This window comes from Canis lupus, chromosome X (assembly GCF_048164855.1).
Source record: "Canis lupus baileyi chromosome X, mCanLup2.hap1, whole genome shotgun sequence".
Taxonomy (NCBI): Eukaryota; Metazoa; Chordata; class Mammalia; order Carnivora; family Canidae; genus Canis; species Canis lupus.
Genome location: NC_132876.1, coordinates 83,473,128 through 83,545,216, shown reverse-complemented (window position 1 = coordinate 83,545,216; position 72,089 = coordinate 83,473,128). Strand labels below are relative to the sequence as shown.

The 72,089-nt window shown below is 42.7% G+C and overlaps 2 protein-coding genes across 10 annotated transcripts in view; one reads left to right on the top strand and one right to left on the bottom strand.

Annotated features, from left to right (window-relative positions):
- Positions 1-25,936: 25,936 nt before the first annotated feature.
- Positions 25,937-52,998, bottom strand: ZNF182 (zinc finger protein 182). Of its 5 annotated transcripts, none has more exons than XM_072815764.1 (6): positions 52,836-52,993; positions 52,412-52,595; positions 51,456-51,514; positions 34,619-34,745; positions 34,225-34,317; positions 25,937-28,244 (listed from the first exon to the last, which is right to left on the bottom strand). In XM_072815764.1, the coding sequence occupies exons 3-6, from the start codon at positions 51,468-51,470 to the stop codon at positions 26,617-26,619; spliced, it is 1,863 nt and encodes a 620-aa protein (XP_072671865.1). In that variant the 5' UTR covers positions 51,471-51,514; positions 52,412-52,595; positions 52,836-52,993; the 3' UTR covers positions 25,937-26,616. The 5 variants fall into 5 exon arrangements, with proteins under 5 accessions (XP_072671865.1, XP_072671864.1, XP_072671863.1 ...); XM_072815763.1 differs by having other exon boundaries at positions 25,937-28,247; positions 52,836-52,989; XM_072815762.1 differs by having other exon boundaries at positions 25,937-28,247; positions 34,225-34,320; positions 52,836-52,987.
- Positions 52,999-58,909: 5,911 nt separating this feature from the next.
- SPACA5 (sperm acrosome associated 5) overlaps positions 58,910-72,089 on the top strand; it is a 23,240-nt gene continuing 10,060 nt past the window's right edge. For 2 of the 5 annotated variants that reach the window (XR_012026179.1, XM_072815814.1), the window contains exons 1-3: positions 58,910-59,123; positions 59,530-59,688; positions 61,297-61,375. Coding sequence is in view for 4 of the 5 variants with exons in the window: in XM_072815814.1 (XP_072671915.1) it covers positions 58,967-59,123; positions 59,530-59,688; positions 61,297-61,375 (395 nt within the window). In the remaining variant the exon portion in view is untranslated. Of the gene's footprint in view, positions 59,124-59,529; positions 59,689-61,296; positions 61,376-61,482; positions 61,651-62,379; positions 62,546-72,089 lie in introns of those variants that run through there. The other 3 variants (XM_072815813.1, XM_072815811.1, XM_072815812.1) reach the window with 3 other exon arrangements.

Here is a 72,089-nt window from a genome sequence, read left to right as displayed (position 1 = left end):
ACACTGGTGAAGGTAGGAAGTTCTCAGGTAAGGAGGAGGCAGAGCAGCAGAGCAGAGGTGAAAATCAGAGGTCACCTGTGGGCAGCAGTGGGGAGAGAGAGGAGGGGCAGGTATTTGTCCCTTGGGAATCAGTCAAATGGCCCTACTGGTCTAGGAGGGATTAGTTCTACCTCCTGGGTTTGGGGAGCAGGCCCAGGTTTGTTCCATGGTGTTTTTAGTGGAGTATGTGGGCAGCAGAGAAGGATGCCTCTCTCCAGACAGTGCTGAGTGGTTTGCTCAGCTTACACTAGATGAGGAGCAGAAGCAGGCTGAGAGGATGGTCCTGGAACCAGTGGTCCATGGCTGGTCCCTGTCAGGTTGGAAGTTCCAGTGGTTAGGCTCTGGGTTTTCTATAAGAGAGAAAAGAAAGGTGAAAGATACCATGTGGACATTGCTTTGCTGTTTGGTGGCAATGTCAGGGGTCCCACATCTGTGAAAACAGATTGAGTTATGTCCAGTGTGGATGTGTGCACTAGCAGAGGTCATAGCGTCTCTATTGGTGGCCTCTTCATTTGTTGTGATTTTTAATATTTTATTTTATTTTATTTTATTTTATTTGTTAGAGAGAGCAAGAGAGCAAGAGAGTGAGAGAGCAGGAGTGGAGGAGAGGGAGAGGGAGCAGACTTCTGGCAAGCAGGGAGCCTGACTCAGAGCCAGGATCGTGACCTGAGCTGAAGGCAATGCTTAACTGACTGAGCCACCCAGGTACCCTTGTTGTGAATTTTAATGATGCAATTATGCCACGGTGTGTGTGTGTGTGTGTGTGTGTGTGTGTGTGTGTGAATTTAATGTAATCAGGACTGCGGGCAGTACTTTTGAACTTGAAGGATCATTGTTCTCTCAGGAGTCCTTGTTTTAAAATACCATTATTTTTTTCTATGCTCTCTCTTGCCTGTAGGATGGCAGGGTAGGTGGAAAATCTAAGCTATGCTATTTTTTATTGAGGTATACTTCACATATTATGTTAGTTTCAAGTATGTTGTGTAGTGAGTCAATATTTTTATATATCGTGCAATGATCACCACAAAAGTCTAACTAACATCCATCACCATACATTGTTACAAAAACATTTTTTCCTTGTGCTAAGGACTTTTAAGATTTACTCTCTTAGAAACTTTCAAATATGCAATACAATATTATTGACTCTCGTTACCATGGTGGACATTGCATCCCCAGGACCTATTTAGCTTATAACTGCAAGTTTGTGCCTTTTGTCTCCTTTCACCCATTTGCCCACCTCACAACCGTGCCACTGGCAGCCATAAATCCATTCTCTGTATCTATGAGCTTGGTTTTCGTTTTGGGTTTCTTTTTAGATTCTACATATAAGTGAGATCATATGGTATTTGTCTTTCCCTGTCTGAGCTATTTCATTTAGAATAATGCTCTGGGGGGCACCTGGCTGGCTCAGTCAGTAGAACATCAACTTTTGATCTCAGTGTCATGAGTCCAAGCCCCACATTACACATGGAGCTTGCATACACACACACACACGCACGCACGCACACACATACATACATACATCAGGATAATGCTCTGAAGGTCCATCCATATTGTTGCAAATGACAAGATTTCATTCTTTTTAGTGTCTGAATAGTATTTTTTATATATACCATATTTTCTTTATCCACTCATTTATCAGTAGACACTTAGATTCTTGGCCTTTTCCATTATGCAGGACATACTAGAAATCTAGGTCTGTGGGGTAACTCGCTCCGCCCCAGAAAGGACCTCAGTTTCCCAAACTGCCCTGTATGCTGCCAGGAGTGGCCTCTCCAGTGGCAAATACATTTGGGCTGAGACTGGAAGTTGGTTATAGTAAAAGTCCATGGGTTGGAGTTTGCCTGTCCCAGAGGCCCCAGGAGGCAAATTTCGGTGGTGGAAACTTCTACCTGTATGTCCTGCCCCTGGGGCACTATTGGGAGAGCTGAAACTAAAGCCCCCTTTAGTTTATCTAGTGCCTCTTGTTACTCAGATCCTCACTGAATATGGAAGACCCCTGGACTACCCAGTAGATAGGGCCCAGCAGATAGCATGAGTGAAGAATGTGTAGGCATCAAAATCCAAACTTCTAGCAACCATTTAGCCTCCTCACAGATGTGGGAGGTTGGAACACTAGGAGATTTTCTTTTACCAGACTGGAAATAGTTCACCCTTTTCAGTTCCAAATGTAGCCCCCAAGCATAACAGAGTAGAAGAACCTTATAGAGAGTACCTTAGACCTTGTACCTTATGGAATGGGACAATCCTCTATCCCCTCTCTGGGAGGCATTCACTCATTGTTGTGGGTCCTTGAGACAGAGACTTGGCTAGGTCCAGTGAAGAGGATATCATCAATATGATGCCAAAGCCACTTTTGGTAGGAGTGAGGGGCAGGCATCTGGGTCCTGTCAGCAAAACCCATATGCAATGGCAAGACTATTGACGTCTCCCCACGGACGACCAGGAACAAAACAGGTCTGTTGTTGACCCGCAAAGGTGAAGGCAGATTGTGGTCAATTCTCCTGTGATATTTTCACTGAATGAGACATGTTAGCCAAGCCTGTAACTCCAAACCATTTACCCATGTTATTTTGAATGTTGTTCATTAAAGTGCTGTTATCTGAGGGCACCTGGGTGGCTCAGTCAGTTAAGCATCTGCCTTTGGCTCAGGTCATGGTCCCAGGGTCCTGGGATTGAGCCTCCAGTTGGGCTCCCTGCTCAGCGGGGAGTCTGCTTCTCCCTCTCTCTCTGTTCCTCTCTCCCTCTGACTGCCCCTCACTCGTGCTTTCTCTCACTTGTGTGCATGCGCGCACTCTCTCTCTCTCAAATGAGTAAATAAAATCTTTAAAAAATAGAATTTAAAAAACTAAGTGGTGCTATGTGGTAAAGGAGCTCTAGTGAAGGGAAAAAGCTTTATAGCTTTATAGCCTCCACTCACTACCAGCGGCTGTCAGCACAGGCAGACGGGGGTTGAATGATGAAATGGTAGTACCGCTTCTTCACGTCAGCCATGACAGTACGTCATCCTTCAGCACCTTGCCATAATTGCTACTGTGGTGTCCTTACCACCCATGCCAATGAGGGAATGTTAACTGGTTATCAGTGCCCACCAATAGCGTACAAGCCTTAGTCTGTTACTCCCTGATGACTGAGACAGCCCGTTCCAATAATGGAAACAGGCATAGTCTCCAAGGGAACAACCAGGACAAAGATCTTTTGGCATTTTGCCTCCCCGAGGCCCTCACCTCCATCTTGTCTTCCCCCAGAGTCTGTGCTGTTAGTCCTCTCCAGGCTGTATCCTGGTGAGAAGCTGCCTGGAAGCAAGGCCCAGCACGCCTCTCGTGGGTTCTGAGTCCCTATCCAGGAAGACAGCAACCTCCTTAGGGGTTCTGTGAGGGTCAGGAATGAAAACTTCCTTGCCTTGGTCACTTTAAGTAATGCTTTACCTGGATGAGCCCAAAGGTGGCGCTCTGGGTATCCCTCCAGGGACAGGCTAGCCGGTTGACACTTGCAACAGAATAATTCAATGTCACAACAGCTGAGACATGCTGGCTGCTTACAAATATGTCTCCCCCACCCCACCCCACCACAACCACAACTGCACTAAGGCAACTGGCCTCAGCCTGTCACAGTGGTCTCCAGGGAAGAGGACATCCTCTCATCCCCAAGCCCCTGGCCCAGCCACGGGGAGCTCCTCCTTCTATGGCCCGATACGGAGTCAGGAGTAGCCCTCCCTCAGTCCAGGGGCAGACACTCCTCTTCTTTTTCTCTCAGGCCTACAGGCCTTATGGTATCCAGGACCTGCCTGGTATCAGAGACCCAAGCAGGCGAGCTGATCGCCTTCCCTGGGCAGCTCAGCACCTCTGATGCCAAAAGTCAGTTCTAATGGTGTGAGTTCATTCAAATACTGGTGTTACTGCTTGACCGGGCTAATGAAGCACAGGAGAAGACCACAAGGGCACCTGGGTGGCTCAGTTGAACCTCTGCCTTCGGCTCAGGGCATGATCCCGGGATTGAATCCCACATTGGGCTCCATGCAGGGATCCTGTTTCTCCCTCAGCCTATGTCTCTGTGTCTCTCATGAATAAATAAATACAATATTTTTTAAAAGAGAGAGAGCATACCACACACACACACACACACACACACACGCACACACACACACACACTGGAGCAACTGAAAAGAACAGTGCCATGCCAAACTGACACGGAGGCATTCCAGAGTTGAGCCCCAACCACTTGAAACCATCCAAAATGAATTTGCCATTTGAGTGTCCTCCTGACTAGGTAGACATGCCAGTTCCCCGTGCTTATGGCCTCACGTAGTGGGTTTGAGGATTTGGGGCTAATCAAAGAAAAGACATGATCACAATATGTCAGTATTTCTCAGCAAGGTTTTGTTTTGTTTTGTTTCGTTTTTGTGGTGGTGCTAGGACAGGGTGCATGTGACTGAGGTCCCTCATAGCAGGAAAGCTCCCGATTCAATGGCTTAGGGCCACCAGCTAGAAAAGTAAGAAGGCAGTGGAACTCCCAGTGAGGAGGGGTTTTGGGAGAATGGGGTATTGCACTCGGTGATGTCACTCAGCAGCAAGATGGGAGCCTTTGTCAGAGGGCTCTGACAGGTGACAGCTGCTCAGTGTCCGTGACCCCAGGGCTTGTCTCATCTATGGCTAGCAGATTTGGGGTACAGATTTGCAGGGTCCGTGAAGCAGGCAGGCTCTAAATGGCTGAAAATATTATTTGGGCTATATTCAAAGCAAGCGGATTTGTAAAATTTGAGTTTGGCACTGGCAAGCTTTGAAGTAATGGTCCTAGTTTGCTATGAAGAAGTAACAAATAGAAGAAGGCCAGGATTTAGGGGCCATATTTGCTTCATTTATGTAATAGCCTTTGAATTTTATGCGAGATAATAAGAGCATTTGTTTTGCAATAGATACTTGGTTGCTCCAACATTGCTTATTTCAAAAAGACTAATTTCTCTACTGAATTTCATTGTTCGTTGTTCATTGAATTTGTTGCAGTTCAGCTGATTTGTACATCTATTTCTAGATTGTTTGTTCTGTTTATTTGCTGGTCTGTCCTTGTTCTTCAAGTCTGGATTATTGTAGCTTTATAGTGCATCCTGAAATCAAGTAGTGTGAGTCCTCCAATTTTGTTTTTCCTGATCAACTGGGATATTCTAGGTCCTTTGTATTTCCGTGTATGTTTGAGAAGCTGTCAACTTCTCCAGAAAGTGTACTGGGACTACATTGAACCTAAATGTCAGTTGGGGGAAAATCGATGCCTTTACAATGTTTAGTATTCCAATAAATGCTATTTAGGGCTTGACATTCTTTCACTAATGTTTGTAATTTTCTCTACAAAGATCTCATGCATATTTTGTTATATTTATTCCTTGAGGTTTTTAAAAAAACATTTCTTGCTATAATTGTAAATTGCATAATTTTAAACTTTAATTTTCCAGTTGTTGCTGTGATATAGAAATACAATTGTGTGTATACAATTTTATATATTGACATTTTATTAATTTTGCTAACCTCACTTATAAAATCTAATAGATCTCTGAAGATATTTAAATTTTTTTACATTAAAAATATAATCTGCAAATTATGACAGTTTTATTTCTTCTTTCATATCCTTACTTTTTAAATTTCTTTTTCTTGATTTACTGCATGGCTAGGGCCTTCAGTTCAATACTGAATAAAAATGGTGTAGTGATAGCCGATATTCTTTCCTTCCTCTTGATCTGAGGATAAACTTTAACTCGTTCACCAGTAACAATTATGTTTGCTGTAGGATTTATATAGATGCCCTTTATTAGATTAAGGGAGTTCTTGTTATTTCTAGTTGACTAAGTTCTTTTTTTTATTAAGATTTTAATTTTAATTCCAGTAGAGCTAACATACAGTGTTATATTAGTTTCAGGTGTATGATGTAGTGATTCAATGATTCCATACATTCCTTAGTGTCCATCATAAGTGTACCCTTTAAATCCCCATCACCCATCCCTCACCCACCTACCTCTCCTCTAGTACCCACCAGTTCTCTATACTTAAGTGTCTGTTTTTTGATTTGTCACATTGTCTTCCTTTGCTCATTTGTTTTGTTTCTTAAATTCCACATAGGAATGAAATGATATGGCATTTGTCTTTCACTAATTTCACTTAGCACTATACTCTCTAGCTCCATCCATGTTGTTGAAAATGGCAGGATTTAATTCCTTTATATGGCTGAATAATCTAGTGTGTGTGCGCACACACACACATACACTCACACATCACATCTTCCTTATCCACTCATTGGTCAATGGACACTTGGGATGCTTCCATTATTTGACTATTATTTGATGTTAAAGAATACTGCTATAAACATGGGGGTGCCCATATCCCTTTGAATTAGTTTTTTTCTGTTTTGGGGAGAAATTACAGTAGCATGATTACTAGATTGTAGGGTAGTTCTATTCTTAATTTTTTAAAAGATTTTATTTATTTATTCATGAGAGACACCGAGAGGCAGAGACATAGGCAGTGGAGAAGCAGACTCCCTGTGGGGATCCTAGGACTCTGGGATCATGACCTGAGCCAAAGGCAGATGCTCAACCACTGAACCACCCAGGTGCCCCTCCCACTATATATTCTTTCCTCCTTTACCAAAGATTAACCATATAATTGTAGCCATGTAATTGTATAATTATCTATTTGGTTCCAGTACCGTACTATTTTGATTACCACAACTTTGTACTGTACCTTGAAGTCTGGAATTGTGATACCTACAGGTTTGTTTTTCTTTTTCAAGATTATTTTGGCTGTTCATGGTCTTTTTTGGTTCCATTTAAATTTTAGGATTGTTTGTCCTAGCCCTGGGAAAATATGTTGGTAATTTGATAGCAACTGCATTAAATGTGTAGATTGCTTTGGGCAGTATACACATTTTGGCAATATTTGCTCTTCCAACCCATGAGCATGGAATGGCTTTCCATTTCTTGGTGTCTTCTTCACTTTCTTTCATCAGCGTGTTATAGCTTTAAGAGTACAGGTCTTTCACCTGTTTGGTTAGGTTTACTCCTAAGTATCTTATGGCTTTTGATGCAATTGTAAATGGGATTGATTTCTTAATATTCCTTTCTGCTGCTTCATTACTTGTGTATAGAAGTGTAACAGATTTCTGTATATTGATTTTATATCCTACAACTTTACTGAATTTGTATATCAGGTCTAGCAATGTTTTGGTGGTGTCTTTCAGGTTTTCTTTATAGACTATCATGTCATCTGCAAATATAAATGTTTTACTTCTTGCCAATTTGGATGTCTTTTATTTCTTTTTGTTGTCTGACTGCTGTGGCAAGGACTTCTAGTACTATGTTAAATAATGTTGGTGAGAGTGGACATCCCTGTCGTGTTCTTGACTGTAGAGGAGAAGCTCTCAGTTTTCCCCCTTTGAAGTTGATGTTAACTGTGAGTTTTTCATAGATGGCCTTTATTATATTGAAATATGTTCCTCTAAACCTACTTGGTTGAGGGATTTTCATGAATGGATGTTGTACTTTGTCAAATGCTTTTTCTGTGTCTATTGAAACGATCATATGATTCTTTCCTTTCTTTCATTAATGTGATGAATGAGATTGATTTGTGAATATTGAACCATCTTTACAAAACAAGAAAAAAGGACTCCTGGGTGGCTCAGTGGTTGAGTGTCTGCCTTTGGCTCAAGGCATGATCCTGGGAGGAAGTCCCGCCATCAAGCTCCCCACAGGGAGCCTGTTTCTCTGCCTATGTCTCTACATCTCTCTGTGTCTCTCATGAATAAATAAATAAAATCTTAGAAAAAAAAAGCTAGAAGAAATCTCACTGGATGAATGATTCTTTTAATGTACTGTTGGTTTTGGTGTGCTAGTACTCTATTGAGAATTTTTGCATCCATGTTCATCGGGGATATTGGCCTGTAGTTCCCGCTTTTAGTGGAATCTTTATCTGGTTTTGATATCAGGGTAATGCTGGCCTCAGAATGAATTTGGAAGTTTTCCTTCCTTTTCTATTTTTCTGGAAAAGTGTGGGAAGAACAAGTTTTAACTCTTCTTTGAATGTTTGGTAGAATTTGACTTTTGAACCATCTGGGCCTGGACTTTTGTTTGTTGAAAGATTTTTTATTACTGATTCAATTTCTTTGCTAGTTATCAATCTGTTCAAGTTTTCTATTCCTTCTTGTTTAAGTTTGGTAGTGTATATGTTTGTAAGAATTTATCCATTTCTTCCAGGTTGTCCAGTTTGTTGGCATATAGTTTTCCATAACATTCTCTTATAATTGTTTGTATTTCTGTGGTGTTGGTTGTGAGTTCTCCTCTCTTGTTTATGATTTATTTATTTGGGTCCTTTTCCTTTTCCTTTTGTTAAGTCTGGCTAGAGGTTTATCAATTTTATTTTTCAAAGAACCAGCTCCTGGTTTCATTGATCTTTTCTTTTTTTTCTTAGTTTCTATATCATTTCTGCTCTAATCCTTATTATTTCCTTCCCTCTTCTGGCTTTAGGCTTTGTTGTTCTTTTTCTAGTTCCTTCAGGTGTAAGGTTAGTTTGTTTGGGCTTTTTCTTGCTTCATGAGGTAGGCCTGTATGCCTTTCCTCTTAGCATCACTTTTGCTGCATCCCAATGGTTTTGGATGGTTGTGTTTTAATTTTCATGTGTTTCCATGTACTTTTTAAATTTCTCCTTTGATTCCCAGTGGACCCATTCATTCTTTTCTAGCATGTCGTTTGCCCTCCATGTAGTTGTGGTCTTTCCAGATTTTTTTCTTGTGATTGACTTCAAGTTTTCTAACATTGTGGTCAGAAGAGGTGCATGGTGTGACTTCCCTCTTTTTGAATTTGTTGAGGCCTGTTTTGTGTCCTAATGTGTGACCTATTCTGGAGAATATCACATGCCTGCATGAAGAAAAATTGGATATTCCACTGTTTTGAGATGGAATGTTCTGAATATATCTGTTAAGTCCATCCGGTCCACTGTGTCATTCAAAGCCACTGTTTCCTTGTTGATTTTCTGTTTAGATGATCTGTTCTTTGATGTAAGTGGGGTGTTAATATCCCCTCCTATTATTGTATTATTATCAATTAGTTCCTTTATGTTTACTCATTGTTTTATATATTTGGGTGCACCTATGTTGGATGCATAAATACCTACAATTGTTAGATCTTCCTGTTGAATAGTCCCCTTTATTATGATATCGTGCCCTTTTTAAAAAAAATATTTTATTTATTTATTCATGAGAGACAGAGAGAGAGAGAGAGAGAGAGAGAAGCAGGCTCCACACAGGGAGCCCAACGTGGGACTCGATCCCAGGTCTCCAGGATCACACCCTGGGTCGAAGGCGGTGCTAAACCACTGAGCCACCCGGGCTGCCCTATAGTGTCCTTCTTTATCTCTTGTTACAGTCTTTGTTTTAAAGTCTAGTTTGTCTGATATAAGTATTGCTATCCAGTTTTCTTTTGACATCCATTTACATGGTAAATATTTCTCCTTCCCCCTCACATTCAATCTGCAGGTGTCTTGAGGTCTAACATGAGTCTCTTGTAGGGAGCATATAGGTTGATCTTGTTTTTTTTTTAATCCATTCTGACACCTGTGTCTTTTGATTGGAGCATTTAGTCCATTTACCTTCAGAGTAATTATTGATAGATATGAATTTAGTGCCATTTTTTACTTGTTTTGTCATTGTTTCTGGAGATTTTCTCTGATTCTTTATTTTTTGTTATTTTTGGTCTTTCCTTCCCACTCAAAGAGTCCCCTTTAATATTTATTGCAGGGCTGGTTTAGTGGTCACGTACTCCTTTATTTTTTGTTTGTCTGGGAAACTCTTTATCTCTCCTTCTGTTCTGAATGCTAGCCTTATTGGATAGAGTATTCCTGGCTGCAGATTTTTCCCATTCAGCACTTTGAATATATCATGTCACTCCCTTCCTGATTGCCAAGTTTCTGTTGATAAATTTGCAGCTAGCCATATGAGTCTTCCCTTGTAAGTCAAGGACTTCTTTTGTCTTGTTGTTTTTAAGATTTCTTCTTTATCAGTATATTTTTCAAATTTAATTACAATATGTCTTAGTGTTGGCCTGCTTTTGTTGCTTTTGATGGGAGTTCTCTGTGCCTTGTGGATCTAGATATTTGTTTCCATCCTCAGATTAGGGGAGTTTTCACTATTGTTTCCTCAAATAAATTTTCTGCCCCGTTTTCCCTCTCTTCTTCTTCTGGAACTCCTATAATACATTATTACATTTGATGCAGTCACCGAGTTCCCTAAGTCTATTGTCATATTCCATAATTATTCTTTCTTTCTTTTGTTCAGCATCTTTGTTTTCCATTATTTTGTCTTCTCTATCACTAATTCATTCCCTTGCTTCTTCTAGTCTATCGTTCATTGCATCAGGCCTGTTTCCAATCTGTTATTGCATTTTTTCATTTCGGATTCTTTTTTATTATTTATCTCTGTGATAAGCGCCTCCAAGATGTCTTGCAGTCTTTTCTTAAGCCCAGGGAGTATCTTTATGATTGTTGCTTTAAATTCTCCATCAGGCCTGTTACTTATATCTGTTTTGGTTAGATCTGTGGCCATGGCCTTATCTTGTTCTTTCAATTGGGATGAATTCCTGTGTCTTGGCATTTTGTCTAAGTCTTTACCTTTTTCTCTGTGTTAGAAAAGCCAGTTATGTTTCCTGCTCCTGGCAGTAACGGCTTTATGAAGAAGAGGGCATGTTGTGCCCAGGGCCTGATGCTCTAGGGAGTGCCTCTGGTGTGTGCTGCTTGCGCTCTGCTGTTATGTTCTCACTGTTCTTTCCTTCAGGCCAGTCACCCATAAAGGCTCATCTTGCCTACTGTGGGCAGCATTTTGTCCTTGGCCAGAATGTGAAGAGTTGTTTTTTGTTGTTGTTTGGTTGTTTGTTTGTTTGTTTGTTTTGTGGGGAGTTTTAACTAGTTGTATTCTGGTCTGCTTGTTAAATAAAACCAGATACCACTAGCACCAGAACTGAGGGGCTGTAGCACTCTCTGGTCAGGGGACATGACATGGGCGTGGGTTTGGGCTGGTCTTCTGGGGGAAGGGCCCACTGTGCTGGGACTGAGGCAGGTGTGACTGAGAAGGGGCAGTCCTGCCAGAATGGAGGGGCAGGGGACTTAGTATGAGCAAGTCAGGAAGCCACTGTCAGTGCCATGCTGCTTCCCTCAGGTGGCCGTGGGTATGCTGAGGCTGGGAGAGGGACATGGCACCAGCCAGCTCCTTTGTGCCCAGAGAGGCATCTCTGTGACCACTGCCTGATCAGGGAAGAACTCCAAGAAGAGCAAATAATCTTCCCCCATGTGTCCCAGGCATTTTTCAGATCACTGTTTCCATGCCAACTGCCCCTGAGTTGTTTGCTCCCTTCTCTCCAGGTGCTGGGATAGTGCTCTCCAGGCTCCATCCCAGCCAAGTCTGCTGGTACAGATGCATCTAGTTTCTTGGGTTGGTCTTTACATCCTATATCTTTCTCCATCCTTTTGCTCTCTACATTTTTTTTAAAATAATAAAGACACCTCACTGTTCTTGAATGCTGAAAGTCAGAGGTGGCACTATAGTCAGAACACCAGCAGATGAGCCAATACACAGGCCCACACATGTAGCTCAAGCACAGGCTTGGTGATGGGCCTTTATCGCTCAGAGCCCAGAACGCGTCCCATGTTCTCTGTGAGCATCATCCAAAATTAGTATGTCAGCACCATTCTGGTGGCCTGATCTCATGAGAGCCCTTGAAAGAAATGTGGTGCTATGTAGTAAGTGCAATCTGTTTGTGGTACTAGAACCAGACCTGGGGACCCACCCAGATAGCACTGGCCCCAGCTGGTTTCAGGCACTGGAGAGAGACTTAGAAAATTTAGAAGCAGGGGATCCCTGGGTGGCGCAGCGGTTTGGCGCCTGCCTTTGGCCCAGGGTGGGATCCTGGAGACCCGGGATTGAGTCCCATGTCGGGCTCCCGGTGCATGGAGCCTGCTTCTCCCTCTGCCTATGTCTCTGCCTTTCGCTCTCTCTCTCTGTGACTATCATAAATAAAAAAAAAAAAATTAAAAAAAAAAAAAAGAAAATTTAGAAGCAGCTACCCACTCAGGGCCTGGAGTCCCCATTTGCAGTGTCTATGGGCAAGACTAAAGAAAGTTGTCTCTCATATGCTATAGTTGGGCTCAGTACTCAACTGGTCTGACAGTTTTGGTCTTTTAATTCTCTGTGCTCTTGGCCTCTCAGATCTCCATCCCCTCAGCAGCTTTATGGTGCCTCCAAATAAATACTGTATTTTATCCAGTTTTTTAGTTGATCTCAGCAGGATAATTGGTCTGCTAAAAGTTTCTGTGTCATCACCAAAAGCAGAACTTTCTCCAATTAGATTTTTGTTTCTCAACATGTGACAAAAACCAGGTTGAGTGCAGGTGTTCTTTTTTGTGGGTTTTTGTTGTTTTTTTTTTAAAGACAAAAATTAAAAATTAAATTTTTTTTTATTTGAGAGAGAGAAAAAGAGAGAGACAGAGAGAGAGAATGTGCATCAGCAGGGGGTGGGGCAGAGGGAGAAACAGACTCCCTGCAGAGCGGGAGCCCGAATCATCCCAGGACCCTGAGATTATGACCTGAGCCGAAGGCAGACACTTAACCAACTGAGCCACCCAGGCACCCCGCAGGCATTCTTTCTTGAACAGAGAAGATGTTCCTGCATATATTTTCCTCATCACCCAGCGATGGCCATTTAGATGTAGTCATTACATGTCATTACAGAATCAGTGATGTTTGAGGATAAGGACAAAAGATAGCTTTCAAACCCTACAAATAAAAGGTATTGTGTAGGACACAATAATCATGAACACCAAATTACCTGGGCAAGCCTACCTTGCCCAGAGGCCTGGTGGCTGTATTTCTGTAAGATCACATCTCCACACGGAGTTCTCTGAGCAGGGCCTGTGTGCTACCACTCCTGTCAGGGGAAGTCCTCAGCCTTGTCTTCAAATGTCCCCAATTTCGTGATGACTCCATCTAAAGTTGTCATTCTATTAAAGAAGGTCATCCAGAGGATGTGACCACCAGGGGACCTATGAGACGGACCCAGGCAATCAGAGGCTCCCACCCCCCTCTCCTGCCCTTGGAGTCCCTGCCATTTGCATAGTGGGAGCTGTTCTCAAGGAGCCTTAAGGGTGATACATGACTCAACCCCGCTAAGACATCTATAGTAACTTATAAGACTTGGGCAGGCAGATACGGAGATCCACTCATCTCATGGCCACCTACGACAAGCCTCGGAAGTTCCCTTGATTTATTAAAACTGCCATCTGCCAATCTGGAATGGGCGGCCTCCTTCTCTGGTCTGTCGTTGCTCTCCGTGTATGGGGGCCGGATTGTAAGACAACACCTGGTGAGCTGTCCAAAAGTCCAAACAAATCCACCAGTTTGCAACCCTCCCAGAACCTTCCAGGGCATACTCTGAAACTGGCTCCTGGTACTCAGAGGGCAGCGAGAGAACAATAAAAGAGGCAGGCCAGTCCAGGTTAGTATATAGCCAGCCAATTTAATAAGCAAGGAAACTTACAAGATTGGTCTTGGGGAGAAGTGAGATGAGTAGACCCCCGTGCCTGCCTAGCAAATCTTGAAAGTTTATATATAGAGAGAGTGGGGTTTTATTTAAAGATTTATTTATTCACAAAAGACACAGCAAAAGGCATATGCAGAGGGAGAAGCAGGCCTGATGGGGAACTCGATCCCAGGACCCCAGGATCACAACCTGAGCCAAAAGCAGATGCTCAACCACTGAGCCACCCAGGTGCCCCGAGAGAGAGAGAGAGAGAGAGAGAGAGAGAGAGAGAGAGAAGGAGGGAGGGAGGGGGTTTAACTGTTCAGTCGAGTATACTTGCAGGTGTTCTCAACAGCACCTCATTATTTCAAGGCTGTGTCCTTGGAGCCACCTCTGTGAGCAGGAAAGGCAAGTGGAGCCCACGCTTCAAGGACAGGGTGGGGAATAAGGAGCCTCCAGGGGTCTGGGGCTGGCCCACAAGTTAACTGTCAGACACTTCCTTTCGATGACTTTCTCCAACACGATGGGCCTTGGGAAGGAAGCATCCATAGGGGAAATCCTGAGCTGGTCACAGCCTCTTTGTGGGGAGGTGGTGATGTTCCCGGGCTGCCATGTGGGTGTCGGGATGCCCCATAACACTGGCTGGTCTGATGTGTGTGTCTGGGGAACCATGCAGAGTGTACTGCCCCAGAGAAGGGAAACAAATTGCTGTCTCAGTGAGCTGGCTGCTGCCTGCACCAGTTCATCTGCCCAACGGAGGCTGAAGCTCGAGTTAGAAAGCTGGGAGAGGAGCTGGGGTTACAGAAAGGCATGCAGTGGTCTACTGCTTCACCAGCTTCGGGGCTGGCAGACGAGGTAGGGGAACAAGAGAATAAACTGGAGACCTTCGCATGCCATTTTGCAAAGCTGGGAGGGGGCAAGCTGCAACAGATTAAGGTCTGAGCACTCGGGGTAAAATCTGATAAAGATGCCGAGAGGTGGAGTCCTTGGGAAGGTGAAGAGAGTGAAGACATGTGGCGATTGATAGTAGAAAAGGTGAAGTGCCCTGTGCCATATGACCCCTGATACAAAGGAAAAATTTAAATAGTAATCCTAGACTTTTAAAAAATATTTTATTTGAGAGAGGGCACAAGCATGGGGAGGGACAGAGAAACAGGGAGAAATAGACCCCCAGCTCAGCGGGGAGCCTGACGCAGGACTTGATCTCAGGACCCCGGGATCATGACCTGAGCTGAAGGCAGATGCTTAACCACTGAGCCACCCAGGTGCCCAATCCTAGACTTCTGATAGAGAAATGTACCCCAAAACTCGTAGGTGAAATCTTGCATTCTTTCTCTGTCCCTTGAAATTGTAAATCATATTGTGTCTTTGAAAAGTAAACACCCTGGGAGATAACTAAAACACTGCCCATGATTGCGTGAGACTGAAAAGAAAAAAAGGAGAAATAAGCTTTTATAATAGTACTACAGAAGCTCCCTCGCCCAAAATGTAGTCCACAGCTTCCATAAGATTGCTTGTCAAGGGCAAATTCAAATCTTAAAAGTCCTCCCCAAACGTTAGTGAAAAGCCTTAGCCATGTAAGCCGGTAACCTTAATTTGCTCCATCTTCCACAGACACAATTTGGATTCAGCTGTTATCTATAAACTAATGAGCTTTGCCTTGTTCCTGATTCATGACTAAAGCTTTGGAATGAAAGCTAAGGGGTCTCTGTGTCTCTGTTTATGGATACATGTTATATATACGTGAGGTTTTCCTACCTGTGGAGGATATTGCTAAAATTGATTTGTAAAAGAGCGTGATGTAATTGGCTTAAAGAAAATTGACTTTTAATAGTACATGTAGGTAAAACTAAAACTTAATTTTCTCTCATCTGCTAGAAAGACAAAGTTTTCTTGTACTATTTGTTCCTTTTTTAAAAAAAATATTTTATGTATTTATTCTTGAGAGAGAAGCAGGCTCCATGCAGGGAGCCCAACATGGGACTCAATCCCGGGGCCCCAGGATCAGGCCCTGGGCCAGAGGCAGCGCTAAACCGCTGAGCCACCCGGGCTGCCCCTAGCGGTCTGTTCCTAATGAAGTTGTGAAAGGTTTTCCTTTACCTTTTCAATAACTTGCCTAGAAAACAGACTCTGTTTTATCAAATACTTCCCTGTGCGCAAATGTTGTCTTAATCATGTCTTTGCTTAAGAAAACAGTGTTCTCTATTGAAAGAGCTAAGTTTTTTTGTAACTATGTAACTTTCTATATTTGGCTTTGATGTCTTTGTCACTGATTAAATGGACAGCTATTGTTTCACAGTGATCTATGATTCTGTTTCATCAAGTGTTTTTACATTATTTTGATATTTTTGACAAATTTCACAAAAATCAAATTCCGAAGTCTTTTTTTCCCCCAAGATTGAATTATTTTAGAGAGAGAGGGAGCATGAGCAGGGGGAGGAGAAGGAGAGGGAAAGGGAGATCTTTCTGCATGCTGAGCACAAAGCCTGATGAGGGGGGATGGGGGCCTGGATCCCATGACCCTGCAATCACGACCTGAGCTGAAACTAGAGTCAGACCCTTAACCAACCGTGCCACCCCGGCAGCCCAAATTCTGAAGTCTATTTTTTTTAAAGATTTTATTTATTTGAGAGACAGATTGTGTACAAATGGGGAAGGGAAGAGGGAGAGGGAGAAGCAGACTCACTGCCAAGCAGGGAGCCCAATCAGGGACCAATGGGGGGGGGGCTCCATCCCAGGACCCTGAGATCATGACCTGAGCCGAAGGCAGATGCTTAACTGACTGAGCCACCCAGGAGGTGCCCCTGAAGTCTTTTAGACCTCAAACTAACTTTGGGATTTTCTAGAGGTTCCCTGGAACATCCCAAAAGATGTGTTCTCTCTCCTTGTAAAAGCCAGGTATTAAGGTGATTAGGCTTATTTGATGTATTAAATTACATGGGAAGCATTGTCAAATAAGGAGTGATACTAAATTTTAATTGGGTTATATTCATATAAATACATTATATTTGTATAAATATAAGTGTTCCAGAAATTATATGAGATTTCTAAAACTGGAATGCCTGGGTGGCTCAGTGGTTAAGCATCTGCCTCTGGCCCAGGGCATGATCCTGGAGACCCGGGATCGGGTCCCGCATTGGGCTCCCTGCATGGAGCCTGCTTCTCTCTCTACCTGTCTCTTTCTGTGTCTCTCATGAATGAATAAATAAAATATTTAAAAAAGAGAAATTTCTCAAACTCTGATATTTCCTGGTATAATGTTACCAATAATAATTCTAGTTGTTATTTTTTTAAAGGCTATCACAGAAATAATCAAATTTCCCCCAGATTTTTTCACCACGCTTCCCAGACTCCCTCTCTCCCAACAGGGCCTCAAGAGGCCTGTCACTCCCTTCCTTGTCTCCTGGGCCATAGCAAAATTTGTCTTGATGTGTCTTTTCCTTAACATGCCCTGTTTGTATAAATGAAAGATACATAAGAGTTGTTCTCTCCAAAGAAAGAAAGAAATTTCCTTGTCAATTGCATTATAATGAACTCTCATCAGATCTCTAATCAGGACTATTTTTTTTAAGTCTTCTGTCATTTATAGATGGTTGTTCTTTTACTGTAATGCTTTTGCAAAAGTGTCCCTGCAAAAGTACATCATCTTCAAGGAGATTCACAGAAAAGACTGACTGGTGCAGGTTTCTGATAACAAATGAATTTGCCTTCGTGTGGGAGGGGCAACAATGCATCTTTCGAATGCTTCCCCACGGCTACCTGCACAGCCCCACAGTGTGTCATGGGATGATAGCCCGAGACCTGTTCCTGTTCTCTTTCCTCACATGGTGAAATAAGCCCATTTCATTGATGATATAATGTTAACATGCAAAGACTTTCCTCTGCTGTAGGACACTCTGCAGACTTTGCTGGAACATTGGTGAGGCAGAGGATGAACCATGAACCCACAGAAAATCCCAGGCACCACTGTAGTTTTGGGAAGTTGTTTGGGTAAGGTGTGCCTTGTCTCAGAAGCTGTGATTGATAGAGTGCAAGCCTCCCCAATCCCTGAGAACATGAAAGAAAGGCAGACCTTTGTAGGAGTTTTGCAGTTTGCGGGGGGGGGGGGGGGGGGGGGGGAAGGACTTTTATTCTCCCCTGGCACGGTTCCTTCATCCTTTATACTGCCTCATAAAGAAAGGGCACGTGTGGGCCTGGGGATCAGAATAGCAAGCCCCTTTTGAGAAGGCAAAAATACTAATGGAGCAGATTAAAGCTCTGGACATCTCCCGAGCCTGTAGAGCTATCATTTCAGTTAGATGTGACTCCAGAGGTATGAGTTGGGCACCTGTGGCAGAAACAACAGAAAAAGCGAGTACCCCTAGGATTTTGGTCCCAGCTCTGGAATGGAGCAAAAGCCAAGTATACCCCCACAGAGTGACAGTTTCTGACAGTATGCATAGTGCTCCTTCAGGCAGAGCCTCTCATGAAGGAACAACACATCATGGTAAGAACCTCCCTCCCTGTGAAAGGGTCAGTTCAGAGTATGTTCCATCTACCCACGTGCCGTGCTTCAAGCCCTCATTTTTGAACGAGTCACATGCCTGTTTGCAACAGAAGAGCACCTTGCCCGCCAGCCCACTGTCTCTAGAAATACAGGTGCTACGAAGCTCTTCCACATGCCCCTGCCCCTAGTCCTGTGGCAAACCTGAAACTCATAGAGTGGGAGTGGGGGGGATTCCTGTTGATGCCTGGTAGACAGGTGCCTAGAAACAGGAACAAGCCATGGAAGCCATAAGGCTGAACTAAGAGTGGTTTGGCTGGTGATCACTCATGAGCTGCAGCTTAACCTTTTGCACAGACAGTTGGCTGTTTTAAAGGGATTTAATCCTATGGCTTAGACAATGGGAAACCGAGTGGTGGATGGTCATGAATAAGTCCTCTTCAGGTCAAGATAAGTGGAAAGGCATTTGGGTTCACTTTCAAGAGCGTGAGGCCTTCTTCACTGTCTTCTACACCCTGGGTCATAAGGCTCTGACACCCCCTGGCAATCGGGCAGCTGATGCCCCTGCTTGGGTACAAGCCCTAGCAACAGATCCTTCAGTAGATACGCACATTAGGTGCAAAGGAAGAGTGGCCACTGTATCTCCTGTGTGGGATGGTACATGTCCTTGAAATGCAGTGACTCAGTTAATGCGGTAACAGCATGTCCTGTGTGTGCTAAACAGAGCCCAAGACAGCTGCCGATGGGAGTCTGAACCATCCACTGGAGTTCCCAACTGGTGAGAGATTGGTGAATTGATCATATTGCCCCTGCCTCCCCCGAATCAGGGTTCTATATATGCTGTGGTTTGTATGGACACTGCATCTGGCCCAACCCAAGCTTCCCTCCATCACTTTGCAAACCAGGCTGCCACCATTAGCGGTAGAGAAGCTGCATACCGTGTACAGGTACCCTCGTTGAGCAGAGAGTGATGGGGGGGGTCACAGTTCCAAGGTCATGATGGGTGAGACTGGGCAAAAGAACATGGCCTTGAACAGAGGTTCCATCTCCCCTACAACCCACAAGAAGCAGGTTGGTAGAAAGGAAGAATGGAATGTTAAAGCAGCAGGTTAAATTACTAACAGGTGAACACACATTGGCCAGGTGTTGTAGCCTTTAATATAGTTGGATGGTCAACCAGTAGGGTCTCTTGTCCCCTATGCCAGACTGGGGGGCACTATGGAGACACCCAATACTCTAACGGTATGGAAGTCACAGGAGGCAGCCATTGCCCTTTCACCATGGCTCGACACACTATGCTGCTAACACTCTTGGGAAAGGCATTATGTACTGAAATTTGCAATGGGACATTTCACCAGGACGGGTGAATTACTTCACACCCCTTGGTGAAAGGGAACAGTGGTTCTCTTCTCCATTGAGATCCCACTGTCCTGCTATAAGCTGGACCCGCTGAAATGCACTATGCCTGAAATGGAACATGCACTATTGAAAGAAGGGAAAAGAAGGAGATCCTGTCATTAATCCATCTCCTCTTGTCTGACAGTACTGTCTCCAGCAGCCAACATATATGGTGTGCATAACCTGGTCAAGTTCCTAAAGCTTCCAATCTCCCTTTCCTCAAGACCAGGTGGGCACATTCTGTTTTCCACTGGTATGATAATCTGGCTGCTGTCTTTGTCCCTTCCATTGACCTGGAGGGTGTTATAGCATACATAGAAACCTTAATTCACCCAACAAAATGATAGCCAGCAGCACCTTCCTTTTATTGAACACTAAAGGGTCTCTAGTGAGAAAAAATGTCCTCCAAAATAGGGTAGCCTTGGACATTATTACTGCCTTGCAAGGAGGCACCTGGATCACTGAGTGATCCAGTCCCCAGCTTATAGGAATAAATAAATCAGTGATCTGGGTCATAGGGTTCTTGATGGAAAAAAACTTATTTTGGGAATTATCATTTTAATCTGTGTTTTCTCTTACATGTGCCTATTCTGTTATGTGGGTGTCTGCCTCAAGGGCCCAAAGGAGCCTCCAAAGGAGCCACTTCCATGCTAGTGATACTTCTTGGTGACTGACACGGCCCATCACAGAAGAGGGGCTTGTGTAAGATTATAAGAACCAATTGCAAGGGCTGGAGTGTTGGAGGAGGACTTCCAGTTCATCTGTGAGCTGGACCCAGGCAGTGAGAGGCTTCTCACCCCATCTCCTGTCCTTGGAATGTATATTATGTCCACCATTCCCACAGTGGGAGCCATTTTCAAGGATGCAGACCTCAGAGAATAATGTACTGTTGAGCCCATCTGGTTGGTATATGTGACCAAACCTAGTTAAGGTCTCTGTATAAACTTTTAAGATCGTGGCCAGTAGGTGTGGAGATCTACTCACTCATCTTGTAGCCACCCTAGACAAGCATCTTAGCAAGTTCCCTTGCTTATCAAACTCACCACATACCAGTCTAGAATAGTCTGCCTCTTTGGTCTCTCCTTGCATTCCGTGTGGAGTGGCCAGCTGGCAAACCAACATCATCCGTGGGTGATGATGGGAGCTTCTTGCCTGTAGAGTGCTGAAAATTTTCAGGGGCAAAAGATTCCTTATCCCCTTTGGCCCCTGGAGATGGTCTCTCACCTCCCAAGGGAAATGACCAGACTTGGACAAGATATAATTGGGCAGCTTTGTTATGTAGTCCATGAAGCTACCCTTTCCTCAGTCTTCAGAGGCCCCTGAGCCTAAGTAGGTGATCAAGTTACCAAACCAGACCTGATCTTCACCTTTGAGAAAGAGCCTTGAATGGCAGAAAAAATCTACAGTTGCATAGGTAAGGACTAGGAAGGTTGGTGATGGTGGGTGGAAGGTTCTAGCTGGTGAGAGGGAGATTTGACATGCCATTGACATAAACCTTTGGTCTTCCTTAAAGGAGAGGAGGTAGGCCACTGGTGATTATAGGACAAGAGGGTGAGCTCCTTGGTTTAAATGACCTTTCCACATTCCCACAGCCCTTCCACCCTGTATTCTTTGCTTAGCTTTGAGAAAGAACCATGCCTGCCTTCCTTTTCCTCAGATCTCATCCCTGCCTCCTTCAGCTGGAATAAGCCCTTCTAGGTCATTCTCCCTTTCCCAGGCCTTTTCATTCTCCAACCCTCCAGTTGTCATCAGTCTCTTTTTTAATGCAGACATTGATAGATCTGTCCTTACCTTTGTGACCTTTGTTCCTTCTGCTTCCTTCTCTCCTCCTTGTGAGAAGCTGTAAGCTGCTTTTTCAGATTTCAGTCAGATTCCACCCCACCCACATGTAAACTCCTCCTCTCAGGGATCTCCGTTACCTGGCCCCATCTATTATTTGCTCTTCTGTTCCCCAAATTGACGCTATGGTATTTTTCTTTGTACTGACAACAACTAGAAAAGAATGTCTGTGTTCAAGCTTATATATAGCAGCCTTGCAAAATTCACTTAAGTCTATCAGTTCATTTATAGATGCTTTTGGGTTTTTCTGTGTATGTACATCAACTGTAAAAATTGAGGGGTTTATTCCTTTCCAGTCATTACTCTTTTTCACCCTCTTACTGTATATCACTAAGTCTGCCAGTACAGTGCATCCTAGTTCTCATTCCCAATCTCAGGAAGAAAGTTTTTACTGTTACCATTTTTTTTGAGACACCCTTTGTCAGACTAAGGAAGTTCTCTCTTATTCCTAGTTTGCTAAGAATTTATATTATGAATGGGTGTTGAATCGTATGAGATCCCCTTCTCTGCATCTATGGGGATTATTATGTGATTTTCTCCATTAATTACATTGACTAAAGTGTCAGTTTTGTTGGCATAAAGTTTTTTTTCATAATTCCCTTTTTTAATGTTTATGGAATCTGTAGTGAAGTCCACTATTACCACTCCTAATTTGAAAGTTTGTTTTCCCTTTTTCTTGATCAGTTTAGGCTTTCTCGTGTTTTTAAAAAAAATTTTGTTTATTTATTCATAGAGACACACACACACAAAGAGAGGCAGAGACACAGGCAGATGGAGAAAGGGGTCACATACAGGAAGCCGGACATGGGACTCGATCCCGGGTCTCCAGGATCACACCCCAGGCTGCAGGCGGCACTAAACCACTGCGCCACCAGGGCTGCCCTTTCTCATGTTTCTTAACCCTTTCAAAGAACTCCCTTTGATTCTCTTATTGTTTGTCCTCTAGAAGACATGAAAACAAATGTGATGGAGGAAATTCCTCTAAGATAATAGATAATAAGCATAGATAATAAGCTAGGAGCTTGAGATAGCTAAGCTATCACCCTAAGGGGTGAAGTATAAATAACAAGCTGCCTGGCTTTTTTTTTTAAGATTGTATCTATTTATTCATGAGAGACACAGAGAGAGGCAGAGACACAGGCAGAGGGAGAAGCAGGCTCCACACAGGGAGCCCGACGTGGGACTCGATCCCCGGTCTCCAGGATCACACCCTGGGCCGAAGGCGGCGCTAAACCGCTGATCCACCCAGGCTGCCCCATACAATGTATTAACTAGTTAGCAAGTAAGTTAGTAGGTGATAGGATACACTAAAGATGAATAGAATATATTAAATACATGATGGAACAAGGGTGTTACTTTAAGATAGAGAAGAATGCGAAGACTAGGTCATGAGGTATCCTGCGACCCAAAGCAACAGCCACATTTTACTTAAATTCCCCACCAGTTGGTGACACTCAGTATTGTTCCATTGATCACAGATAAAACCCAGAACACTGCAGGAAGCTAACTGGTGAGCTACAGCTGAGGCAAGCAGGGGATGTCATTGGCCCCTTGTTTAAATTTCAGCTCGGGTCTTCATAACCAGTGAGGCTGATGCAAGAGATCCGGAGACACGGGAGACACGGAGCTAAGGGTGTATGAACGTTACATAACAAAGGAATCAGGGAAATGTCCATCACCCTGTTTGTGCCCTATTCTAAATGTGTTAACTACCCATCTCTTTCCGTTGCTTCTTGGTGGGTTTTTATATAGATCTTGTGCTTTTAAAGTGACAATAAGCCATGTGACTGGAGCATTTTATTTTGGTCTGTGAGCCGTCCTACTCTGTGACCTTTGGATAGCTTGCCTGGTAGTATGTCGGAGTCCATCATTATATCCGGGGGGATTTCTCATAGTAACAATTCCCAAAGGGTGAGGTGAAAAGGGATCATAATTCAGTGTGGAGTCTTCCTAAAGAAATGAGATAATGTGAAGTAGCTGGCTAAAAAACCGGGGGGGGGGGGCAGTGCTGATCTGGGTGGTTTACAGGGCCAGTCAAGGGTCACAGGGCTGATCTTCGGAATCTGAGTAGTCTCCAGGATCCTAGGAAACAGGCTAAAGACGTCATTATGTTTATCATCTTAGAGGTTTTAGCTAAAGCAGTAAGACAAATAACTGGCATAAATAATGGGAGACAGGACTTGAAGCTGGCCTATGGGCACAGCAGAGCTGATTTGGGGGTGGTATCAAGGATACATTGTGCTGGGGCCTCTCCCTCTCCCACTGTATACAAATAAGAACAAGAACATAGAACACGGGAGGAACATTTGCTGAGCACTGCATCACAAATGTGGGCTGTTCCCATCCTATATGCTTATAATCACTGCAGGGTCTTCGGGGGCAGCTCCTCTTTGTGCAGAAACCCGTGACCATCTCCTGCCTCCTCCACTCAGTCCCCCCTAACCCTCATTGCCAATACCACAAGATCCTGCATCACCAAAACCCCAAGACCCTAAAGCCCAACTCCACAGATCCCAGCTGCTCACCAGAGAGCACCCTTTGTTCCCTGGATCCAGTGGCCTGTCCCGCACTGACACCCATACTCTTCCTCTTCACACTTGCTAATGCTCGGCCACGTTTTGCCACTTGTCTTGACTGTTCTGTTCTTAGCCCCATTTACCACCATCATCCCCAGTAGGCTTCACATCCCAACTTACTCCATGCTGTCCACATGTCCAACATCCACTCTTGGCCCATTCACTCAAACTACTTACTCCCACTTTCCCCCATCATCACTCCTACTGACTTATACTCTTTCTTCCCCAGTAACTCACCCCACTGGCTATTTAACCCATTTTCCCCCTACTCTTCCCTGTTCGCCCCACCCCGCCTCTTCAGTCCCCCCATTCCTCCAACACTCGGCCCTTCATTACCCTCCTCTACTTTCCCCTAATTCATCCATTTACCCACATCCTGCTGTCACCCTCCCTTTCCCTCCTCGGTCCACACTGCACTCACTTCCACTCACACACATGGCCCATCAGACTGCCATCTGTGTCTCAGGACACTGGTGTCCACGATCAACCTGAAACGGCAGATCCAACACCCTATTCACACCGCACTGCAGGATGACCTTTGAGAGGCCTGAATCCCCAGGAATATTCCTTATGAGCAGGAAGATGAAAGGCTTCATTCTTAGGACCTTTGGGTAACCTCTCAACTGACTGCACCAGAAGCAAGTCAGCCAGCCGCATATTTTTTCTCCAAGTTTCCTTCTTCCTAGAAAGGCACTAAATGGGACATGTCTGACTTACAGAGCTCATAAAAGTGGGCCCACACCTCTTTTTCTTGCAGGATAATTTACAGGAAAAAAAAAATGCCCAGAAGGGCACAGACAGGTCCTGGAGGTCTGACTCACTCACTTGTTTTGTTAAATCCGAACACTGACCATGCCCAGGTTTTACATAGCTCGGGTTACCCAGTTCCACCAGAGAGAGCCCCGGAGAAAAGCCACAGACCTGTGAGGGCCACAATATGGCACATGGTGGGACCTCTTATTCTGGAGCAGACATGCTGCTACCTGGTCTTTGGTAGCATTCAGACCGTGGCTACAGATACATCAACAGCAGTAGTGTGACCTAGGGGGTGAGCTACCCAATCTCCCTTTGTATTCATGCTTTTATCTCATAAAAATATACATACACGCAAACTACAAATGAAATGATTTAAAATCATTTTGTTCAAATATGGAAAGACAATGGTGGGCTTTATTACAGGATATTTTCAGAGGTCACCAGGCTCACCAAATAAATGTATTCTGGTCTCAATTACTTCCGGTTTCCATGATGTCATCCCAACTGACCTAAGAATCACCTTATTTGGCACCCTCAGGAAAGCAATGCCTGTGTGCCTTCGGAACTGGCTGGATACCTGTTGTTCTGACCCATTCTTCTCCTTATTCACTCAAAAATAATTAAACTCTCCATTGAACACATGTGTGTTAAATGTTATGAAATCCCATGTCTAGAATCTAACTTCATAATCACTGCCATGGAACAAAATATTCATTTTTAAAAGTTTAATTCATTGAAAAGGTAGTACATCCACATAGCACAATTTTCAAAAGTTATGAAAGGACATACAGTTGTCTCCCTCCTGGTTCCATACCCCTAGCCACCCACTTCCCTTCCCCTTCCCCAGAGGTAATCAGGGTACTCAGCTTCTTTTGTAACTTCCCAGAGCTCATTTATGCATATATGCTCAATTACGTACTTGCCATCTATTCTTTTTATATACGAACAGTAGCCTATTATATTCACCATCCTGAACCTTGCTTTTTGCACCTAATAATAATGTATGTTGGAGATCATCCCACATCAGTACACTCAGGACACTTGATGTCCAAGTTCTCTTTATATATTCACTTTGTCTACCTAGGAGTTTGCTGCATTAAATGGATTTCAGGATCCAGACCCCTGCCACCTGGACAACTTTCAACCATGCACCAGTGAATATCTGATGTGCGTTCATCATTTTGTACGTGCATGAGTATATACATTTCCAGGCGCGGAATTGCATTTGTGGTTTTCATTACTTCAGAATAGTTTTTAAGTAAGAGTTTTTCCTGGACTTGCTGTTTCCTGGAGGTTCATGTGGGATAAGAAACCAGGGCGACATTCTAGGCGGATAAGTTTTTCTTACAATTGCTTTTTTTTTTCTTTTTCCATTTGGTATTTCTTTTAGAGTTGACCTCTAAGAGTCAGTAAACTGGGCAGCTGTAGGGTTCTTCAGAAGGAACACTCCCCTACTCTCACCCTAGCCCCTGCCAAGTGCTCTGCTCATGAGTACAGACTACTTTCTACAAATATGGCTTGTCTGAGCAATCCCTTGTCAAGGCCTCTCCCTTGGACCCCCAAATGGGTCTAAGAGACCTCCTACCTCCTTCCTGCCCATGCCAGCTGGTACTGCTGTGGATGGTGGTTGGCCTTGCACTCAGAGGCTATCCTGAACCTCTACTAAGTGTCCTCACCAGTGCTGTCTCACAGCTGCAGCCCTGAGTGTTCCCTTTGACGTCTCCTGCCCCGGTGCTCAATCTCCTCTGCCTCTGGCAGTACTCTCATCGGGATTTCTGCTATCTTCTCATTGTGTCACATTAGAGATGACACTTTTGCTTTTGCTCCTTGTAGTGTTTTGGTGAAGACTGAGCTAAAAAGAAGAGAGGCTGACTTTTACTCCCTGTATTTGAACCAGAAGTCAGAACGTACTTTTGAAGTGTTAATTCAACGGACAAAACTTTCCCTCAGTGAATGTAAACAGGCACCCTTGATCCTACTCTCTAATGTGCAATGAGCTTTGACTTACGGCTGTGGCCTTTCCCATGGGCCTTCTTTCCCGTGTGTGTTCTCTGATGCACAATAAGGTTTGATTTTTGGGTAAAGGCTTTTCCACATTCTGTACACTTGTAGGGTTTCTCTCCAGTATGAGTTCTCTGGTGTACAGTGAATGTGGATTTTTCCCTGAAGGCTTTGCCACACTCGGTGCATGCATAGGGTTTCTCTCCTGTGTGTGTTCGCTGATGTATTATGAGCTGAGACTTTTGGCTAAAAGCTTTCCAACATACAGGACATTCGTAGGGTTTCTCTCCTGTGTGAATTCTCTGATGTATAATGAGCTTAGACTTTTCTCTGAAGGCTTTGCCACATTCGTTACATTTGTAGGGTTTTTCTTCCGTATGAGTTCTTTGATGTATAATGAGGTATGATTTCTGGGAAAATGCTTTTTCACATTCACTGCATTCATAGGGCTTCTCTCCTGTATGACCTCTCTGGTGGAGCATGAGATAGGATTTCTGAGAGAATGCTTTCTCACATTCATTACATTCAAAAGGTTTCTCTCCTGAATGAGTTCTCTGATGTACGCCAAGGTTTGATTTTTGGGTGAAGGTTTTCCCACACACGTCACATTCATAGGGTTTCTCTCCCGTATGAGTTCGCTGATGCACGATGAGGGTTGACTTCTCATTGAAAGACTTCCCACATTCGGTACACTTATGAGGTTTCTCCCCCGTGTGAGTTCTTTGATGTATAATGAGGGTTGACTTATCACTGAAAGTTTTCTTACACTCATTACATTCATGGGGTTTTTTTCCTGTATGCGTACTATGATGTATAATTAGATCAAGCTTCTGTATGAAAGATTCCCCACATTTAGTGCATTCGTAAGTTTTCTCTCCTGTGTGGGTTTTCTGATGGACAATGAGGTTTGACTTCTGAGTGAAGGCTTTTCCACATTCATTACATTCATAAGGTTTCTCTCCTGTATGAGTCCTGTAATGTATTATGACAGTTGACTTTTCTCTGAATGCTTTTCCACATTCTGGACACTCAAAAGGTCGCTCTCCTGTATGACTTCTCAAGTGTATAATGAGCTGAGATTTTTGGCTAAAGGCTTTTCCACATTCAGTACATCCAAAAGGTTTCTCTCCTGTATGAGTTCTCCAATGTACAATGAGGTGTGACTTCTTGCTGAAGGTTTTCCTACACGCGGTGCATTCAAAGGGTTTCTCTCCATTTTTAATTCTCTCTTGTAGACTAAGACCTTTCTTTCGCCTGAGGGCTTTCCCACACTCTCTATATCCATGGGGTTTTACTCCAGGAGTTGTTTTCTCATATTCGGTATGGAAGAATAATTTTGCACATCCATTATCATGTTTCTTTCCTACAGAGCTTCTGGTAAATAGGTCTAAATTATCTACCATACTATTTCCAAATGACTCATGCTTATGGGATCTTTGTATTGAAGCAACAAGGTTTGTATTCAGATGAAATGCATTTCCAAATTCATTATAGTCATAGCCAGTCTTGGTGATAATTGTTTTGTCAGGGAATCCAACTTGCATCAACAAATATCTATCTTGGTCAACTTGGTGCTGTCTCTCAATCTGTTCATCAACTTGACAGGCTTCTTCTAGAAGGAAAAATAAATCATTTTTGTAATTTAACATTCTATAATGGACCTTCTTTAAAAATACCCTACCCTATAAAAGCTGACAGTATTATCTCATTTTATCTGAGTTCCTAGAGAGAGTCTTAACCATCAAATCTTGTTCTTTTACTGAAATCCCACCTGCTAGTCTCTTTGTTACCAAGAACAATCTTACCCTGACATCTCAGTATTTCTTACCTTTACTTTTACATCATCTCGGATTTCCATAAACTCTGGGGAACTTATCAACCTTTAAGCATACATGACTTACGCTATTTCTAACTAGGTAAAATGCAAGTGTGGTTAGTGGATTCAAATCTTACAACAATCCCAAATCCACATTCTTAGTGAATAGGACAAAGATCTAGAATAATTAACCTTACAAAAAACAAAACAAAACAAAAAACCCTTAAAGAACTTTCCCATTCTGGATTCATCTAAGTTTGCATTCATAGTTCAATATTACCTTCTGCTCCTGTTTTCACTATTTTCTGCTCCTGTTTTCACTATTTTCACTAAAAACTATGTCTATATTAATGCCAACTCCTTCCTCATGTTATGCTATAATCAGAATTCAGATAACTTTCAAGAAGCAATTCAGTCTTTCCACAAAAGCTTACTCTGATCTTCCTAACTTTAATTTTTTAAATTTCTAAAGTAGTCATCTGTACTGCTCACTTAGACAGTTAAAGTTGCAAAGATTCGCCTTAAATATACCATATTTCATCAACTGTAAGATGCATATTATTTCACATTTTAACACATCTCTGAATCCAAATGTACCTTATAACCAATGGCATGTCATCAATTAATTGGTGCCAATTTTTCTTAGTATGTATTAAAATCAATTGGATCTTGAAGTCAGTAAAATATGGTAAATAATTTTTGCATATATAATGAATTTTAATGATTTCTGTAGTTTTCACCTTCTCCTAAAATTTTGTATCAAAATTATCAAACATACAGAGAAGATGAAACAGTAAAAAACTACTCATACTACCACTTAGATTTAATAGTAATAACATTTGAAATAGTAAAACTGAATTTTAAAATGGAGCATGTTGTTAGGACATCCTTAATTTCATTAGCAAAGCACTAATTCTTAGTCACACATGAACATCAGAATCACAGAAAAAGTTTTTTTTTAAGATCTTATTTGAGAGAGACTGAGCTGTGCAGTGGGGAGGGGTAAGGAGGTGGAAGACAGATCAGCAGACTCCCTGATGAGGAGGAAGCCCCATGCGGGGCTTGATTGCAGTACTCTGAGATGCCCAACTGGCTGAACCACCCAGGTTCAGAAAAAAAAACTTTTACAAAGTACACCTAATAGAACACAAGCTCCACCAAGCATCTACTAAATCTGGTGGTAAGAAGCAGCATAATTAGGGCCATAAACCTTCTAACCCAGGATCAAATCCTGACTCAACCACTCACCTGCTCTGTGACCTTAGCAATTTAATCTATTCATATTTTATTTCCTACCTGGAAACAGGAATTATAACAGTGCCCACCTAAATATGTTGATGGGATTAAACTATTTGTAACAGGGCATGCATGGCACACAGGAAGTACTTTCAACTGTTTACTAAAACAACTGATGCTACTACTGCAAGAACAACTATTATGATTAAGAGCCACTACACTACTATAAAAAGGAATTATATTTAACTTAATCCTGGGATCAAGCCCTGCATCAGGCTCCCTGCTGAGCAGGAAGCGTGATTCTCCCCTTCTCTCTGCCCGGCACTCCCCCTGCTTGTGCACTCTCTGTTAAATAAATACAATCTTGGGACATCTGGGTGGCTCAGCCGTGTTGAGCATCTGCCTTCGGCTCAGGGCATGATCCTGGAGTTGTGGGCTGTGAGGAGCCTGCTTCTCCCTCTGCCTGTGTCTCTCATGAATAAATAAATGAATCCTTAAAAATAAATACAAAAAATCTTTAAAAAAACTGTACATAGTAGGCTACCATTTTTCTAAGGAAAGAAATATATATTTATATACACTCATCATGTAAACAATGGAAGAATATACCTTTCAATTTTAATGAATGGTTACCTACAGAAGGAAGGAAAAGAGTGAAATGAAGGGAAAGAAGCTGAACTGCTTCAAATACACCTTGTTTTCTAGACTTGACTTTGGAACCAAGTATTTTACATTATCATAAAGCAAAACTGAATTTAAAAGGATTCCACAATAATAATATATCCTCATCTGTATTTCTAAACCATTTCCAACCATGAAGTCTTGATTATCAATGATACCAACATGATTACCTCAATTGATTCAAACCACTATAGACAGCAGTCTCAGAATAATATTAACAATATTACCATCAGATTTAAGATTAACAGAGCAGCCCAGGTGGTTCAGCGGTTTAGCGCTGGCTTCAGCCCAGGGCATGATCCTGGAGGCCAGGATCGAGTCCCACATAGGGCTCCCTGCATGGAGCCTGCTTCTCCCTCTGCCTGTGTCTCTACCTCTCTCTCTCCTCTCTGTATTTCTCATGAATAAATAAATAAATTTTTTTAAAAAAATGATGTAAGATTAACAAATTAAAAACCTTTAAGTCCGGAATTAGATTTGGAAATACCGATTTTTTTAAATGAAGTGGAAATACCAATTTGAAAACATGATATGTTTTCTTTTAAAAGCCTTTTTGTGAGATGCCTGGGCGGCTCAGTCAGTTGAGCATCTGCCTTCAGCTCAGGTCATGATCCCAAGGTCACAGGATCAATCCCTGCACTGCATCAGGCTCCATGCTCAGAGGACAGTCTGCTTCTCCCTCTGCCCCTCCCCCTGCTCATGCTCTCTCAAATAAAGAAAGAAAATCTTTTTTAAAAATATTTTTTACATAGTTCCAAGCTCTGTCAATTTTTAAAAGGCCTAGAAACAATTCCCTAACATCCAAATTGTGGTCTCAAAACAGTATTTATCACAAAAAAAGGAAAAAACACAGGGTTCCTTAGAGAAATGTCTGATTCCAGGCCATGAATTGAACCTGGAACAACCTGTAACATCCGAAAGCAAGGAAGCTACCAAAGACTCAGGAGCCAATTTGAAGGGGTTTCTGTTGGCCAGAGATAGGGCAATTTGATTCATAGTGAGAATAAGGCAATGGATTAAAACACACAATAGTCATCTTTTGAATAATGCTACAAAACCAACTCATTACTTTTAAAACTGGTAAACAAATAGAAAAACATACATAACTGAAACAGAACTCATGCAACTAACATATAAGCAAATAACAGATGAAAGGCAGTCCTCTTTATAGAAGTATTCCAGCTAATCAACAAAGAAGGAACAACAAAATATCACCATTTTGCAAACATTTTTTAAAAATTTTTTAAAGATTTTATTTATTTATTCATGAGAGACACAGAGAGAGAGACAGAGGCAGAGACACAGGCAGAGGGAGAAACAGGCTCCATGCAGGGAGCTCGAGGTGGGACTCGATCCCGGGTCTCCAGAATCACACCCTGGGCCGAAGGCAGCGCTAAACCACTGAGCCACCAGGGCTGCCCACATTTTGCAAACACTAATGAAGATATAAGCAATAGTCACTACTGTTAACTACAATAAACAACCAAGCATTACACGCCTCCTGATGGAAGTATGTCACACCAGCTAGGAAGTAAACTTGTTAAAAGAAAAAAGTAGAACCCTGAATCTGATCAAATTTCAGAATCTAACCACCAATTTATAAGAAAAACAAGGGACAGACGACTATATTAAATACCATAAGGCACGCAGCAAAGTCCAGATTGTGGGAAACTAAAAGACAAATTGACTAGTTACTTTAAAAAAAATAAAAGGGGGGTGGGGGAAAGATAGACAGGAATCATTTGTAGGTTTTGAGAAACAAGAATCCGAGCACACCCTGCATTCAAATCCTGATTTCTCAATGATATTCACCACTAAAAGGAATCAAAGATCCTTGGAGAAGTTGCTGATTCTGGGTCTGAAACAGGGAATGTACAGCGTGAACCTAGAACATATTTTTGTATTAGAAAGTACTCAAAGAAAGATGGGGTCATGTTAAAAGACAGAGGAGCCAGCCTGAAAGGACTCCTACTAGACAAACTGAGGTCAATTTGAACATCAAAATGAATAATGAGGGTTGCCTGGGTGGCTCAGTCAGTTAAGCATCTACCTTCAGCTCAGGTATCCCAGTATCCCAGGATCGAGCCCCGCATCAGCTCCCTCCTCAGCAGGGAACCTGCTGCTCCCTCTCCCTATGCCCCCTCCCTCTGCTCATGCTCTCTCTTGCTTACTCTCACTCTCAAAAATCTTTTTTTTAATAAACCCAACAAGATGTATAATAACAGTAGACTTTAATGCATTGGAGCATACTGGAAAATAAAAATCTGAATCCATACTGATACTAAAATTAGTTCATTAATGGGATGGGGTAAGAGAAGAATGCCAAGTTATAAATATATAAGGAATGATAGAAAATTCACTCTTCTTCCAACCATCTTATAAATTGATTCAGGCAAGAATCATCTGTGAGTGTTAAAACACTGGACAAAAATTTTTGAGAACAGAATATTCACCATTTGACAGTTCTACAAAATGTTAAACACGTGTCTGACAATTCCACTCCCATGTACATACTCAAAACATACATCACCATAAAAATTCTATGCAGGGATCCCTGGGTGGCGCAGCGGTTTAGCGCCTGCCTTTGGCCCAGGGTGCGATCCTGGAGACCCGGGATCAAATCCCACGTCGGGCTCCCGGTGCATGGAGCCTGCTTCTCCCTCTGCCTATGTCTCTGCCTCTCTCTCTCTCTCTCTCTCTGTGTGTGACTATCATAAATTAAAAAAAAATTCTATGCAAATGTTCATAGCAGCTTTTTAAAAAGATTTTATTTATTCATGAAAGACACAGAGAGAAAGAGGCAGAGACACAGGCAGAGGGAGAAGCAGGCTCCATGCAGGGAGCCCAATGTGGGACTCTATCACAGGACCCAGGAATCACGCCCTGAGCCGAAGGCAGACGCTCAACTGCTGAGCCACCCAAGCTCCCACATAGTAGCTTTATAATAGCCAAAAAAGTGGAAACAACCTAAATATCCATCAACAGATAAATGGATAAACAAAAGTGGCATATCCAGACAAGAGAATATGATTCTACCATAAAAAGAATTGAAGTCCTGATACGTGCTACACTATGAATGAACCTTGAAGCCGTCAAGTGAAAGAAACCAAACATAAAAGGCCACATTTTGTATGCTTCCATTTATATGAAATCTCTGGAATAGGAAAAACTATTGAGGCAGGAAGTAGTTGCCAGGGCATTGAGGGGAGTGGTGGTTGGAAATGGAGACTGACTGATAGGGGTGAGGGTTTCTTTTTGGGGTGATAATGACATTATAGAATTAGATAATGGTGATGGCTTCATAACCTGGTGAGTATACTAAAAATCGCTGAATTTGTATACTTCAAAAAGAGTGAATGTTATGGTCTGTGAATTATATCTTGATAAAGCTATTTTTTTAAAAAAAAAGACAATCAAGATGAAAACAGGCAAACAAGTCTGATAGGACTATCTAAACTGGATAGAAACAGGTAATTCAATTTGGAATTAGACTATCAGTCCCTTGGCCCGTGATTCCTTTGGGCCTGGCTTCAGATAAGGCAATGGGAAATGAAAATGAGAGAAGTGGCAGGGCTTGGGGGTGGGGACTGGCACTTAACAGGACATGTATCCACTGGGGAAAGTAAAGGAGCAGAAACTTCTGGGTAAGCACCAACTTAAGGGAAGTGGTCTGGTAGGTGTGGGACAAGGGTGAGGAATGTCAGTCTCATGTCTGGGGTGTTCTGGTCTCTTGTCCAATAACATCAAAGGGTCACAACCCTTCTCCAGACACCCCTGAAAGCTCTTTCAGAGGTCCTCACCCCTGGTTGACAAGCTGGCACCTCCTGTCTCCATCATCTGAGTCAACCCCACTTACCTGGAAAGCTCCAAACTGAGATTTTTCTTTCTGCCAGGCATGGACCTTCTAACTCCAATTTGAGGATGAGATCTGGTTTGGTATCCTGCTGCCCTGCTAATGATAAATGACAGTGATACCTCCTTGGGTCTTCAGAGCCTCTGAGAAATAGGAAGGTGGAGTTTGGGGCAGCATGAGAGACCTATCACTTGACTCAATGGTCAAGTCAAACCATTTCACCTGGGTTTTGAGTTCACAAACACCCTGTCAGGAAACTTTGATCCCGGAACATTTCAATGTCAAACTTTTCAAGCAGTTCGGAGACCTTACAAGTTTTCCAAACTGAGAAAGGAATGGCCCTCTACCATACACAATAATCAGAAGCAGCAAAATTACTCGATGTAGCCATTCTTACCCACAGAGACCAGGTTGCCATAGGTCTCCAGCATCACTTCTCTGTACAGAGTCTTCTGTGAAGAGTTCAGGTACTGCCACTCTTCTGGGGTGAAATCCACAAGCACATCCTCAAATGCCACGAGTTCCTGTAATTGCACATTCCTTTTACTCTAAAACACTGACAACTGGGTGATGAGGATGCAATGTAGGGAACTGCTGACTGGGTTCCCAGTTCATGATGATGACTTAATACAGGATGCCTACTTCCTTGGAAAATTACAAACCAGGGTAAAAAAAAACCTATTCCATCAAGTATATGGAATATTCCATAAGAATATAGGATATACGTAAGACGATGCAGTATTTGCACAAGGATAGACAAATAGTCCAGTAGGACTACAAAGAGAATCCAAGTATGTATGGACACCTGAGTGTCAACAAAGTTGACACTGGCAAGGCAGTGGGGAAAAGATGATCTTTTCAAATAAATATGGACAGATTAGCTGGATACCTATATAGGGGGAAAAATCACATTTAGCCACTAACTCACCATACGCAAAAATAAGCTACAGATAAATTATAAATCTAATGTGAAAGATAACACAATAAGGGGCCTATAAAAGAGTACAGGAAAATGTTTTCATAGTCTTGGGGTAGAGAAAGAATTCTAAAACAAGATGTGAAAAATGCTACTCATAAAGGGAAAAAAAGGTTTATAAATGTTACAAGATTAAAAGTACAACAGGGAAATACAAATCAAAACCACGATGAGAAACCACAAATCAAAACCATCTCACACTTGTCAGAATGGCTAAAATTAACATAACAGATGTTGGCAAGGATGTGGAGAAAAGGTGGTGGGAATGCAAACTGGTGCAGCCACTCTGGAAAACAGTATAGAGGTTCCTCAAAAAGTTAAAAATAGAACTACCCTATAATCCAGCAATTGCTTTACTAGGTATTCATCCAAAGGATTCATAGATACTAATTTGAAGGGATACATGCACCCCAACATTTATAGCAGCATTTTCTACAATAGCCCAATTATGGAAAGAGCCTAAATGGACAAAGAAGATGTGGTGGTATATGTATACAATGGAACAGCACTCAGCCATAAAAAAAGAACAAAATCTTGCCATTTGCAATGTGGATGGAGCTAGAGAGTATTATGCTAAGTGGAATAAGTCCATCAAAGGAAAATAAATACCGTATGATTTCGCTCATATGTGGAATTTAAGAAACAAAATGAACACGGAAAGGGGAAAACGAGAGAGAGAGAGACAGACAGGCAAGCCAAAAAACAGACTCTTTTTTTCCCCAAAGATTTATATCTATTTATTCATGAGAGACACAGGGAGAAGCAGGCTCCATGCAGGGAGCCTGACGTGGGACTCAATCCCAGGTCTCCAGGACCATGCCCTGGGCCGAAGGCGGCGCTAAACCACTGAGCCACCCGGGCTGCCCCAGACTCTTGACTACAGACACCAAACTGATGATTACCAGAGGGGAGGTAGGAGGGTGGGTGGGTGGGAGGATGGGTGAAACAGGTGATAGGGATTAAGGGAGGCACTTGTGATGAGCACCAGGTATTATATGTAAATGTTGAATCATTATATTGTGCATATGAAACTAATATAACACTATCTTGGGGCACCTGGGTGGCTGGTTGAGCATCTGCCTTTGGCTCAGGGTGTGGTCCTGGGATCAAGTCCCACATCTGCCTATGTCTGCCTATGTCTCTGCCTCCCTCTGTGTGTCTCTCATGAATAAATAAATAAAACCTTTTAAAAAAACACTATCTTAACTAACTGGAATTTAAATAAAACAAAAAAAATAAAAGTACAACAGTAAAAAGGCAAGCTTTAAATGGGGAGATTCTCTGCAACATTCAAAAGTTATGAAGGGATCTTATCTGGAACATATAAAATCCCTGCAAACCAGTAAGAAATACACAACACAGGAAAACAGAGAAGAGATGTGGATATGTACTTCACTAAAACAAAACCCAAATGACCTATGAACATAAGAGAATGTACTCAACCACATTAGCACTCTGGTAAATGAAAATCTCTGGTGAGACATTCCTATGCTCCCACCAGAAAGGTTCTAATTAAGCACACTAAAGTATCGTAAGATTGTGTTGAAATGAGAACTCTCATACTTAGTAGGAATATAAACTGGCATAGTTGCTTGGGGAAGTTAATTGACAGTATTTACTAAAGTTAATGATTTGTATACATTATGACCCAATAATTCTATTTCTAGGTACACAGCATAAAGAAAATCACGCACATATGCTCTAGATGTTCACAGAAGCACTACTTCTAAAATGAAATTGTAGAAAAGATTCAAATGTCCCTCAACAACACAATGGGTAAATTGTGGCACAGTCATTCAATGGAATCCTGTGTGATAATGAAAATAAATGAACTACAAACTGCATATCCAACACAGATGAATCTCACAGATGTACTGATGAGCAAAAGAATCCAAACACAAGAGTACACACTGCATGATTCTCTTTACACATAGCAAGACAACAGGCAAGGTGAATCAATGATGTTAAAAGTCAGGAGACTGATTATCTTTGTGGGTGATACTGATTGGGAGAGGGCGTGAGTGGGAATTCGAAGGTCCTCCTTACGTTCTAATCTTGACCTGGGAAGCAACTACTCAGTGCATTCACTTTGTGATAATGCATCAAGCTGCACACATATAAACTGCATTTCATGTACAATTAAATGTATTTTCTATCTTTATACTTAGAAATTATTGTTGACAAAAGTGCAAAGGCAATTCAAAGGAAAATGGGAGCTTCCTTTTCAACAAATGGTGCTGGAACAATTGGATATACATATGCAAAAAAAAAAAAAAAAAAACCACTCCAGTAAATACCGCCAACCTATATAAAACTTAAAACCTCAAAACAGATCACAGACCTAAATGCAAACTCTAAACCTATAAAATTTCTAGAAGAAGATACAGGAGATGGCCCAGCAGTTAAGTATCCAACAAGCTCTTCTCAGCTAAGGTCTTGATCTCTGAGTTGTGAGTTCAAGCCCCATGTTGGGCTCCACACGGGGTGTGGAGCCTACTTAATAAAATACACACACATGCACACACACACACAGGAGAAAATTTCTTTAACCTTCTTAGATGGGACAGCAAAATTCAAAAGACATTGTTCAAAGAAGAAAAAGCCACAGAACCAAATAAAATACTTATAAATCATACTCTGGCAAAAAAAATGTATTGAGAATAAAGAACTCTTAAAACTAAAAAAAAAAGGCAGAAGAAAGATATTAAGCCAAAGAAGGTATACAAATGACAAATAAGCACACAGAAAGATATTTAACATCATTAGTCGTGAATAAACTCCAAATTAAAAACCACAATGGGAGGGGCACCTGCCTGGGTGGCTCAGTGACTGAGTGTCTGCCTTTGGCTCAGAGTGTGATCCTGGGGTCCTGGGATCAAGTCCCCTGCATTGCACTCCCCACAGGGAGCCTGTTTCTCCCTCTGCCTATGTCTCTGCCTTTCTCTCTCTGTGTCTCTCGTGAATAAATAAATATTTTAAAAAATAAAAAAAATATTTTAAAAATAATTTAAAAAATAAAACCACAATGGGAGTTCAAGATGGTCCTATGGGAAAACCATGAAATCACCTCCTTCCATGGACACAACAAACTTACAGCTAGATATAGAATACTCTTCCTCACATAAGCAGAGTGAATGGCAGGCAGAGGGAGAGGGAGAGGGAGAAGCAGGCTTCCTGCTGAGCAAGGAGCCTGACACAGGACTCGATCCCAGGACTCTGAGATCATGACGTGAGCCAAAGGCAGATGCCTCCCTGATTGAGCCACCCAGACACCCCATTTTACTGTCAACTTAAAAATGACTGTTAGATGCAAGTTATATGTAAACCTAACGGTAACCACAAAGAAAAATTTACAGTAAATACATAAAAAGACAAAGGAATCTAAACATAACACCAAAGAATACAAACCACAAGGGAAAAAAGAAAAGAAGAAACAAAGAGGAACTAAAAAACAGCCAGAAACATTGAACAAAAGGGTAGTAAGTACATACCTATCAATAATTAAATGTAAAGACATGGGGTGGGTGAATGGGGGGGGGAACCCTTTTATATGCTGCCTGTAAGAGACTCATTAAACCTAAAGACTCACAGACTGAAAGTAAAGGAATGAAAAAAAGATTTAACATGGAACTGGAAATGAAGAGAGATTGGGTAGCAATACTTGTATCAGACAAATTAGACTTTAAGACAAAGATCATAACAAAAGACAAAGAAGGGTACTACATAATGATAAGAGAATCAATCCAACAAGAGAACATGACATTTGTAAACATCTATGCACTGAATATAGGAGCGTCTAAATATACATAGCAAATATTCACAGAAATAAAGAGAGAAATAGCAATACAATAATAGTAAGAGACTATAACACCTCACTTAAATCAATGGATAGTTCATCCAGACAGAAAATCAATAAGAAAACATTGACCTTACACAACACATTAGGCTACATGGACCTAATAGACATACACAGAACACCCCATTCCAAAACAGGAGAATGCACATTCTTTAGTGCACGAGGAGCATTCTCCAGTATGGACCACATGTTAGATCACAAAACAAGTCTTAAAAAATTTTTTTAACAAGTCTTAAAAATTTAACAAGACTGGTATCATATCAAGCATCTTTTCTACCACAATGGTATGAAACTAAAAATCAGCTACAAGACACAATTGGAAAAACACAAACATGTGGAGACTAAACAACATGGTATTAAACAGCCAATCAAGAATCTTCTCCCTCTCCCCTCCTCCCATCTGCTTGTGTACACACTCTCTCTCTAATAAATAAAATCTTAAAAAAAAAGAAATCAGGGATGCCTGAGTGGCTCAGATAGTTAAGCGTCTGCCTTCAGCTCCGGTCATGATCTCAGGGTCCTGGGATCCAGCCCTGTGTTGGGCTCCCTGCTTGGCGGGGAGCCTGCTTCTCCCTCTCCTCCCTGCTTGCGCTTTCTGTTGCTATCTCTGTCTCTCTCAAATAAATAAATAAATAAATAAATAAATAAATAAATAAATAAATAAAATCTTTAAAATATTTTTTTAAAAAAAGTGGGACACCTGGGTGGCTTAGAAGTTGGGCATCTGCCTTCGGCTCAGGGCTCACGTGATCCTGGAGTTCCGGGATCGAGTCCCACAGTGGACTCCCTGCATGGAACCTGCTTCTCCCTCTGCCTGTGTCTCTGCCACTCTTTCTCTCTATTATCATGAATAAATAAAATCTTTTAATAAATAAATGATTAAAAAAAGAAAAAATCAAAAAGAAATCAACAGGGGTGCCTGGGTGCCTCAGTCAAGTGCTAACTCTGGATTTCAGCTCAGGTCATGATCTGAGTCTTAAGATTGGGCCCTCTGTTAGGCTCTCTTCAACATGGAATCTGCTTGGGATTTCCTATCTCCCTCTCTCTCTGCCCATACCCCCACTCACATGTGCTCTTTCTCTCTATAAAATAAACAAACAAATAAAAATCTTTAAAAAATATAACATGAGACAAATGAAAATAGAAACACAATGTTCCAAAATCTTTGGGACACAGCAAAAGCACTTTTAGGGGATCCCTGGGTGGCGCAGCGGTTTAGCGCCTGCCTTTGGCCCAGGGCGCGATCCTGGAGACCCGGGATCGAATCCCACATCGGGCTCCCGGTGCATGGAGCCTGCTTCTCCCTCTGCCTGTGTCTCTGCCTCTCTCTCTCTCTCTCTCTGTGTGACTATCATAAAAATAAAAAAAAATTAAAAAAAAAATTAAAAAAAAAACTGTTTTAAAGAGAGAAGTTCACAGAAATACAGACCTACCTCAGGAAACAAAAAAACATCAAATAAACACTGTCTTAACATTCAAGGAAATAAAGAAAGAAGAACAAAGCCCGAAGTTAGTAGGAAAAAAGGAAAGAATGAAGATCAGATTGGAAATAAATGGAATAGAGACTAAAAGTACAGAAAACATCAATAAGGGGCGCCTGAGTGGCTCAGTGGTTGAGCATCTGCCTTTGGCTTAGGTCATGATCTCCGCGTCCTGGGATCAAGTCCCGCATCAGACTCCCCACAGGGAGCCTGCTTCTCCCCTCTGCCTATGTCTCTGTCTCTCTCTGTGTGTCTCTCATGAATAAATAAGTAAAATCTTAAAAAAAAAAAGAAAAAAAAATCAATGAGGCTAAGAGCTGCTTCTTTGAAAAGGTAAACAAAATCAACAAATTGTTAGCCAGAACTCAAGAAAAGAGAGAGAGCCCAAATAAATACAATCAGAAACAATCAAGGAGAAATTACAACTCATACCACAGAAATGCAAAGGATTAAGAAAATACTATCAACAATTATATACCAACAAATCAGACAGAAATGGATAAACTCCTAGAAACATACAATTATCCAAGACTGAATCATGAAGAATTAGAAAATCTGAAGAACAATTACTAATAATGAAAGTAAATCAGGGGCAGCCTGGGTATCTCAGTGGTTTAGCATTGCCTTCAGCCCAGGGCCTGATCCTGGAGACCGGGGATCGAGTCCCACATCAGGCTCCCTGTGTGGAGCCTGCTTCTCCCTCTGTCTGTGTCTCTGCCTCTCTCTCTCTTTCTGTGTCTCTCATGAATAAATAAAAAAATAAAAAATAACAGATTTACAAGTGCATCAAAAAAAACTAAAATACTTAGGAATAAATTTAACCAAGGATACAAAAGACATGTATTCTGAAAACCATGTATTTTGACAAAAGAAATGGAAGATGACACAAATAAATAAATGGAAAGATATCATGCTCATAGGCTGAAATAAAAAATATTGTTAAAATGCTGTAGCTAAAGCAATCTACAGATTTAATGCAACCTCTATTAAAATACCGAGAGCATTTTTCACAGAACTATAACAAATAATCCTAAACTTTAAAAGGAACCACGAAACATCTCCAACAGACAAAGCAATCTTAAGAAAGAACAAGGCTAGGTATCATGCTCCCTGATTTTAAACTATACTACAAAGGTAATCAAAAAAAGTATGGTACTGGGACAAAAAGAGACACATATAGATCATGGAACAAAATAGAGACCCCACAAATAAACCCATGCTTATATGGTCAACTAATCGAGAACAAAGGAGGCAAGAATAGAACAATGCAGAAAAGACAGTCTCTTCAATAAATGAGTGCTAGGAAAAGTGGGCAGCTACATGCAAAACAATGAAACTGGACCGCTTTCATATAGCATATACAAAAATAAGCTCAATACCTGGGTAACACAGTAGGAAAATTATTCACTCTTCTTGGAGGGTATGCCTGAGAGGCAACACTCATGGAGACACCTCCATGGGAACAAAGAGGCTGGCCAATGCCATTTCAATTCCCTACCCCTCAGCATACACAGGGCCATCTGTAGCAAGGAACGTGTCGCTGACGCCGGCTACCTGACTTGCTTACACCAAGTCTATTGCTCCAGCACTCGGGTGGAACTGCCCTTCTCAGTCACGCCAGCCTCAGTCCCAGCACGGCATGCCCCTTCCCCAGAGGCCAGCACAAACCCCTGTCCACCCATCTCCTGACCAGAGGGCTCTGCAGGGCCTTAGTTCCAGTGAAGTTGGTGATGGGTCTCGTTTCACAGGCAGACCACAGCACACCTAGTTCAAACTCACTACATTCAGACCAGGGACCAAATGCTGCCCAGAGCAGGCAAGGAGAGCCTCTGCAGATAACTGGCATGAAGGACAGAGCAGCTGGAACTACAACAGCAGGGCTCAAACAGCACACACAGGAGACACTCCATGAAGTGCCAGGCCCTGGGCACTACACAGCCTCTTCATAAGGCCATTACTTTCAGAAGCAGGATAAATAAATGGTTCTCTACCACACAGAAAAAGGCAGAGACTTAGATAAAATGTGAAGATAAAGCAAACTCTTAAATGAAAAGAGCAAGGCCATGGCCAGAGATCTAACCAAAACAGATATAAGTAAAAGGCCTGATAGAGAACTTAAAGCAACAATCATAAGGATACTCACTGGGCTTGAGAAAAGAGGAGAAGACATCAGTGAGACACTTAAAATGAGAGATACAAGTTAAAAAAAGAATCAAGGATACCTGCGTGGCTTAGTCAGTTAAGTGTCCAACTCTTGATCTCAGCATTGTGAGTTCAAGCCTCACACTGTGGGAGGGGGGGCTAATTTAAAAAAAAGAAATAATCAGAGATGAAAAGTGCAATAAACTAGAAACATGGGCAGCCCTGGTGGCTCAGTGGTTTAGCGCCACCATCAGCCCAGGGTGTGATCCTGGAGACCCGGGATCGAGTCCCATGCATGGAGCCTGCTTCTCCATCTGCCTGTATCTCTGCCTCACTCTCTCTCTGTGTCTCTCAAGAATAAATAAATAAAATCTTTTTAAAAAAAAAACCCTAGAAACACACCTGATATAATAAACAGCAGGCTGGAAGACTCAGAGGTAAGAATCTGTGATGTAGAAGACAAAGTAACGGAAAGTAACGGAAAGTAACGAAGCTGAATAAAAGAGAGGGAAGAATTATGCAACATGAGAATAGACTTAGGGAACTCAGTGACACCATCAAATGTAATAACATTCATATTGTAGGAGTCCCAGAAGAGGAAGAGAGAAAAGGGGGCAGAAAATTTATTTGAAGAAATAGTAGCTGAAAACTAATCTGGGGATGGAAACAGGCATCTAGATCCACAAGACACAGAGAATTTCTATCAAAATCAACAAAAGCAGGCCAACACCAAGATATACTGTAATTAGATTTGTAAAATATAATGATAAAGAATAAAATCTTAAAAGCAGTAAAACAAAAGAAGTCCTTAAGGATGCCTGGCTGGCTCAGCTAGTAGAGCATGCAATTCTTTATCTTGAGGTTGTGGGTTTGAGCCCCATTTTGGGTATAGAGATGACTTAAAAAATAAAATCTTTACCAGTTCAATAAAGTGCACAACTTAAAGAAAAAAAAATAAAATAAAAATAAAATCTTTAAAAAAATTAGTCCTTAATGTACAAGGGAAGACCCATAAGGCCAGCTGCAGATTTATCAACAGAACCTTGGCAAGCCAGAAGGAAGTGGCATAATATATTCAAAGTGATCACTGGAAAAATCTGCAGCCAAGAATACTCTATCCTGCAAGGCTATCATTCTGAATAGAAGGAGAGATAATGAGTTTCCCAGACAAACAAAAAATAAAGGAGTACGTGACCACTAAGCTAGCCCTGCGAGAAATATTAAAAGGAAGTCTTTGAGTGGAAAGGAAAGGCCAAAAGTGACAAAGACAAGAAAGGAACAGAGAAAATCTCCAGAAACAACAACAAAAGAAACAAAATGCCAATAAATGCATATCTATCAATAATTGTTCTGAATGTAAATGTACTAGATGTTTCAAAAGACATAAGGTGTCAAAATGGATTAAAAAAAAACAAGACCTGGGGAATGCCTGGGTGGCTCAGCGGTTGAGCGTCTGTCTTCAGCTCAGGGCATGATCCTGGAGTCCAGGGATCTAGTCCCACATCGGGCTCCGTGCATGGAGCCTGCTTCTCCTCCCTCTGCCTATGTCTCTGCCTCTCTCTCTGTGTCTCTTGTGAATAAATAAAGAAAATCTTTAACAAAAAAAAACAAGACCCATCTGTATGCTGCCTACAAGAGATTCATTCATTCATTCATTCATTCATTCATTCATTTTTAAAGTAATCTCTACACCCAACATGGGGCTCAAACTCACAACTCCAAGAGTCACATGACTACTGACCTAACTAGCCAGGCACTTCACACAAGAGAATCATTCTAGACCTAAAGACATCTACAGATTGAAAGTGAAGGGATAAAGAAAAATTTATCACATAAATGAATGTCAACAGAAAGCCAGAGTAACTACTTATACTGAACAAACTAAACTTTAAAACAAAGACTGTAACAAGAGAAGAAGGGCACTATAGCATAATAAACGGGACAATCCAACAAGAAGATAGAACAATTGAAAGTATTTATGCTTCCAACCTGGGAGCACTGAAATATATAAAACGATTAATAACAAACATAAAGAAACTAATTGATAATAATAGTAGAGGATATTAACACCTCACTTACATCAAGGGACAGAAAATCAACAAGGAAACAATGGCTTTGAATGACACACTGGACCAGATAGACTTACAGATATATTCAAACATTCCATCCCAAAACAGCAGAATATATATTCTTTTTAAGTGCATATGGGAGGGGATCCCTGGGTGGCTCAGGGGTTTAGCGCCTGCCTTTGGCCCAGGGCACGATCCTGGAGTCCTGGGATCGAGTCCCGCATCAGGCTCCTGGCATGGAGCCTGCTTCTCCCTCTGCCTGTGTCTCTGCCTCTCTTTCTCTATGCCTATCATGATTAAATTAAAAAAAAATCTCAAGTGCATATGGGAGATTCTCCAGAATAAATCACAGATTAGGTCACAAGATAGGACTCAACAAATACAAAAAGATTGACTACAATGCTATGAAACTTGAAGTCAACCACAAGAAAAAATCTCTTAAGACCACAAACATATGGAGTTTAAACAATATGCTCCCAATGAATGGGTCAACCAGGAAATCAAAGAAGAAATTTAAAAAAATACACAGAAACAAATGAAAATTAAAACATAAAGGTCCAAAACCTTTGGGATGCAGCAAAAGCAGACCTAAGGGGGAATTATATACCAATACAAGCCTATATCAAGAAGCAAGATAAAAGGGACACCTAGGGGGCTCAGTGGTTGAGCATCCGCCTTCAGCTCAGGGCGTGAACTCAGGGTCCTGGGATCGAGTCCGCTGTCAGGCTCCCCACAGGGAGCCTGCTTCTCCCTCTGCCTATGTCTCTGCCCCTCTCTCTCTCTGTGTCTCTCGAATAAATAAATAAAATCTTCAAAAAAGAGCAAGAAAAAAACTCAAATAAAAAACCTAACCTTACACCTAAAGGAGCTAGAAAAACAACAACAAATGAAGCCCAAAGCTAGCAGAAACAAGGAAATAATAAAGATTAGAGCAGAAATAAATGATACAGAAACTAAAAAAAAAACAAAACAATAGAACAGTTCAATGAAATGAGGAGCTGGTTCTTTGAAAAAATTAATAAAATTGATAAACCTCTTGCCAGACTTACCAAAAAGAAAAGAGAAAGGACCCAAATAAATAAAAACACAAATCCAAGTGGAGAGATCACAACTAACAGCATGGAAATCAATTATAAGAGAATATTATGAAAAACTATATGCCAACAAATTGGACAACCTAGAAGAAACGGATAAATTCCTACAAACATATAAGCTACCAAAACTGAAACAGAAGAAATAGAGAACTTGAACAGACCCTAACCAGCAAGGAAATTGAATTAGTAATCAAAAAATTCCCAACAAACAAAGTCCAGAGTGTTCACTTCGGCAGCACATATACTAAGAAGTCCAGGACCAGATGGCTTCACAGACAAATTTTTTTACCAAACATTTAAAGAAGAGTTACTACCTATTCTTCTAAAACTATTCCAAAAATAGAAAAGGAAGGAAAACTTATAAATTCATTCTAGGAAGCCAGCATTACCCTGATACCAAAACCAGATAAAGACACCACTAAAAAAGAGAACTATAGACCAAATATCCCTGATGAATTCACATGGATGTAAAAATTCTTAATAAAATACTAGCAAACGAAATCCAACAATACAGTAAAAAAATCATTCACCACGATCAAGTGTAATTTACTCCTGGGTTGTGAGGGTGGTTCAATGTTCACAAATCAATCAATGTGATACATCACATTAATAAAACAAAGGATAAGAACCATATGATCATTTCAATAGATGCAGAAAAAGCATTCGACAAAGTACAATATCCATTCATAATAAAAACTCTCAACAAAGTAGGTTTAGAGGGAACATACCTCAACATCATAAAGGCCATCTATGAAAAACCAACAGCTAAAATCATCCTCAATGGGGAAAAACTGAGAGCTTCTCCTCTATAGTCAGGAACAAGACAGAGATATCTACTTTTCCACTTTTATTTACCTGAGTACTGGAAGTCCTAGCCACTGCAATCAGAGAACAAAAATAAATAAAAAGCATCCAAATTGGCAAGAAAAAGTAAAATTTTCACTACTCGCAGATGACATGACACTGTCTATAGAAAACTTGAAAGACTCCACCAAAACACTGCTAGAACTGATACACAAATTCAGTAAAGTCTCAGGATACTAAATCAATGTACAAAAATCTGTTACATTTCTATTTACCAATAATGAAGCAGCAGAAGAAAATTAAGGAATCAATTTACAACTGCACCAAAAACAGTAAGATACCTAGGAATAAACCTAACCAAAGAGGTAAAAGACCTGAACTCTGAAAACTAAAATACTGATAAAAGACATTGAAGATGACACAAAGAAATGGAAAGACAGGGGTGCCTGGATAGCTCAGTCAGCTAGGGCTAAGACTCTTGATTTCGGCTCGGGTCATTATCTCGGGGTTGTGAGATCAAGCCCCACATCAGGCTCTATGCTCAACGTGGTGCCTGCTTGAGATTGTCCCTGTCCCTCTGCGCCTTCCTCCTGCTCGCCCACTCTCTCTCCCTCTCTCCAATAATAAATCTTAAAAAAAAAAGAAATTGTGGAGATGACACAAAGAAATGGAAAGACATTCTGTGCATATAGTTTGGAAAAGCAAATATTGTTAAAATGCCTATACTACCCAAAGCACAATCTACACATTTAACGCAATCCCTATCAAAATACCAACAGCATTTTTCACAGAGCTAGAACAAACAATCCTAAAATTTGTATGGAACCGCAAAAGGCCCCGAATAGCCAAAGCAACCTTGAAAAAGAAACACAAAGCTGGAAGCATCACAATTCCAGATTTCAAGTTATATTATAAAGCTATAGTAATCAAAACAGTATGGTGCTGGCACAAAAGTAGGCACATAGATCAACAGAACTGATGAGAAACCCCAGAAATAAGCCCACACTATATGGTGAATTAATCTTGGACAAAGCAGGAATTTGCATTCTACAAATGGTGTTGGGAAAACTGGAAGGCAACATGTAAAAGAATAAAACCAGATCACTTTCTTGTATCATACACAAAAATAAATTCAAAATAGATGAAATGTGAGACACAAAACCATAGAAATCCTAGAAGAGAACACCAGCAGTAACTTCTTTGACATGGGCAGAAACAGCTTTCTAGGTATGTCTCCCGAGGCAAGGGAAACAAAAGCAAAAATGAACTATTGGGACTTCAACAAAATAAAAGGCTTCTGCACAGTGAAGGAAACAATCAACATAACTAAAAAACAACTTACAGAATGGGGGAATATATGTGCAAATGACATATCTGAAAAAGGGTTAGTATCCAAAACCTATAACAAATTAACAAAACTCAACACCCCAAAAACAAATAATCCAATTTTAAAAATGGGCAGAAGGAGCACCTGGGTGGCACAATCGGTTAATCATCCAATCTTGGTTTCAGCTCAAGCCATGATCTCAGGGTTGTGAGATAGAGCCCTGTATTGGGCTCCATGCTCATCACACTGTCTGCTTGGGATTCTCTCTGTCTCGCTCCCTTTGCCCCTCTCCTCTGCACACTCGCTCTCTCTCAAATATATAAATCTTTAAAAAAAAAATGGGCAGAAGACAATAGACTTTTTTCAAAAGAAGACATCCAGATGGCTAAGAGACACGTGAAAAGACACTCAACATCACTGATCATCAGTAAAATGGAAATCAAAACTACAATAAGTTATCCCCTCACACCTGTCAGAATGGCTAAAATCAACAATCATAAAAAAACAGCAAGTGTTGGGTGCCTGGATGGCTCAGTGGGTTAAGCATCTGTCTTCAGCTTTTTTTTTGGAGGGGGCCCCCTGCTCAGTGGGGAGTCTGCTTCTTTCTCTGTCCCTCCCCCACCCGTGCTCCTGCACTCTCAAATAAATAAAATCTTTAAAACATTTTTTAAAAAAACAGGTGTTAGTGAGGTTGTGGAGAAAGGGGAACCCTCTTGTACTGTGGGTGGGAATGCAAACTGGTGCAGCCACTCTGGAAAACAGTATGGAGGTTCCTCAAAAATTTAAAAATAGACCTATTCTACAATCCAGCAACCACACTACTAGGTATTTACCCAAAGAATAAAAAAATACTGGGACGCCTAGGTGGCTCAGCAATTGAGCATCTGCCTTCGGCTCAGGGCATGATCCCGGGATCCAGGATTGGGTCCCACATCGGGCTTTTGCGGGGAGCCTGCTTCTCCCTCTGCCTGTGTCTCTGCCCCGCCCCGTGTCTCTGATGTCTCTGATGAATAAATAAATAAAATCTTTTTAAAAATGCTAATTCAAAGGGATATCTGCACCCCAATGTTTATAGCAACATTATCTACGATAGCCAAATTATGGAAACAGCTGCATGTTAACCAACTGGAATTTAAATGAAAACTTAAAAAAAAGCATGGTACTGGCAAAGGGTTAGGTAAGATATATAGATCAATAGAACAGAGTCCGAATATAGATCCACAAATATGGTCAACTGATTTATGACAAAACTCCAAAAGCAATTCAAAAGAGAAAAATGATCCTTTCAACAAATGGGGTTGGAACAAATGGAATTCCATATACAAAATAATAACCCTCAACCTAATCTCCACACCTTATATAAAAATTAATTCAAAAGAGATCATAGGCCTAAATGTAAAATTTTAAACTATGAAACTTATAGAATTGGAAAAAATCTTCACGACCTAGAATCCAGCAGAGAGTTCTTAAACCTGACACCAAAATCACAACACATAAAGGAAATAATTCATAAACTGGACATTTTCAAAATTAAAAATTCTTACTCTGTGAAGAGAGTTAAGAGAATTAAAAGAAAAACCATACAAACTATGTATCTGACAAAGGACTTGTACACAGACTATATAAATAACTCTCAAGTCTCAATAGTGAGAAAACAAAAAATCCAATTTTAAATAGGCAGAAGAGCTGATTGCACACTTCATCAAAGAGGATATACGAAAAGTAAATAAGCATATATAAAGATCTTAAACATCACTAGCTATTAGTGAAATGCAAATTAAAGCCATGATGAGATACCAACTATACTGCTAGAATGACTAAAATTAAAAATGCTGACAATATCCTGTGCTGGCAAAAATGTGAAGCAACTGGAATTCTTATACGTTGCTGGTGGAAATGAAAAATGACTCAACCATTCTGGAAAACAGTTTGGCAGATTCTTAAAAAGTTAAACATACACTTACCGTATGACCCAGCAATCCAATATTTATTCTAGAGAAATGAAAACATATGTTCACACAAAAACCTATGTATGAATGTTTAGTTGTACTCATAATTTCCAAAACCTGGAAACAATTCAAATGTCTTTCAACAGGAGAATGGATAGATAAGCTGTGGTACCTCTATACCATAAATACTATCCAGCAATAAAAAAAAGAACTGATACACACAACTTATCTCAGTCTCCAGGGAACTACAGCAAGTAAAATACCCTCAGTTTCAAAAGGTCACACACTCTATGATTTGATTTTTTTTATCACATTCTTGAAATGACAAAATTCTAGAAATGGAGAATGGTATTTCCCAGGAGTCTAACTAAGAATGGAAGGACTGGGGAAAAGGGGTGGATTTAGCAATAAAAGGGCAACATAAGGGATCTTTCTGGTGGTGGAACTATGTCTTGACCATATCACAGTCAACATCCTGGTCATGACATTATACCATAGCTTTGTTAAGATGTACCATTGGGGGAAACTAGGTAAAGGATACACAGGATTTCTCTGTATTATTTTTATAATTGCACATCAGTGGATTATCTCAAAAGATCATTTAATTTTTTTAAAAAAGGTTACGTGCCATATGATTCCTTTATATGACATTCTTGAAGATTAAACTATAGTGACACAGAACAAATCTGTGGTTGCCTGAAGTTATAGGTGGGGAAGGATTAGACATAAAGGGGTAGCATAAGGCATTTTTTTTTTGGCCTGATGAAACCATTCTCTATCCCATAGATTAGTTACACCAATCTGTATTGGTGACATACCTTCATCCCAGCACTGACTTTAACAATGCCAAATGTGTTCACATTTATTGTACTGGACAATAACAACAAAAACAATTACTAATGCACACTAATTTTAAACATTTTTTAAGTGAATAGAAAAAGATGGCTGGCTGTGAGCACCTACAGGACTCTGTCTCTTGGCCAAGTGAAAATCCTAAGTCTGACTTATAAAATTACGTCAGGAAAACGATTCCAAGAAAAGCAAGTTCCCTAAGATATTTCATTCCCAAATTCCACTTTGACATTGTGTCTTCAGCTCACTGAGGAATGCCATAAGAAATATCTGCAGGAAACCAGGGATTGCATTTATCACTGCTGTGGCTGAAGACAATTCCACCATCCATATGAAGACTCAGAAAAGAAATGCCTTGGAAGGCAATTACAGGAAACCTTTACTTCCCTGAGGACTCGGTGTGCTCTCTCCTGATAACTAAGGGGAGCCAGCTTCCTAGTTAAGTTTCCCTCTGGCAGCCAGAGGCTCAAAGAGATATCTGTAAGTCAATGTTAGTATATGTTACATCCTAAGTCCTCCATGTCTACATTCTAACTTGGCCTTGCGGCTGCCTCTCATTTCCCAATCCTAATGCTTATTTACAAATAATTTCCTATTTATGTCAGAAATTCCTACATAGCTCATCACATCCATGGTTCAAAAAGGGGGGGGGGTGCGGTGGGGAGGAACAGACAACATACTTACCTGGGACTTGGCCATTTCCTGCTCTTCTTGGGAAAAGGCAGAGACGTGTGAAGGCTGAACTGGAAGAATGGAGAAGTGTACAGCATATGAGAGTACTCATCAGGCTTATCTGCCCGGAACTATCTGCCTAGAAATACCCTCATTGGCTGGGAATGAAGCCAATCTGTGGAAGTTTGGGCACCCTTGTGGTTTGAACACCCACCTGTGTATTCTTGACTCTTCCTCACATAAGCATCTAACACAAAAGATTTTTTCCTATATACACTTGTGTACTGACCCAAAAATTGTATTTCCAGCCATTTTCCTTAATGAAATAATGCATTCTAATGTATCACGATTCCTCTATAAGTACCTTCATCTCATCTCTAACTTTATAGATGCCAAAATTAACCTTATATGACTCAAGATAAGAGATTATTAAGAAAATACAAGGGAAGAAATGCTACACAGCTATTAAAATATTGTATGGAACTGTATACTTTAGTATCTGTGTACTTTTCTGTACATATTTCTAAATTAAAAGTTTTTAAAATGTCACAATAAATTTTTAAGCTGAATCACAGTAAACTTCTGAATGAAAAAAAGGTAGGTTATAAAACTGCAGGAACTCATTTCAAACTATATGTGAAATGTTTAAAAATGCATACCCCTAATACACACTAAAAACTGTCTAAGAATGGACGTTTAAATTTAGGGGGATAAAATCAATTCCTTTTGATTTTCTTTCCCTCTATTTTTAATTAATCTGTAATTCAAATGTGCTAGCATTTGTTAAACACCAAGAACACTGAACTTTTAAAACTATCATCCTCGTGATATTTGAATCCCGACGATCCCACCCCCCCCGCCCCACCCCCCGCAGACCCCGTAGCACTAGTGTCTCCCACCCCGCCCCCCAAACCCCAAGCTTTAAGCTCTGAGGTGAGTCCTCTCAGGTGCCTCTTCCTTCTCCTCACCTCACTGGGGCCGGCTTGCCCAGGAGTCAGAAGGAAGCCTTCGGGTGCAGATTCACTTCAGAGGTTGTATTCACACCAGGCCCCTACCCTGGGGCGCGTGGGCAAGGGGAGAGGGGCAGAGAGGGGGGCGCGCCTAAGGAGGGGCCTGAGAAGTGCGTATGAACCCTTAGCGCAGGTCACTGTGCTGGAAAATGTGTAAAAGTCAACGTTTAGCAAGCCCCATTCAACCCTGACTAGTCCCATAACTTTGTTCACTATCGTGCCCAGAGACCTTCAATCGGTCTCCCATCACCCCATCACCCCCTAACTCCCCACATCAATGACCCCCCACCACCAAATCCCCCTTCGTTCATCCCCCGCAGAAGTCCCCATCACAGCCCATCACCTCTAGCGCTCGCCCTCTCAACCCCCACCCCCCTCTCACCCTCTCGACAATAGATTTTCTGCTCACTGCAGAGAAGACCAGTACAAGAACTGGCTCCGAAAAGCACTTCCGCTTCGGGACCGACTCGGTCTCCGCAGCCTACAGGGCTGCAGCAGCTGGGCGTGCGCACGCTCAGTGGGGGCTTTGAGCCCGCGTCCGCCAATAGTCACCACTGGGCCCCCTCTCGCCCCCCTCCCCCTGGCCCCACGCGAACGCGGCGGGGCCGCGGCGCCTGCGCGGAGGGAAGATGGCCGCACCCGCGCGGTCCCTGCCTTGAGATGGCCGCGCCCACGGGGCCTCTTCCCCTCGAGGGCTGCTGCGTGGGGCAGGTGTTTACTTTGTTCTGCCGAGGCTGTCATTCCTGAGACTTCGAAAACCATTTTCCTTATGGCAGGGAAGGGAATTGCCCAATTGAGGAAAATTCTGGCGGGCGGGAATTTGGTGTCTTGAACCCGAAGGGCAGCATCGGGTGTACAGGTGTAACTGAATAGGAAGCCGGGATGCGTGGCAGAACTGCGCGGCGTGCACAAAGGCTGGGAGGTGGAGAAAGATCACACTGGCTCCCTCCAGTGTCTAGAGCTGGGAGTTTTGAGGGACGGCATAAAAAACAAGCTGAAGAATAAATAAACGGCGACCTAGGATTCTCACACCCTGGGGTGAAGGGAATGTGTTAAGCAGGGGCTGACGGGTTGCTTTCTCTGGATGGCCAGGAACGAAATCCTTTCCTCGGAGGTGACAATTTTGCTGACCAAAAGGAGCTGGCCACACAAATAGCTGAAGCTATGACCATTCTTTTTTTTTTTTTAAGATGTTTTATTTATTCATGAGAGACACAGAGAGAGAGAGAGGCAGAGACACAGACGGAAGCAGGCTCCATGCAGGGACCCCGACGTGGGACTCGATCCCAGGACTCCAGGATCACGCCCTGGGCCAAAGGCAGGTGCTAAACCACTGAGCCACCCAGGGATCCGAGCAATGAACTTTCTGATGGAGGGCACATCTTGTTGCAAAGGCCCGGAAGTGGGATCTAATTCCATGTGTTGGAGGAATGGAAACTGGCAGTGTGTTGGGAGCGTAGGAGGTGTGAGGGAGGGAGAGGCAGGTGGGTGCCAGATGCACAGGACCTCCTTTGCCAGGAACAGAGCTCATGCTTCATTCTAGACAGAATGCGAAGGCGTAAAAGGGGAAAGATTTTTTTTAAGATCTTATTTATTTATTCATGACAGACACAGAGAGAGAGAGAGAGAGGCAGAGGGAGAAGCAGGCCCCATGCAGGGAGCCTGACATGACATGGGATTCGATCCCAGGTCTCCAGGATCACACTCGGGGCAGAAGGCAGCACTAAACCACTCAGCCACCGGGGCTGCCCAGAGGAAAGATTTTTAAAAGACCCCCTCAGAAGCAATCTCTCTCATTGTTTATTGCGAGTCTTGGACCACTAGAACATGAGCTCCACCGAGATTTGCTTAAGCACTTCCTGTAGGACAGTATTCTAGACCTTGGGAATACAGCAAGGGAGAGGACAGAACCAAACAAACACGATGGAGACAGCCTGGTTTCAAACCCCCACCTACCAGCTTTGTAACTAACTAGGGCAGAACTCTCCTCTGTGCTGTTTCCTCATCCAAAAAACGGGGACAGTGACAAATGAATTGATAATTATGATGTAGGATGAGTTAGGGGCAGATGGGGCTAGACAGGGAAAGATAAGGTAAAGGCCCAAAGTCAGGCTCCCATAAATCTGTGGGCTCCCATAAACCCCAAGGACACTGAGAGGCCCTAGAGTCAGGCTTCTACTCATCCCAAGAAAACAGAGATAGGGCAGCAAAAACAAAAAGAAACTTGTCTCCCTAGCTCCAAAATGTTAGGGAGAATCTCCCTTTAATAGTTACTAAGTAATAATCAAAGAAACTCACCAGACCACAAAGAAATAAGTCATTAAGGCATTATCAACAGTCCCTGCTCAAACTAAGACTGCACAAGAATCTCAAGGCCATGGGCTACCTGGCTAGCTTCTCAATAAAAGACTGCCACTAAAAGCCCTCAGTCACAACTCTTGTCAGGACCTGTCTCACTTCTGAGAGCTTTCTTTGTATCTTTGCTTAATAAACTTCTATCGCAAAAAAATAAAAAATAAAATAAAAATAAAATAAATAAACTTCTATTGCTTTTGTCTGTGAGATTCATTCTTCCACTCCATGAGACAAGAACCTAGCTTTCCCGTATCATTTATGTTTAGAACAATGCATGGCACATAGCAAGCACTACATGTTTTATTATCATGATTATTTAAATAAAATTAGGTGTGTATAAGTATTAAGCTTTTTTTAATAAAAAGGAAAAAAATTAAAAGATAACCTGCAGGCTCCTTTGGAGAACAGACTACAGATGGCAAGGGTAAAAGCAGGAAAAACAGTGTGGCTTCAGCCAACAGGCCCAGCAAAGTGATAATGGCGGCTCGGACCTAGCTCAGTATCTCCTGTGTGCCACATGCTGTATAAAGCACAGGACACGACCTACTTCACTCATATAGTCCCCACTATCTGTGAACAGTCCCATGGCCTCCATTTGTCAGATGAGGAAACTGAGTCCTGGAGAGACTAAGTAACTTGCCCAATGTTACACAGTTTCCTAAGGTTGGATCCTTGACTTCTACCCAATAATATTCCTCTTTTGTTTACTTAGTATCCAATACAACTTCCAGAAAGTATCTGAGGGTCTTCATCCCAGAACCATTAAAACTAGCCAAGGAAATGATTCTATCAGAAATCTAGATGGAGCTTCCTAGCAGACAAAGCAAAGAGAGGAAACAGAGGAATAACTCCTACCTCTTGTTCCCCGAAGGATCAGCACTTCTTGGGTACAAAACATGTCAGTTCTCTCTGAATGCATTAGAAGGTGGGAAGTAGGAAGGGCTGGACCTGTAGGGCTCATCCCAGCCTGGCCTCTTCCATCTTACAAATATCATCCCCCCAACCTTGTTCACATACCCCTGTGTGTAGAGAGAATCTTTTAGGGTTGGTGGGTATTGGGATACAGTGAATGCCAGCTCCAGAAATGTCCCTGAGCCAGGGATACAGGCCCCCAAAAACTGTCCCAGGGTTCACAATGCACAACCACAAGCTTTGTGAGGCCAGCTTTTCTGCGCAGAGCCAGGACTCCCACTCTGTCCTGGGCATCCTCTGCCGTCAGTCCCCACAGGTGCAACCTCCTCATACCATGGTCTAAGCAGCACATGGCTAGGTGGACGGGTATGGAAAGCTAACAGTAACTGATCCCACCACAGAATCTGTAAAATGTGACATTCCCACCCAAAGGCCCCCCCCCCCTCACTAGTGAGTCATTATCACAATTGCTCTTAAGAGCCATTTCATCCAAGGAGTGTCTCGCTGGCTTGGTCAGTAGAGCATGTGACTCTCGATCTTAAGAGTTATGAGTTCAAGCCCCACATTGGACATAGAGCTTATTTTAAAATAAAAGATCCTGGGGATCCCTGGGTGTCTCAGTGGTTTAGTGCCTGCCTTTGGCCCAGGGCGTGATCCTGGAGTCCCAAGATCAGGTCCCACATCGGGCCTCCTGCATGGAGCCTGCTTCTCCCTCTGCCTGTGTCTCTGCCTCTCTCTCTGTGTCTCTCATGAATAAATAAAATCTTTAAAAAAATAATAAAATAAAAGATACATTTCATCAAAACTATATTAGTGTGAAAAATAAATAAATAAATAAATAAATAAATAAATAAATAAATAAACAAACAAACAAACTATATTAGTGTGGCCAATTGTGAGGAGTCATTTTGGGCCATAAGGTAACAGGTGAGTTTGTCAGAGCACACGAGCCAGTTCTTTGAAGCTGCCATGCTAGCTCTGAACTACTTGCTTCCAAGAGAGGAATCCCCTTCCATTCTTCTGAAGCCACTGGTATTTGTAGTATATACCATCACTTGTATATGAATCCTGAACAATATGTCAGACTTCTCTGTCTTGGCCAATGCAAGTGTCATTAAATCGGGGGCTTATGGGACTGGTTGGGGGCAGGGGTGAATAATGGTGAATGAAGGACAAATTGTGGGTGAATGCAGCAAGGAGAGATGGAGGGTGATGAAAGGTGAGGTGAATGAGTAGAGTGGAGTGAAAGTGGGTAGTGTGGAGCAGCATGAGGGAATGACTATGCATTTAATTTTGAATTAATGTGAGATCATGCATAAGGGCTGAGTAAATGATGGGAAAATGAGGCATGGTCTAAAGTGACAAAAAATGAACATGGGAGCAAACTGAGTGAATGGAGCAATTCAAGGTGGTGAATGTGAATAGAGCTAATAAAGCAGCAGAGTGCAAGTTATTCTGAGCACTAAGGACCAGAGTGTGAATAAATGATGGTTTATGGGGCATATAAGAGCAAGGGAGGTGAATTTAGGGGGAGTGGGAGTGAATGGAGGTAATGTGGGCCATAGAGGGAAAAATGGGGAGCACAAGGGACAAAGAAGAGGGAATAAAGATGTATACAAGGTAGAATGTGAATATGTGAATCAGGCTGAGTTTGAGTGGCCACACTCTGAAGGAGAAAGGGAGTGACTAGAAGTGAATAAGGGGCAGACTAGGGTAATGAGGGGCTCTAGGAATGTCCAGGGATCCCAGAGTCAATCAGCTCAGGGGAAGGAGCTGATGCATGTGCATGAATGGACCTAATGCTGGGAAGAATGAGAGGGAATGGAAGCAAAGAGCAGAAGAACATGAGGAACTGTGGGTGTTGTGAGTCAAAGGGCAAGATGAAAGTCACATGGCCCCACGGGAATTAAGGGGGGGGGATAGGGCCCAGTGTTAGCAAAAAAGTGGTGAATTCAAGGCAGAATGTGACTGAATGAAGGCACTATGGGCACAACAGAAACAACTAGACGGGCAATCAGGTGCAGAACAGGAGTGGTAAGTGGGAATAGGGGTTACATTGGAAATGAATTCCAATGAACGAGATCATTTCAATGAATGAGAGGCTGAGTGAGAGTAAATGGAGTCGATGAAGAGAATGTGAGGAATGGGGGTGAGCAAGCATAGAATGAGAATCTGTGGGCAACGCGAGCTAGTGTTTGGGAGTAATATGGGGAATAGGGATAACATGGGAGTAGCATTTGAGAGAATAAAGGGGAAGAAGGGACAGAAAGAGAATGAAGGAGGGAAAGAATGAGGCCCAGAGTCCATGAACAAAGCCGAAGGATGGGCCCTTTGAGAGTGAATGAGAGTCACTTCATGCAGTGTCCAGAAGTGGAGGGGGAAGTAGAAAATGAGAGTCTGAGAGTGAACGGAGGTGAAGAAATATGATGTGAGAGAATTGGGGTCATGCAAGGAGAGGGTTAAGGAACTGTGGCAATATGAGGCCCAGGGTGACTGAAGGTAGGTGGACGAGAGGCACTATAAGTGAACGAGGGAATAAATGATGGAACAAGAATGGAGGTGGAAACAGTAGTAGGGTGTGCATCTACATGTAATGTGTTGTGTATAGTATGTAATGGAGGGCAGAGAGTGAATGGGGCTAACGTGGGCCAGATTCCAGTAAATTGGGGTGGAACGGTGCATAATAAGTGAAGTGAAGGAAGTGCTGAGAATGGAAGGGCATGGTGGTAATATTGTGTGGAGCGGGAGAAACTGAGGCCATAGTAGGCACAGTGTCGTGAACAGTACTGACTGCTGAGCAGAGTGGGGGGAAGGGAGACAATGAGGGGCAGTGTAAGTGGAAATGGAGGTAACCAAATGGTATAGCATGATTAAAAACAGTGGAGTGGGACAGTATTTAAGGAATGTGGGGGAATGTGGGCTGATCATGAAGCCCAGGGCCTGAGTCCTGTCTGTGCTTTGCATCTCTGGCCCCTCTCTTCCTGCATCTCTTTCTGACATCTCAGGGTTTCTCCCTGGTTTTGCCTCCTCCCTTCTCTGTGTATAGGTCAGTATCTTTCTTTTTCATTGTGTGCCTGTCTCTAATAAGGGTAGCACTGGGAAAGATGTTGAGGTGTCCAGCCCTCTGGCTGTGTGTTCCAGAATCTACCATGTAGCTATTTCTTCATAGAGCCCAGAGTTCCAGAATGCCGCTAGTTCTAAACAGGGCAGGGTGAGTCTAGAGCAAAGAGTTGGGCAGGAGGGCCTATGGGTGTTATAATGCAGGCCTGGGTCACCATGGTGGTGACCCTGGCCACGCTGACAGTTGCCCCTGTGGATGCCAAAATCTATGAACGCTGTGAACTGGCAATGAAGCTGGAGAAGGCGGGCCTCAACGGCTTCAAGGGCTACAGCATTGAAGACTGTGAGACTCCAGCTGCCCCAAGTCCCACACACACCCCCAAGCCACCCATCACACTCAGACCCAGGCCCCCCTTGTCACTTATCATCTCCCTGGGCCAGGGCACCATCCTCTCGGTCATCCCCAGACTGACTTCTCTCATGTCCTTACCATCACTGCCTTCACAACCATCACCCTCATCTCTACCATCAATACCATCGCTACCATCAAAATCATGACAAGTACTATCACTATCACCACTGCCATCACTGAGATCTCACCAGAATCACCAACATCATCACCACCACCAAACCAGGATCATCACCCCCACAACTGAGATGACAACCATCCCCGCCCCCTCCCCCTTGTCCTGCCATCCCCTTGTCCCAGGACCCATGCCTACCCGCTACCTACCCCCTCCCTGTCCCAGGGCTGTGCATGGCACACTATGAGAGTGGCTTTGACACCTCCTTCGTGGACCACAATCCCGACGGCAGCAGTGAATATGGCATTTTCCAGCTGAACTCCGCCTGGTGGTGTAACAATGGTGTTACACCCACCCAGAACCTCTGTCACATGGAGTGTCGTGGTGAGGCAGCACTGGGGACACCCTGAAGCCCTGCCTGGCCCCACTGCCCAACACACAGAGTGCAAGGTTGCCTAAGCCATAATCTCCGGTAACAAGCAGAAAAATGATAGGGAAAGGAACAGACTTGCCTGGGCTGTTAGAGACACCATCCTGTATCTTTACTGACTACACTGAGATGTTGTCCAGGTCAGGAGGGCTCAGAGCTCCTGGACCTCACTGAGAATGGAGGCTGCAGTTTTCTGGGACTCAGAAAACAGGAAACTTGGCTCCATGCAGAATGGAGGGGGAGATTGTCCTGATTTGGGGCTGAGGTTGTTCAGGCTCTGAGGGAAGAAACATGTATCTGGCTGTAGGAACAGAAATAAAGTGTATCTGTGCAGAAAGGAGAGAGCTTTCCAGACAAGAGTGTGGTGTTATTGCAGACAAAATTTAATAGCAGTAGTTGTTCAGGGTTGGCCAAAATGGTGCTGGAGGTTGTCTGAGACAGACCAAAATGGGAACTGAGGTTACTGGGGTCTAGACCAAATGGAGGTTGAGGTTGTCCAAGTCCTGCTACAATAACAGAAGAGGTTACCCAGGATTGGTCAGCTTGAAGGTTGAGGTTGTCCAGGACTAGCCACCACAGAGGTTGAAGCTGTCTAGGACAAGGTAACATGAATAGTACAGTTTCTCAAGACTGGCTAAAATGGGTTAAGGTTGTTCACTTTGACGACTTTGTGTGTTTCACTTCACATGGAAGTTGAGGAGGGATCAGCTCCAATGGAAGCTGAGGTCCTAGAATGGTCAACATGGAGGTTGGAATTATTTATAACTAGTCAAAATGGCAATTGACCTTGTCTGAGGAAAGCATCCTCATCCTATGGACCGACAGGAAAGTGGCTTCTCCAGCCCAGCCGTCCGTGCTGCAGACCGTCTGCCCCTACTGCCTATGTCCTCCGGTCCTGCCCATTACTCCTGCCAAAAGGACATCTGGACACTTCGAATTTTTCCATAAAACTTGATCGTTGGATCATTAAATCTTTAGAACTGTTAGGAACCAAGGGCCTCCCTTCAGTAGACTTTTCCCTGATTCCAACTACCTTAAGTTTGCTCAGATTTGTGGGTGGCTTCATCCCCTCGACTAAACATTTAGTCCTTTGTTAGGATGACATCACAGAAGCACTGAAATCAACAGTCCAATAAAATACAAACTAGCCGTGAAAAAAAAAAAGGCAATTGAGGTTGTCCAGGACTGGTCACCATGGTGGTTAAGATCATTAACCAGTCAGAAGGGCAGTGAAGGTCACCCTGGTTGAGCAGTTGGGATCATCAAGAACCAAACACAATAATGACTGAGGTTGACTGGAACTAGACAGCATGCAGATGGAGGTCATTTGTAACCAAAGTGGCAGTTGAAGTTATCTAGGAACTAACAGCATAATGTTTGAAGTCAGCAAGACTGAATTCACAACCAGCTGACAAGTGAATCCAAGGTCATCCAGAATCAGCCAATGTAGTAGTTGAAGTTATTCAGGCTCCAAGGAATACAGAACCCCTGGGCCAGCCATATACAGTCACCCTGTCCCCAAAGCACCAGATCACTATGTCTCTTTCTTCCTTCCTCCCTAGACCTGCTCAACCGCCATATTCTGGATGATATCTTGTGTGCCAGGCAGGTGGCATCATCAAAGAATGGTATGACTGCCTGGTAAGTTCATGGGGGTGGCTTGGGCCCTGGGCAGCTGGGATAATGGCACTGCCACCCCATCAGCCTATCCACTTCATCCTCCCATCCTCCCTCCCTTCATTTCCCAGGGATTCTTGGACCCGGCACTGTTCTGGCCATTATTTATCTGAATGGCTCAAGGGATGCAATATGCATGCCAAATCTGACTCAAAGAAAATTAATTCATGACTCAGTTTCCCAGAGATAGAGATTTCCTGGATTTAATAAAGGATGCTATCTATAAATAATGCAAGAGACCTCTGATGCCTAACTCTTCATTTTCCCAATGCCTGGAGGTATCCCCATTCAATCACTTCCTCCATACATTCAGAGTTCTAATCAGAGACACCAGATAACTCAGGGTGTAAGTAAGAGCGCAGCTTCTCCTGGGTTCAAATATCATCTCTACCACTTATGAGCTGTGTTGTGTTGGGCAAGGCATTTAATTTCTCTGTGCCTCAGTTTCCTCATTGGCAAAATGAGGATGATAATGATAGCAACTATTTCATAGGATCATTGGGAGAATCAAATTAATGAGTGTTCAGCAAGCACATAAAGTGCTTGGTACACAAGGCAGGTATAGGTCTGGAAACAGAAGGGCAGGATGAGTGTCTGTGAAAATTGGCTTTCCTTAAAAAGCATCACTTTCAGAAGTCACTACAGGGTCTTTAATTAAGGTCTTCCCCAGGGAAAATAATATTGGTTTCAGCTTACACTGGAGGCTCAGTGGGAATTAAAGTGTTCACATTCTCCCACATCCTCCCACACTTTCCCATTCTAACATTCTGCACACCCCCTCAGCCCCACCCCGCCACTCCCTCTTTCACCATGAGTATCCTAAATTTCAAATGACAGGGTGGGAATTTAGGCCAGGAATTCAATATATACACAGGGTAGTAATTTCTTTTCACGAATGCCTGGATTTTGATGTGTCTTGGGCAGAGAATTTAGGATTTTAAACTTGCCACTCTTTCTCTTTGTACCAGCCCCATCAGAAGCCGCCATCCCCGTGAGGAAGCAGTCCCCTCACGTCTTTTGTACTTTTTGGTTGGGGGTGGATATTCACCCACCTAAAGCCTTGTTTTCAGTGTTTGTTTCCTCCAAGGTAAGCACAGGTGATCATTAAAGCACATATCCACCAGTGTAAGAATGACCGAGCCTCCTTCCTAAAATGCCAATTTGATTTCTGCCTTCAGCCCCAACCAGCCTAGATGACCAAATTTCACATTTCCCTGGGGATCCATAAAGGGGGCCATCACTCTCGGTACCAATTTCAGTATTTATCAAAAGCAGCAAAAATAAACTCTGCTGAATTTAAGTAAATAAGTGGGTCTCCTAAAAGCCTATAGGTAGCTCATAGCATTTCTGGAAAGACTGCATGATCAAGCCCAGGAAGAAGAGAGGTATACACATAGACACAAAGCCAAAACTTTTTTATTTTATTTTTATTTTAAAAAAGATTTTATTTATTTATTCATGAGAGACAGAGAGAGGGAGAGAGGGGGGCAGAGACACAAGCAGAGGGAGAAGCAGGCTCCATGCAGGGAGCCTGATGTGGGATTCAATCCCAGGACTCCAGGATCAGGCCCTGGGCCAAAGGCAGGTGTTAAACCACTGAGCCACCCAGGGATCCCACAAAGCCAAAATCTTGACTGTAGAACAGGCTAGAGCAGAAATACTGGCAGTATCAACTGCTGCTACTTCTGGAAACTGGTGCCCTAGTGGTGTTTTCTTCACATCGTTCCAATTATGCACCCTTTCTAATAATGTCTAACATTTATATTTATAGTCATTTTTCCTTTAGGGATTATCTTTATTTTTTTAAGATTTTATTTATTTATTCATGAGAGACAGAGAGAGAGAGAGAGAGGCAGAGACACAGGCAGAGGGAGAAGCAGGCTCCATGCAGGGAGCCTGATGTGGGACTCAATCCCGGGACTCCAGGATCACGCCCTGGGCCGAAGGCAGGTGCTAAACTGCTGAGCCACCCAGGGATCCCCATTATCTTTATTTTTTAAAAATATTTATTTATTTATTTATTTATTTATTTATTTATTTATTTGACAGAGAGAGAGAGAAAATATGCACAAGTAGAGCAGAAGGCAGAGGGAGAGGGAGAAGCAGACTCCCCATTGGGCAGGGAGTCCCATGCAGGCTCCATCCCAGGACCTGAGCAGAAGGCAGATGCTTAATTGACTGAGCCACCCCGGCACCCCTAGTAATTATCTTTAAATCTGTAGCTTTATATCAATTGGCAAACTCTTTTTTTCTTGTGGATGGCACTTATTCCCCATCATGAGAGCCATCAAAATATCTAAACAGATTTTGTTACTTTTTTTCTATTGAGAGTTTGGTGTTAAATCTGGACTATTTCCCTCCCCAGAGGACTATGTTTATTGAAGTTAATTAAATTGGGTTTCTCTCGATACCTGTGCCCAAATTTATAGCAAGGCTTGGCTTCCAGCTAAAGCTTCTCATTATATTCAAGGCCCCAAAGACTGAAGACATGAACCACCTCTCTGATGTAAAATAGTCATTCAACACACACCCATGGTAGCCAAGTACAGAGGCCATGATTTTTGCATCAAGACCTTGGCTCATGCTACTCCTTCCTCTTGGAATGTTCTTACCCCTAGTATGGCTGGCACCTCATTTTCAGGTCTAAGCTCAAATGGCACCTTCTCAGAAAAGCCTTCCCCCACCATGTTAGCTAAAGCAGGATCCCTCACCCTGCCTTTTTCTTTTCCTTTGACTCTATAAAGGATTTCCCATTTTCATTTCTTTCACAAAGTTTCTTTTCTCTCTGAGGTCTTTAACTCACAATGAGCTTTTACTATGGAAGAAAGTTTTTCTCATATTCAAGAGAGGTCTGGGGCACCTGGGTGGCTCAGTGGTTGAGAGTCTGCCTTTGGCTCAGGGTGTGATCCCAGGGGCCTGGGATTGATCCTGTGGGGAGCCTGCTTCTCCCTCTATGTCTCTGCCTCTCTCTGTGTATCTCTCATGAATAAATAAATAAAAATCTTTAAAAGAGAAGGGAGAGAGAGAGAGAGAGAGAGAGAGAGAGAAGTCAAAGGGTTTTTCTCCTGTGTGGGTTCTCTAACATATAGTGAGTTTTGACTTCGTCCTGAAGGCTCTACTACACTTCTCAGACATAGAGGGCTTCTCTCTTATATGAGTTTTTTTTATGTATAATTAAATATGATTTCTGGGAGAAAGCTTTCTCACATATATTATACCCATAGGGCTTCTCTCCTGTGTGAACTCTCTGATGAATAATGAGATGTGATTTCTGTAACAAAGCTTTATCACATTCATTGCATTCACACATTCATTGCGTTCACAGGATTTCTCAAGTTTTTCTTCTATATGAGCTCTCTGATGTAACATGAAATAGGACTTCCAGGAGAAGACCTTTCCATATCCATCAGTTTTTTTCCTGAATGGATTCTTTGATGTACATTAAGAGTCACCTTGGGGCACCTGGATGGCTCAGCTGGTTAAGCATCTGCCTTCAGTTCAGGTCATGATCTCAGGGTCCTGGGATCTAGCTCCCTGCCCCTGGCCCATCAGACTCCCTGTGCACTGAGCAGGGAATCTGCTTCTCCCTCTCCCTCTGCCCCCTCCCAACTCTCTCTCTCTCTCTCTCAAATAAATAAAATCTTTTTAAAAATTTAAAAAGGGGTGCCTGAGTGGTTCAGTCAGTTAAGTGTCTGCCTTCACCTCAGGTCCTGATCTCAGGGTCCTGGGATGGAGCCCCATGTCAGGCTCTCTGCTCAGTGGGGAGTCTGCTTCTGCCTCTCCCTCTGCCCCTCCCCCCACTCGCTCACACTTGCTCGTTCTCTTTCTCAAATAAATAAAATCTTTAAGAAAAAAAGAAAAAATAAAACAAAAAAGTTTTCTTTTAAAGATTTTATTTTTTTATTCATGAGAGACACAGAAAGAGAGGCAGAGACACAGGCAGAGGGAAAAGCAGGCTCCACGTAGGAAGCCCGATGTAGTACTCAATCCCAGTACTCCCAGATCACACCCTGAGACAAGGCAGAGGCCCAACTGCTGAGCCACCCAGGTGTCCCAGAAAACAAAAAAGTTTACAAATAAATCAAAGTATTGACAACAGAGTAATGAGGAAAATACCAAATAAATAACAAAACATCTCTTTCCACCAAAAATAAATAAAATAAAATAAAATAAAATAAAATAAAATAAAATAAAATAAAATAAAAACATGACAGATTAGAAAGGGTATTTTCACTCAGTAGCGGGGAGTATAAACTTGCATGAACTTTTTCAAAGGCAGTTTGGCAAGGTCTATGAAAGTTCAAAATGGGGGGCACCTGGGTGGCTCAGTGGTTGAACATCTGCCTTTGGCTCAGGTCCTAATCCCGGGATCCTGGGATCACGTCCCACATCAGACTCCCCCAGGGAGCCTGCTTCTCCCTCAGCCTATGTCTCTGCCTCTCTCTATATATGTCTCTCATGAATAAATAAATAAATTTTTTTAAAAAAAGTTCAAAACATGCCCATCTTTTGAACCAGAAATTCTAGAAACGCTCAGCACAGTACAACAAGACAGGACATGAAAGATTATTGCCTTGCCATGCAACATGACACAGGCATACAAGACAAAAAAATGTGCAGCTGTTAAAAATCTCTGTCTTAGCAGTGAAATATCTTCTATCAACAAGTATTCATGGAGTAGGGACTATCCCAGCTATGCCAGTAACCAGCTCTGTAACCCCACGCCACTTGCTTATCTACTGTGGAACTCAAGTTTTCTCATCTGTAAGATGCGGATATTAAAGGTACCCACTTCTCCCACTTCTCAGGATACTTGTGAGGACTAGGGTGGTCATGTGTATAAAGTACTTAGTATAGTGCCAGGCCCAGTGCAGTCTCTTTAGGTGTTAGCTGCTGTTCCTGCCACTAATATTCTCATCATCATCTGTATTATCATTATCATTATCATTATCATTACTCCTACCACCTTCATCAATGTTACTATGTGAAGGGAAAACAGTGAGTTGCAAAACAGTTTGTGTATTATGAGCAAATGTTAGCAAAGGAAGGTTTATATCAACTCTATACTTTTATGTGTATGTAAATATAAAGAAGGAGGGACAGAGAGGTGTCCAGAGATGGCAATTAAATTCACCATAGAATTGGTTATCTGGAATGAGCAATGATACGAAATCCTGAGATACTTTCTCTTTTTATATTGTACATTCTTAAAAGAGTTTGAGGTTTCGGTGCCACTTCTATTGCCGCGAGGGGGAAAAATGACAAAATAATATAGACATTTTTAAAAAGGGCATAGGGGAGGGGTGCCTGGGTGGCTCAGTGGGTTAAGCATCTGCCTTCAGCTCAGGTCATGATCCCGGGATCCTGGGATCAAGTCCCGCATCAGTCTCCCAGCTCAGTAGAGAGTCTGCTTCTTCCTCTCCTTTCTGCTCCCTACCTCGTACTCGCTCTCTCTCAAATGAATAAATAAAATATTTTTAAAAAACAAATAAGGAAACCAAGGCACAGAGAAATTGGAGACTGCCTAATAGACTTAGGCAGCTATTATGAACATTTTGGCCCAGAGTCCATGCTCTTAACCAACACACATTACCCTTCCTTTGCTTCTAAGTGTTTTCACACAGGTCAGGGAGAGGGGAGCAAATAAGAACTCACCTGGAAATTAGTCATGTCTGCCTTGTGAAGAGAGGGCAGTGGCCTAGAAAAGCAAAGCTATTGAGAGAGGGGGGAAAGGAAAGAGAAGAGTTTGTAACAGCATGGGAAAATGGAAAGTTCACCAAATCATCAGGCTGGCAATCCATAAATGCCAGCTGGTAAAATGGCCATGCTGTAGCCAAGAAAAACGGGAAAGAACATTCGTTTGCCTCACAGAGCCCCATCATTCAACAACTCCGCTCTGTTATGCACCTCCAGACCTCCCAACACTCCCCCTCACCCATCACTGGCTCTAGACACTCCCTATCGCCCCAAATACCCCCATTATTCACCCCACAGCCCCCATGACTCACTTCACAGATCCCCCGTCACTGACTCCAAGGACCTCCCATCACACCCCCAACACCCCAGAGACCCCACCTCCACAGCCCCCGTCGCTCACCTTAGAGGCTCCCCATCACGTACTTCCCCAGACTCCCAAGGCCCATCTCAGAGCCCCCTCCAAGTACTCACCTGGCAAGTTCGCGTCTTTGCAACGTCCACACTGGCCGGTGCCGCTGCAGCCGCAGACCAGCCCCGTCTCCCCGCCGCTCCCAGTGAACCCTCCGCCCTCCATCCCCTACTCTTCCTGTTTTCCACCCGGATTCCGGCGGCGCCTGCCTGGAGCTTCACAAATCAGTCCCAAGTTCCTGGGACGAGCCCTGTCTCGGTGTTTTACCCCACCGTCGAGGGGCTGGGGCTCTGCCTCCGCGAGCGCATTTGGCCTCGCCCGAGCGGTCAGTGCCAGCGGCCAGTGCCGTCGCCGCGCGTTTGCGGTTCTGCAACTGCGTGGACCACACGGCGGGGAGGCGGGGGAGGGGGATGGCCGCGCCCCTAAACTGATTTGTCACGGAGCAGGCATCTTTCAAAAGTTCCAGTTCCGTACAGCGGAGGTCTGCGCCTCGGAAAGTTCAGAAGACAGGGGATTTCGGGAGGACTTTGAAAACTTGCCGGGAGTGAGGTCCTCGGCGCAAAGGCTAGTGGTGGGCGAGTTACGCGCGTAAAGGCGGGTTTAATGGGAGCTGGTGTGGACAAACTAGGGCTCAGGACAAGACCACCCCCTCCGCGGGAAGATACCGCGGCAGAGTTGGGGCTGGGGGGACCGGGAAGAGCACAGATAGCCCCGGGAACCATGAGTGGGAAGAAAGGAGGCAAACCGGGAGTGAGCCCTTCCTCTACAGATCGGTACCCCTGGGAGAGGGGGAGAAAGTGGAGGGGTCGTAGACCTTGCAAGAAAGTAACACTGGGGGGCGCCTGAGGGGCTCAGCGAGTTAAGTGTCTCCCTTCGGCTAAGGTGTGATCCCAGCGTCCTGGGATGGAGAACCCTGCTCCGCGGGGATCCTGCGTCTCCCTCTCTGTCTCTCTCTCCCTGCCACCATCCTGCTTGTGTTCTCTCTCTCTGTCAAATAAATAAAATCTTGAAAACAAAAGTAACACCGGGGAGAGGGGAGAGGGAGAACCGGGGAGCAACAGTCCTAATAGATACTATTGGGCTAGCCGTCCTCTGTGGGAGATTCCAGAAGTGCAGATGGAAGAAATTGCGTCCTGGGAGGATGAGATGTGTGAAGTGACCAAGGAGAGTCAGAGACAGAAGCCTGGGGGGATTGGGGCGACTTGGACCTAGATAAGAATCCAAACCTGACGGTAATCTGCCAGGCACACATTCCATCCCTCCTTCTAGGAATCTGCCCCCAGAAAGTTGTGTTGTGGGAGGGTCGAGATGCCAAGTCAGAGTCCGATAGCGCCTCCCCGCACCCCCCCGCCCCCGTTCCAGGCCTGCAGGTCTCAGTTACCTGTGGAGGAGCAAAGGGGACACAGTGCTTGGGTGTCTTAAACACTCTACCCTATTAATCACTCTACCACTTAGTCGTGTGAAAGGTAAAATGCACAGGCTAATTAAGGAGATGATTTTTTTTTTCAGGCTATTGCAGTGGGGGAAACTCGTTAATGAGGAACATCTCAAAGGCAAGAAAAGGGACCTGGGGTTTCAGAAAGTGTTAAATAACAAAATTTAACCAAGTAAATTTGAAGATCTAATTGGTTTTGTTAAATGGTTCATAAATCCAGCAGCACCTCACCTAGCAAGTGGAGAGGTGCTCTAAGGAGTTGTAAAAAAGGCAGGTTTGCACAGAAGATGGGTGGAGGCAAGAAAGTTACTAGCCAAAGAAAAGGATTGTACCAAACCAAGCCTCACTCTAGAGGGAAAAGCAAGGTGTCTTATCATGCAGATTATCTCATCTTTCTTGGAAAGGAGGGTGGAAAGGGCCCAAGTGGCAGATTCATTGGTATGGATTGAAAAATCCCTTGCTGTCTGGTTAAGACTATACTTCTGCAGGAGATTGAAGCTGCAATTAGATTATGTCTTGGGGGAATAAAAAAATATAGATTTCAAGGGGTATATTCACCCCAATGTTTATAGCAGCATTATCAACAATAGTTAAACTATGGAAATAGCCCAAATGTCTATCAACTGATGAATGGATAAAGATGTGGTATATATACAAACATGTACTATTACTTGCCCATCATAAAGAATGAAATCTTGCCATTTGCAATGATGTGGATGGAGCTAGAGGGTATTATGCTAAGTGAAATATGTCAGAGAAAGACAAATATTATATGATCTCCCTCATATGTGGAATTTAAGAAAGAAAACAGATGAACATAGGAGAAAAGAAGAGAGGGAAACAAGACATAAGTGACTCTTAATAGAGAACAAATAGGGTTGATGGAGGGAGGTGGGTGGAGGATGAGCTAGATGGGTAATGGGAATTAGGGAGGGCATTTGTTGTGATGAGCACCAGGTGTTGTATGCAAGTGATAATTCACTGAATTCTACTCCAGAAACCAATATTGAAGTGTATGCTAACTAACAAAATTTAAATAATAATTTAAAAGATTATGTTTTTGGGAATATATTTGAGAACTTGGTCTAAGTGACACCATTTTGAGCCTGTGGGTTGTTTTGTTTTTGTTTTTGTTTTAACAAGAGGCAGGTAAAAAAAAAAGTCATCCTTGAGTCATGAACAACAGAGATGGGTCTTATCTTGGAATATGCAAAAGTATTGGGAATTGCTATGGACTGAATTGTATACCCCTCAAAATTCATATGTTTCAACAAAATGTCCCCAAAATGATGACATTTGGAGATGGGACCTTTGGGAGGTTAATTAGGTTAGATGAGATCATACAGGGGACCCAGATTGGATGGGTTAGCATCCTTAGAAGAGACACCTCTGCCACACGAAGAAGAGGTCATGTGAGGACACATTGAGGAGGTGGCTCTCTGCAAGCCTGGAAGAGAGTTCTCCTCAGGAACCAAATCAGCTGGTGCCTAGATTTTGGACTTCCCAGCTTCCGGAACTGTGAGACATTATTTTCTGTTGTTTAAGCCCCCCAGTCTATGGTATTTTGTTATGGCAGCCTGAGCTTACTAATACTGGGAAACTTGTAGTTCTCTATTTCCTGGAACACAAACATGTGGCGGTATTTCTTCTCTATCGGTGCTTTCTGGAAGAACAGGACTCATTCATATATAAAGTCTGACTCTGCCAGGCCCCTCCAGTCCAGCTCACCTTTGCCCCTCATGGCTCCCATTCCTTCCTACTCTACCAATCATTTAAATCTATGTCATCCCACTGTGCCCCAGATTTCCTCATTCAGTCCCACTGTTTATTCACTTCCATCCACTCTGCTTCATAGCCACCATTCACGCATACTGTACCCCATATTAATACCTTTTTTTAAAAAGGTCTCACATATCTATTATTGAAACAACCTGCAAATGCAGAAGTACAGAAAAATCATTTTCCCAATTAAACATGTCCAGCTGTCCAGGAGTGATGTTTTCAGCTTGATAGGGTGAGATGCTAGTGACCTTGAAACAGCGTAAACAGAGGATCCCTGGGTGGCTCAGCGGTTTAGCACCTCCCTTCAGCCCAGGGCATATGATCCTGGAGTCCCAGGATCGAGTCCCAGGATCGAGTCCCAGGATCGAGTCCCGCATCGAGCTCCCTGCATGGGGCCTGCTTCTCCCTCTGCCTGTGTCTCTGCTTCTCTCTCTCTCTCTCTCTCTCGCTCTGTCTCTCATGAATAAATAAATGAAATCTTAAAAAAAAAGAAACAGCATGAATATGTGTGCAATCTCATGTACAATTCCTTACACACCTACCTTGGTTCTTCCCTGATGTCTCCTCTTGGAGTTGCACCTGGTTTTATCACCAGTTTTCATTCAAACCCATTGAGGAATAAGATGATTCTGCTTACATTTCTTGGTCAAGAATCATTTGATCTTGAAAGTCTCATGAAAAGACATGACGAGGAACAAAATCAATCATGCACACCACAATAGCAAAGAAAGGGAGAGAGAATTAACACCTTTTTTATTGTGGTAAAATACATATAACATGAAATTTATTATTTTAACCATTTTAAAGTATACGATTCAGTGTCATTTAGTACATTCCTGGTGGTGTGCAACCATCACCACTATCTAGTTGCAGACTATTTTCATCACCCCAAGATGAAACTCTGTACCCATAAAGCAGTCATTCCCTATTCCTCCACCACTGTCACCCTCAGCCCCTGCTTCACAGTAATCTGTTTTCTGTCTATGGATTTGCCTATTCAGGATATTTCATATAAATAGAATCATACACTACATGGCTTTTGTGTCTGGCTTCCTTCACTGAGCATAGTGTCTTCAGGATACATCCATGTGGTGTCATGTATCAGTATTCATTCCCTTTTTAAATACTCTATTGTAGAGATATACCACATTTGGTTTATCCATTCACTGATTGGTAGACATTTGGGTTGTTTCTATCTTCTAGCTATTGTGAACACTGCTGCTATGACCATTTGTGTATAAATTTTTGTTTGAACACCTGTTTTTTAAAAAATATTTATTTATTCATAAGAGACACACACACACAGAGGCAGAGACACAGGCATAGGGAGAAGCAGGCTCCATGCAGGGAGCCCA

Coding starts and splice junctions, on each gene's coding strand:
- ZNF182 (XM_072815762.1), bottom strand. Junction 34,321..34,618: donor TGGCAACCTGGTCTCTGTGG/GTAAGAATGGCT, acceptor ATTTATCATTAG/CAGGGCAGCAGGATACCAAA. Junction 28,248..34,224: donor CTCAGTTTGGAGCTTTCCAG/GTAAGTGGGGTT, acceptor TTTTCCTTCTAG/AAGAAGCCTGTCAAGTTGAT.